A 72,089-nucleotide genomic window follows, 5' to 3' on the forward strand; every position below is an offset into this window, starting at 1 on the left:
GTGTGCTCCACTCAGCCTCTCTTGTCCCTCCTTTCATCTCAACATCCCATCTTCTGAAATAGGATGCTGAGAGAAGACATGAGAGGATCTCTCCCTCTCATGTCTTCTCTGCTCCATCAGTGCAAAGGAAGGTGAAGACTCCTATATCCCAGGTGGTGGCACTTCCCAAGCAATGTAGGAGAACAGAGCTGTCATGTCAGTGGGTCACAGGGGTAGAGGGAAGCAGGAATGGTGTTTTGCCAAGGAGAGGGAGTCAGAGAGAAGGAGGGAGTCACAGCAACTTCTACATTACTTGCTTTGGCTGTGCAGATAAGTCCTCAAAGAAAAAGTCCTGCAACCCCATACCTCACTTGTGAGATCAGATCACTTGGACAATGGGGAAGGGTTAGTGAGGGTGGAAGAAAAATGTCTGCCTCCATCTCCTGTCCAAGCGTTTTAATACAACGGTGATTTAGCATGTATTCCTGATGGCTTTTTGTTTTATGAAAAAAAAGACTAATTTCAACCCTTCATCACTGCTGTGTTCCTGACGGATGAAGGTCATGGTGAATCTCAGTGTAATTTGTACTGTTTAAGAATGATCTTGAGCTATGAGATTGCTGTGGATGTCTCTGTGGTAAGCTGACCTTCACAGAGAAGACTGGCTGCGCTAATAAACCAGAGGAACTGAGAGAGGTTTCCTCTCTAGTGTCCAAAAGGAAGATGCTGAAAATTTTAAATGGCAACCTTGAGGTTTTGCTAATTCTCTGTGGAATTATAGCTGTCTTTGGGAAGCCATTTTGATGCAGGTGCAGAAAACAACAATGAACCTAGCATATATTTTTAATTAAACTTTCCTGCACATAAACAATCCCTAATTGACTGAAATTATCTATAGACAGTAACAGCAGCAATACACACATCCACACATACAAGACTCATTACTGCATGCCTTGAGCACACTTTGGAAAGACGGTGGCTTTTTAAAGTTACAGGGAACATTCAGACCTGGCAACACTTTCAGTTCGATATCTTTCTCCAAGTGTAGTGAGTAATAAGTTTTGCACAGAAATCCCTCCTAAACTGCAGTCTATCATTTCAGAATAGCATTAAAAACCCGGTCACTCATTAGCAAATCCTACCACCATCAGATATTTCAGACTTAAATCATGTGCTTCTCTTTACTTCCTTTTGTTTTTTCTTCAGGTGATGTTAAACACAGTCTGAACAGAAAGGGAGAGAAACCAGGATTTTTAGAAGAAAGGCAGAAAGATTAGGATTCAAGCTTGGATAGCTAATTATTATTATTAGGACTAGAAATTAGTTTCTGTTTCCCTTGATCCTCACAATGCAAGAGCAGCAGGATGCCTCACCTCACCTCATACCAACTTCAAGGCAAGAAAAGCAACTAACTTTTCATTCACTGTATAAATGGTCTGTGTACCTCCTTATCACCACATATTGCTGAAATAAGAAAACAAGCAAGACTCCATAAAACATTAGATAATCATGAACTGTGGAAACATTAGAAATTAGAACAACGCAGGTTCAGTACTGAAAGAGATGTTGAGCTTTAGGCACTGTCACTTAAACCAATGCCTATCTCCTGAAGATTAGAAAGTTTCTTGCACCTTTCTGTGAATGATCTGATGCTGGGCTTTAATTTCTTCATTAGAAATGTCCATTCTATTAGAATCACCTTCTCTCAGTCTTACTGCTGTTTACTAAGCAAAATAAGACAGAAATAACTGTCCAAACCCCAAATCAGGTAGAAGAATCTCCTGCTTCTGCTTACATGTGTAGCATCTGTTGAAGAAAATGAAATAAATGCCTCTACACCCTGCAAATGTCTCTGTACACCAGCTTCTTTCCACTAACCTCATTTGATGTATGTCAGGGAAGAATTTCCCATAGATTTCTCATGTTTCCTTACTCCAGCAGCTTCAAATAATAGAGGACATATCACATACAGCCTTATTATTCTGTGCAGCCACACTAGGGATAGTAGACACAGCACGACATGCAGAGTAGTGCAGAGATGAGTCCCAACCTAGCTGAGCTAGCTGATTTCCAGGCCACATCATTAGAAGTGCTGCAAATGGTATCCAAATGGAGAACTTCCTCCTCCATATCCTTACCTTACCCACCCTTGACTGGGAGATTGCTAGGAAGCATCTCCATTGGAAAAAAATAGCCTCAGGCTTTGCTGTCAAGTGAAAATATCCCATTCATTCCTCAAGCCAAGGACTTCAGCATTTTAAGGAATCAAAGACGTGAAACCTCTTCCTATTGTTCAAGCAGAGCCTTAACAATTACTTATTTCTGGGCAACCTCCTGACCAAAGAAAAGAGGGGCTGACTCCAATGCTTTGGACCTCTGGCACAGAGGGGAGCTAGGACTCATCTGGAGGTTCCTGCTCCTTTCCTCTCACCAAACATCTCTCTCAGTTCATCCGGTCCTCTGAGTCACTTCCTCTCCACTTCTCAGTCGTCTGCTCTCAGCGCACTTCTCCAAGTAAGCCCAGTCTTCTTTGCACCATGTGGAGCAGAGTTCAAGGGAAGGCTTGCTGGGAGGTAGGCTAGAACGTAACCGTAACGTAATCACAAGGTGAAGCTCCTAGGCATTGTTGCCTGGGCAGGAGTTCGGGGCAGGTGAACGTCATGCATTTTAGTGATCTTAATGCTGATTTCAAGAGAGCCACAACATTTCATACCAGCAGGAGCTGTGTGCCTTCTGCGTATGTCAGTGACCCCAGAACTAGCTCCAAGTAAGCTGATATGTCATGGCATTGCACTGGGTGGAATCATTCATCCCCACCAGGTAGCAGTTAGTTGCATGAACAAGTTGCTGTGCCCTGGCTAGGTGCAGTGCTGTGCTGACTTGACTGTACGGCTTCTATTTCCGAAGCTCGCTGAAAGCCAGCTCACGGAGCTCTGCACTGTCAGCAACTGCACAGCATGGACACGGCCTGCAGAAGCTATTGAGACAGGAATCCAGGGACTGATGGGAAGCAGAATTTCAGAGTAGGCTGCAGGGGTGTGTGTAGTACATTTAGCCCCTACACCCAGCACCCCCAGAAGTACTTTGAACATGAGGAATATTTTATTTACCTACACATGTGTATGAAGGGTGCACAACATCTCTGAATTCAGTCATGTCCTCCAATTTCAGTCTTGCTATTAAATGCAAGCTTCCCTGAAGGGATAGGTACTCTGGGAATGTGGGCTTCACCTCAGCCTTACCTACCCTCCAGTAGCTGCGTGAAAGAAACCATATTCTCATCAGGACTTTCAGGTGTGTGGGTGTTTCCAGGAATAAACAACACCCAACCACAGAACAACCAGGAAGCAGCTTTACAAGCACACTATGTCACTTTACTACCACCAAGTATATAAATTTGATCTCCATAGCCAGCCTGCCTCATTATGCCATTCTACTAGGGGACTTGCCACGCAGTGGGGACAATGGGCTAGGAAATGACCACTGCACACTGCCCTTCATGGCATGCTGAAAACAAGAGCTAAAATTGCAGAGGTCACAATTGCAGCCATTCAGACAATGAAATTTGTCAGAACAGCCAGTCAGAGCAAAGTGCATCAGCAAGGTAGATGTAGGAGAAGTTTTGCATCTACCCACACAAGAAGTTATGCTATCCAATACTTTTGCTTTCTTTTTCACATACCCCCATATGCAAAATTAATGTGTTTTGCTATAGAGTGTGCAAATAAAACTTACGAAATTATTTTTCTTCATTATAAACGTAACAAGTTCTAGGCTCTGTGACAGGTCATCAAAAGGCAGGAAATTCACTGACAAGTGTGACACACACTGCTATCTCTGAAAGAATTAAAGTGGTTTTTAATGCCCTATACATCAGACAAGGCCATTGCATAATGTAATCCATTCTTAATTTCACTTCCTTGCCAAATTGCCAGGCAAAACCATTGTATTTTATTGCTGGGGTAAGCACTTTCTCAGTGAGTAAAACAGATTTGTCAGTACACAGAGAATCATGACGCTTTTCCAGAACCATTCCCAGCTTCAGAAACAATTGGATTTACTCATTTATGTGTGGCCTGTTGAGCTATCTATATGGTCCCAAGATTTAGGATCCCCAGCTGACATCATAGAAAGAGACAGCAGGGAGAATTGTCACATGGAGAAAGTCATGGTAGCTTCATAAGAAGTCAACAGAAATGGGCCAGCTTAAAAATTTATACCAGCTGAGGTTCCAGCATTCTCGTATTCATGTCATCGTTGGAAATGAAGTTCCTGGAAAAAATTTAATTTCTATCTGTACCTTGATAATTAAAATCCAGCTTTACAGCTCCTGCACTTCTTGCTCAATGAGTTATTAGCATGGAATCTGCTGTCAGCAAGGACTTCAAGGCTGAGTAAAACCACTTCAAACAGAGCAGATCACAGACTGTGCCTTTGTCAAATAATATCTGATGACATTATGATGATTAACATAAAATGGGTCTGCAATAACCCACACTGAAAACCACAAGCAGAGCCCAGATCTGTGCTCTCAGAACACAGAAGACAGGGAAAGTTCAGTCTCCAGGAAGGCTGTGATGGCTCTGCATAGCACCTTAAACAAACAGTGCTTGAATTTTCTCTGCTTCTGTGTGGAAACATGTACTTACTCAAAGTGTGTCCTTAATTGTACCTTGTTGGCAATGTCTACATCCTCAGCTACATCTCAGGCTTCAGCTTCAGCTATGACAATCAGTTTATCCCTCTCTTTCTCCTCCTTTCCATCAAATGCACACTACATTTCTGACTGACGCAGGCAGCAAACCCTGACAACTTTCCTCCCTCTACATGCATTATTTCTCCATCTAGGTCATCCCCTGTTCCACTCTGGCCTTTCTCAGGGCCAATTCCTGTGTTGTGGGAACCTGGCTCTCAATGTGTAGCTGAAAGGACAGGCTCCAGTGAATAAGAAATAAAGTATTCATCACTTCTTGTCGTAAATTTATGTTTTCAGTCATGTTCTGCCACAAACTTCTCATATCTTACTTACCAAGTTCTGTTGCCTGTAGCAGAATTTTCACAAGGTAGAAGAAACTGTTGCAGTACTTCCCAGACTCAGTTCTCCTCAGATTTCTAGACATTGTCATGTCCCTATGGATGTGATCAACAAGATAGCAACTATGTCTCCACCACCTAACAAAGAATCCTGAGCTTTCCTAGGCCTCGTGAGATTCTGGAGAATGCATATTCCAGGTTATAGTCAGCTTGTGAGCCCTCTCTATCAAGTAACCTGAAAGACGAACTATTTTGAGTGGGGCTTTGAGCAGCAACAAGCCTTTGAGCAGCTCAAACAGGAGATGACACATGCAGTAGCTCTTGGGCCTGTCTGGACAGTATCAGCTGCGCAAAAGGTACTCTACACTGCAGCCAGGGAGCATGGTCTCACCCGGACCCCCTGGCAGAAAACATCAGGAGAAACCCAAGGCTGACCATAAGTGTTTTGGAGCCAGGGGTATCAAGGATTGGAAGCCCACTACACCCTGACTGAAAAAGAGATACTAGTAGCATATGAGGGGGTTCAAGCTGCTTCAGAAGTTGTTGGTACAGAAGCATATCTCCTCTTGGCACTGCAATTGGCCATACTACAGTCCATGTTCAAAGGCAATATCCCCTCTACACATCATGCAACCAGTGCTACATGGAGTAAGTGGGTAGCATTGATCACGCAGCAGGCTTGACTGGGGAAACCCAACGACCCAGGAATCCTGGAAGAGATCATGGACTGGCCAGAAGGCAGAGATTTTGGAGCACTGCCTGAGGAGGTGGCTCATGCCCAACCATATAATGAGTTATCAGAAGATGAAAGGCGTTATGCTCTGTTTACTGATGGATCCTGTCACGTTGTAGGAAACCATGGGAAGTGGAAAGCTGCTGTGTGGAGTCCCACACAGCAAGTCATCGAAGCCACTGAAGGAGGTGGTGAGTCAAGTCAGTTTGCAGAAGTGAAAGCCATCCAACTAGCCCTAGAGACTGCTGAACAAGAAAAGTGGCCTGTACTCTGTCTCTATACTGACTCATGGATGGTGGCTAATGCCCTATGGGGGTGGCTACAGCAGTGGAAGACCAATTGGCAGCACAGAGGTAAACCCATTTGGGATGCTTCATTGTGGCAAGACATCGCTGCCCGGGTAGAAAACATTGCTTTAAAGATACGTCATGTAGATGCTCACGTGCCTAAAAGCCACGCTATGAAGAACATTGAAACAATGAACAGGTAGACAAGGCTGTCAAAATTGAAGTAGCTCAGGTGGACCCGGACTCAGAGCGTAAGGGTGAGCTGTTTGTAGCTCGATGGGCTTGCTTACAAAACATCGGGACATCTAGGGAGAGATGTAACATATGGATGGACTCGTGATTGAGGGGTGGACCTGACCATGAAGGCCATCACACAGGTCACTCATGAATGTGAAACATGTGCCACAATCAAGTGAGCCACACAAGTAAAGTCTCCCTGGAACAGGGGGTGTTGGCTGGGTTTTCAATATGGCGAGGCCTGGCAAATTGACTATATTGGACCACTGCCAAGAACACACCAAGGCAAGTGCTACATACTCACTATGGCGGAAGCAACTACGAGTTGGTTAGAAACATACCCTGTAAACCATGCCATTGCCTGAAAGACCATCTTGTTTTGCCCATGATGGTAACTGCTGAGTGATCTCCCTGTCCTTATCTCAACGAGCGAGCCTTTCATCCTATTTTTCTCCCCTTTTCCAGCTGAGGAGGGGGAGTGATAGAGTGGCTTGGTGGGCACCTGGTGGCCAGCCAAGGTCAACACACCACACCTTCTCATATGAGCCCCTCACTTGGTCCTAGATACCTAGGCTTCAACCAGAAAGTTGCTCCCAAAGCATCTTAATGACATATTAAATAATATTTGCCAACCAAAAGAGTCCAGCTGTCTAACTTCTGGTTCTGAATGAATTCCTGTAGGAATGGCAGAGACCTTTCATTGTGGCAACTTAAAATAGGACTTTTCTTATTTAGAAGATAGTTTGCTCTCTTCCAAGATCTCCTCTATCCCATTGCATCTTTTAATTTTTTCATGTTCATGCAGCAATCATCTATCCAATATGCCATGTCTGCACATTTACCTTAGTTTCCACCTTAATTTCCCACCTTAGTTTTCTCTTGTCTTTGCATCAAATTTGAGGACTATTTCTTTTACATTTGAGGCCTCATACTGCTTATATGTTGCCTACCTCTCTCTCCAGCCTTGTGTCGTAATCTCTACTTACATAAACACCTCTTCTTCCTCTCCATGCCCTTGTCTAAAATATAGCTATGATGATATCTATTCACAAGCATTACTAATTCCTAGATCAATGGTAAATACTCAGAAAGTAAACCTGAGTGTTACTGTGATAGCATATCAAAAACCTCAGATCGGTGCAGAGGAGTGTCAAAATGTTAAAGTGAATTTAAAATATCAAGTGGGGAAAAATATACAGAACGCCCTCCCACACAAAACTGTAGTCAATAACATGATCCTGGGACCAAGATGATCCAGCTGAAGTTCTGTCTTGCTTGATGTTCTTTATATTCATTATATTCAATATATTCATTAATGACTTGGATGAGGGAATAGAGTGCACTGTCAGCAAGTTCGCTGATGACACCAAACTGGGAGGAGTGGCTGACACACCGGAAGGCTGCGCAGCCATTCAGAGAGACCTGGACAGGCTGGAGAGTTGGGCGGGGAGAAATTTAATGAAATATAACAAGGGCAAGTGTAGAGTCCTGCATCTGGGCAAGAACAACCCCATGTACCAGTACAAGTTGGGGACAGAGCTGTTGGAGAGCAGCGTAGGGGAAAGGGACCTGGGGGTCCTAGTGGACAGCAGGATGACCATGAGCCAGCAGTGTGCCCTTGTGGCCAAGAAGGCCAATGGCATCCTGGGGTGTATTAGAAGGGGTGTGGTTAGCAGGTCAAGAGAGGTTCTCCTCCCCCTCTCCTCTGCCCTGGTGAGGCCGCATCTGGAATATTGTGTCCAGTTCTGGGCCCCTCAGTTCAAGAAGGACAGGGAACTGCTAGAGAGAGTCCAGCGCAGAGCCACGAAGATGATTAAGGGAGTGGAACATCTCCCTTATGAGGAGAGGCTGAGGGAGCTGGGTCTCTTGAGCTTGGAGAAGAGGAGCCTGAGGGGTGACCTCATTAATGTTTATAAATATGTAAAGGGCAAGTTTCATGAGGATGGAGCCAGGCTCTTCTCAGTGACATCCCTTGACAGGACAAGGGGCAATGGGTGCAAGCTGGAACACAGGAGGTTCCACATAAATATGAGGAAAAACTTCTTTACGGTGAGGGTGACCGAACACTGGAACAGGCTGCCCAGAGAGGTTGTGGAGTCTCCTTCTCTGGAGACATTCAAAACCCACCTGGACGTGTTCCTGTGTGATATGGTCTAGGCAATCCTGCTCTGGCAGGTGGATTGGACTAGATGATCTTTCAAGGTCCCTTCCAATCCCTGACATTCTGTGATTCTGTGATATGATCATTATCAGTCTTTTTTTACTTATTTACATAGGACCTTAATTCACACTCCTCTGTTCCAGTGAACATCAATGCAGACCATTTTTGAACACCAGTCTGATCAAAAAAAAATAACAGAACATCAGACTACAGTCATCAGTACAGCTTGCCGATGTTCAAATGTGGTGTGCAGTCCCAGCTCCTGAGCAGTTCAATTTCCTGCTGACTTTGATCTGTTTTCTGTCTTTACCGCTTGTGTCTCTGTCCTCAATGGTAATTATTATGACTTGTAGCTTTCAACAGCTGACGCCTTTTCTCTACTGCTGGCCCGCAGAACTGTGCTGGGGAAGTTCTGTGACTTAAGAAAGGAAAAGGAAACCCTGAATCTGAAATTAGTAGATCAGTGAGGAAGTGGGGAAGCAGGTACAATATTATTTAAAAAACCCCACACAACAGTATTGTGAAAAAAACAGTTTTTCAGTGAAAGATGTGGGCCAGCTTAAATTTCTGTATTATTTCTGTTAAAAAGTATGTAAAATAGCCTTTTCTTTCCCCTCAAAACTCAGCCTGTTCCCCCAGGGCCTGGAAAGCCTTGTTGTTCAAGGTGAGAACTACACTGCCAGTAGCTAAGTATCTACTAAAGGGAGACATCATTAAAGATGTCACTTACAGAGAAGACTTGAGACTGCTTAGTTTTTTGAGGGAGACATGAGGAGGAATTTTCTTGGAGGTAGTGACAAAGAAGTAGCAGTAGTACTAGAGGTAGCAGTCGTGACAAATACGAAGGATAAGCTTCTCTCTAGCTTCCCAAGACTAAGGTTTCCTTTTTGATATTAAACTCAGCCTTGAATAATCTCCTCCGCTTTTACCCCGTCTGAGCTCTGCTGCAGGGTTTATCTTCACTCATCAGCCTCCTGAGGAGAGCCAATGAACGGAAGGCAGCGTTGTTAAATCTGTTTCCTCAGCGTTCGCCTAGGCTCTCAGCACAGGAAGCCTAGTGCTCTGAAAAGTCAGAAGGAGGAACCTCTCCAGCCTTGAGGAGCCGGTCGGTCAGGAGCACACAGAGCTGGAGGAGAGGAGTGGGAAAGGGGGAGAGAAAACACTGACACTGGCTGCTGCGGAGGCACTGGCAGGCGAGAAATACTCCCCATGACCACAGCTAGGTTGGCGGCGGGATGGATGGAGTGACAGAGTTGCCTGAGCCATGAAAGCAGGAGCCGACATGAAGATTGCCGGGAAGATTGTGTGTGTTTTTGTGCTGCTAACCATCACCAAGGTCACAAGAACAGTAGGTGAGTCTAACTGGGACCAATCAGCCGTCGGGATGGAAGAAAGGGAAATGTGCACAGATATTTTATTTCCATAAAAGCTGTGGCTTTCTTTAATTGCTAAAAATTGCAGAGCACAACTAAAACATGCTTCCCCAATATCCACTCCTGCTCTTCTCTTCTCAGTGGTCACAAGGCTGCCAATCATTATCCCTGTGACTTCCATGTAGGCACTTATTTAGTGACCCTTAGCTGGGAATGTACCATTTGTCACAGATAGTCTTTTTACTCAGACCTCTAAATCCACATTATCTGAGAAACTGATCCATTTGACGTATTAAAAATATGCCCAGGAAAGTGTTTGCGAACTTGAAGCTTTTGGCCATGTTGTTTCAGCTGAAGAGAGGCTACAGATACGCTGAAATAGGGCAGGGATCTCTTGCGTCTTTCTGAGGAGTAGTGGAAGATCACTGATGCACTGACAGTAGGGACCAGTTTCTGGAATTTCGTTCTGAGGCTAATGGACGTGGTCACTATCAAGAGTGGGAAAGGCTTTTGTGCCAAAGACAGAGGCACTCCTAAGCCTTTCTAACCCTGTCTTTTAGTGTAATTGACTTAGTTTTAATATAGTCTGGCTATGGCAGTTAATGTCTCCCACATACTGTTCATTTGCGTTTCTAGAGCTTGTGCTCTTCCAAAAACCACGCAGCAATCCGCGGACTTGGTAATGGAACTAGGGATTTGAGCAGCAGTTCCAGAAACCTAAACTGTCTGTGTATGGAGGGAGAAGGCAGATAGCTCTGTGGGATCCAAATTAAACTAGGGACATCTGTGAATAATATGAAACATGCATGTGCCCATTCCTATCAAGGACAGGTAGAACTAAACTGCATGGACGTGAGTTATTCCACCCCACTTGGCCAGAAAATAAAAATGGCTCCTTGGTGATATTTTAAGGCAAAACGGATGCAGAGTCATTGTTGGCAGTGAGGAAACACCCATCTATAAGGTGTTTGGCTGATCAAATGAGGGATCCAAAACGGTTACCTTGGTGCTACCCATTGGAAAAAATTTGAAATACTTCACAAACATTATTAAACTTTGCATCAGTAACCTCACAACACGCACACTGCAGGTAAAAAACCTGTCCCTATTCTGTAGGTAAAGAACTGGCTCAGAAGAATACTGAGGAACCTGCTCAGGGTCATACAGACAGATTATGGTAGCATCAGGGACAGTCTACATTTTTTAATACAGCTGCTCAAAAATTAAAGGAGTATGGACACGTCACAAAATATTGAAGAAAATGGGGGAGACAAAGGAGAACCCTACTGGCAAAAATTCTTTTTAAAAATGGAGTTTGCTGGAAATTTATAAAAAAAAAATCCAATGCCAAAAAGTTTTGTTTTTCACCCAAAAGGTAATTGGATTTTAACTTCTTGGTGTCTTGGTGAATCAATGATATTCCCCTTCAAACAACAGAGAAAAAGATGTTCAGGTAAAATCTAATTTCATGCTTGAACATTCCCCCCACCCTCAAATAAAAAGCAGCCCACATTTGATGGGAATTTTTTAGCTAACACTGCTCTTCAACTTGTTTCCTTCAATATTAGGGTGGCTGTTCTGAGCAAGATGTAGTGACAAGGTTTTTTTCTTCAGAGAACACAGGCTAAATGTGTCAAGCTGATCCAATGTGTGTATTCTATCCAGAGAATTTTAGTGTTGTATGAAGCTCAGAAGGAACTATGTTCCCCCTTCTGAAGACTAGAGCAAGCTACTCTGAATGAAATGTGGTCATGCAAAAACTGTTGTGTGTAACCAGGCTTTATCTGCATTAGCATTTTCCTTAACATTTCCTTAGCATGTTGTTTTGTGTGGTTTGGTTAGGTTTTATAACAGCAGAAGGGGCAGCTCAGAAGCAAGGCTGAGGTCACTTCATGATTGTCATATCTAGATCTGGCCCCAAGTAGAGTTGGATAATATGCTACTGAAGCTGCTGATGCATGATCTGTACTAACAGTCCTTACGCGGCAATCCTCATAGTAGTAGCAATGGAAAAGACTCAAAATTAAAATATTTTCGGTAACACTTTGAAGACTTCTCTAGTTTAACTCAGCAGACAGGACACCTCATGGCTGTGTACATATTCCAAAGAAAAGGGGATAAGGGAGGGCAAGATCTTCCATGAGAGGCTCATGCAACAAATCTCTTTTTATTAGATTAACATTTGCGTTGTTGGACTGTGTAAGTCCTGCATCTGCAGTAGTATCCTGTGACAACGGATAGGACCAAGTGCTTCAGAGGAAACTGCAAGGAATACATTGTCAGTAATGAGATATGATTCTCTATGGTTATTTCAGTTTTATCAGTAGTAAAACATTGAACTCAGTGGCATTGCATCGGTGCTGGAATTAGAGTGTATGAGGTGAATAAAAGTGTAGATTTACCAAGCGACCTGGCTAGAGTTCAAGTTTACTTGCATACGTAACTTTCTTAAATGCTACTGCTTTCATTTAGTTTCTTTCCTTACTATAACTTATAAATTCTCTTTCACTAGTGTCCTAGTGTTTTATTGCCTTCTTACTCTCTCTGTCCTAGTGTGTTTCAGTGCTCCTGTCTCTGTTGCCTCCTATTCTAGTTTACCATTGAATCTGAGTCCAGATACAAAAAATCATAACCTAAAAAACTATTCTGGTAAACTTACATTTGTCTTCATTTCACTATTTCTTTGCTGCTTCTTTGGATCTATGTGCTGGAATCATTCTGACTTCTTTTACCCTAAAAACGCTTGAATCCAAACAGCCTGTTTTTCTTACCCAAAGGCTTAAAATAGAATTCTGTGCTATTAAATTAAGCAAAAAAATTCTCAGAAGACATCTAAATTGCCCTAGTACTATCTTCAAAGCATGTCCTCGTGACATTGACGCTTTACTTTGCTGTGGTCCAAACGCAATGTCTGAATGCGTCTAGTTTCAAAACCATGGAAATCGGGAAGTGGAAGTTCAGTCTTGCAAGTTGACCACATACTCCATGACTACAAAGAAGATTTTTCTTTAATTGGTAATTCCCTTGTAGAAGTGCATGCTACTTAAAACTCACAGCTGATATATTTTGTATTTAGTGGTACAATCATTCATAAGAAACAAGTGTAGGGAATCTTCTTATGCTGCCTTATCTTTGTATTGAGTAAGAAAAAGCTAGGAAAAAAGTAGTATGCTAAAGCTAAGCACTAAACAAGGTATTACTGAGATTTTAACCATATAAAAGAGAGGTCATAAGCATGTTTTCACAGCAGCCCCATATCTGCTCTCGGTAAAGTAAGAAAAAGAGTGCATACAACCTACCGTTTGCAGTCAATGATCTATTTTTGTTTAGAATAGCAGGAAAATGCCACTTAAGCATAAATAAAGAGTACAACTTATTTTATTCTTCTTCTCACGAGGAAGAGAGTAAAAGGCCAAGTTCAGCATGCAGAACAGAATAGAAAACATTCTGTATCTGTTTCTACACTGAGAAGTGGGGGGCCTTTCTTACACACGGTGTCACAGCGCTACTCTGAAAGAAAAACTACCCAAGCCACTTTGGCATCCAGTGTAAATCCCTTTTCCCCTCATCCATTCCAGCTCACATTCTGCAAGGATGAAGATCTACTTACTTTGCACACAGAAGTTGCTATCCCAAGTTTAAAGTTTACAGCTAGACTGATGTAATATGCAACAGCTTGTTAAGTTCAGTGATGATTTATCATCAGCTGAGGAATTGGCCAAGGGTGTTTGTTTGGCAAGCTGGATGGCTCTAACACGTCATTTAAACACCAACTAATTCCTTCATTAAACAAGTGTACCCATCCTTTTTTCTACAAAGTCGTGTTTATATTGAGACATAGCCCATTTACGTGAGGGTAGGAACAAAACCTCAGGAAGGACCTGTACATCACTGCATCAAATTGCCTTTTTTTGCAGGCATTGTATTATGAAACACTTTTCATAAACAATCTAAGCACCAAAAAAAGGACCCACCTTATTGCAAGGCTGGTTTTAATCCTGACTGAGGCAAAATTCTGTATTCTAATTTCCAGCCTAAATTTGTTGTACTACCTATTTTTATCGTTATTACATTTTAGGCTGCTGAACTTCAGCACATATCTACCATTCTACTCATCAAGGTCACCTGGTTCTTTTTGTGTGACATTTCCATTCTTTATATTAATAATGCGACATTCTTCATGCTTTCAACAAATTTCCTCACACACTCCTGATAAAAATGCCAATGCCATTAGTAAAACCATTAAACAGAATTACCGTAAAAATTGTATGCTGAGAAACATTATTAGCAAGCTACCTTAAACCTGACACCTCCTTTCAACGCTGCCTTTTGCTTTCTCTCCTTAATCCAGTTCTTCATCCATCATGTTTCCCTCCAGTTGTCTCTCTGTTCTTCAGCTTAATTTATGATTTTCAAGAGGACACTGTATCAAACTGCACCTCTAACTAGGTGAGCTTTAACATCTTTCCTTTCCCTTCAAAACCAGCTGTCTTGAATGACTGCTTGAAAGGATACTGGAGAAAGCTAAAGAAAATGAAAAGATCATAGAAAAATTAAAAATTAGGAACTGGCAACTGCAAAGGTATATTCCACCTTGAATGTGAAGACTGAAAGCTTGAGTTCATTATTAAGTTCTGTCAGTACGCTCACCTCTCTGTAACAGATAAAGTCACTTCCTAATATTAAAGTTTGCAATCTAAAAAAAAATCCAGCCATGCTGCAGACACTTCATACTGGAAAACCAGAGTTTACAATGACAAAGTGTATTTTTCTGGCTGTGTTTTATGGTTGCTATTTCAGCTTGTATGGGACAGCAGGAAAGAGATTCATACACAGTAATGGTGGCAGAAGAGAAATGTGTGAAAAGGGGAACAAAATAAGAATTTGAGTATGAGAAAGAAAGGAATTTCTGAAGATAGAAAGAAAGCCTAAATAGAATGAAATGGGAACAGGAGATCTTTTCAAGGAATAATGACGAGTATGGATAAAAGAGTGTGAGTAGGAAACTAACAATAAAGGTGTAAGTCTCTTATTGTGTCCTTTTAAAGATATGTCTACACTGAAAAAGCTGTGATCGCAGCTTCAAAAAACAGAGCCATATCAGCTCAGGCCAGCCAGTTCATGTATTTCTATCATGAAAATTAGTCTAATGCTTCCTGCTCACCCGACACACAGGGCTGGTATTCAGCCTGCAATCTGTCCTGTGCTGTTGTGGCTACATTTTCAGAGTCACAAAGCTACCATGTATAAAACTCTGCCAGTACTTTAGCAATCCCCACCCTAGTACAAAGCACTTCTATTTCACAGAATCACAGAATCAACCAGGTTGGAAGAGACCTCTGGGATCATCGAGTCCAACCATTGCCCTGACACCACCACGGCAACTAGACCATGGCACTAAGTGCCATGTCCAGTCTTCTCTTAAACACATCCAGAGATGGTGACTCCACCACCTCCCTGGGCAGCCCCTTCCAATGTCTAACGACCCTTTCTGAAAAGAAATGCTTCCTAATGTCCAATCTGAACCTCCCCTGGCGAAGCTTGAGGCTGTGTCCTCTTGTCCTATCACTAGTTGCCTGGGAGAAGAGGCCAACTCCCACTTCACTCCAACCTCCCTTCAGGTAGTTGTAGACTGCAATAAGGTCACCTCTGAGCCTCCTCTTCTCCAGGCTAAACACCCCCAGCTCCCTCAGCCGTTCCTTGTAGCTCAGACCCTCCAGACCCTTCACCAGCTTGGTCGCCCTCCTCTGGACTCGCTCCAACACCTCAACATCTTTCTTGAAGTTTCTTGAAAGATTTGTTCATCTTTCACTTCATTCCAGACAAGCCTTGCTGAGTGTCACAGGCACTCTGTGGCAGTAGAAGGGGAAAACAGATGCAGAGATCAGCCTGTTGTGTCTGTCTTCTTCCAAGCATCCGGTACTGCCTTTTTGATTATGACTTGCTATGACTCATACAATATATTCATTCCAAGATACTGTTAGTCATTTGCTTGTGGTATGATCATTGTTTCAGTTCACTATACCTCTAAGTTTAATATATCACAATCTGCAGTGTAGGGGGGAGATGCACCAAAACACCATGGTAGATTGTTACTGCAAGAAATAAAGACACAATAGGATTATGTCTAAGAAAGCAGAGCAGTCTCTTTACAGTGTGAAAAACTCTTTAACAGCTAAATTTGTGAAGAGGCTGTCATGGAACTTGAGTCACTTTGGGGGCAAGAAAAAGTTCTACTGTGGGTTAAAACCTGCTATAAAGAATAACATAGGCTGGAAATCTTTCCTATTCGAAAGCGATCAAAAGCACTTTCAAGCTGTGTAGCTGTCTCTGATTTTGTAATGACTCCCCTGAAAATTTTAGTGGCTTCACAATAAAATGATCCTGTTTTAAAAAATATTTCTTCCTCCTTTTACTGTGAGAAAGACTCTGAGAAAGAGAAGAAATGACTAAATAAATGATACTGCAAAGGAACTGGTGCAACAAGTTATCCACAAGAGCTGTCAAACACACTACATAAGCCACATTAAAAAAAAAAACAGAACGAAGCCTTTCCCCAATATTTTGCAATTACAGTAATCTCAGCTTGACAACAGTAACCAGCACGTTTTTTGAAACACAAATACAAACTCCTCAACTGAGTGTGTTTTTTCCTGAGAGAGGATATGTCCATTTTCAAACATAAAAGTGGAATCGGTCAGTGCACTGGAATGTGCTATCAATGCACTGGAACAGAGCTTGAGAACCTCCTCAGACATGGCTTTAAATCTTCTTCAACAGTCAAGGGAAGACAACGAGGGAGGGCATAATATCATTGCTATAATTAGATGAACTTCAGAGGCTGGAACCAAACTGGAGGACCTCAGTCTAAAGGCTTCCTACCCTACCCATCTGTCAGATGAGTCTCCAAAGTGAAATCTGCTCATGATGGATTTGCATCCACAACCCAAATAGGATGGTTTAGCTTCGAGCTGTACAGAACTCCCGGAACCTGACTCGCCTACTTTCTACATCAATGTGACAGACAGCACGTACTCCTGGGCTCCAGAGGTCTGCTCCTTCTGGCTAACAGAAAAAATGATTGCTCTTTTCCAGATTCCACTCATTTGTGAAGAATAAGACTGAAAATGAGAAGTTAGTTACAATACATGTGTAGATATACGATCCTTCATTTCATCTCTCTTGTGCGCAATGAAATAGTTAACAGTACTGACATTTCATTATCGTCCCTCGGTTATCACTGCACTGAGATGAGCTTGATAGCTCACACCTCTTCACATTTCTTGTTCTCTGCAGACCCGCAGATAGTGAGACCTTTGCTGCACTGGTAACCCCCTTTTTGAGCTCCAGCAAGCCATCAGTTCAGCGCAGCCGTAACGTGGGATTTCACCTTGAGAGAAGTAGAGCAGTGCAATGTACTGGCTTGTTTCCAAGCTTTCATTTGAATAGATAAATGCTGATGTGTATGGCATATATGCCCTAATGCATTGGTCATAAACCAGTCGGCTGTCACAGAGGAAACTTCAGCAACTGACGTTTAGCCAATTTACAGTATGAAAGCACCAGTCCAGAATAAAGTGGTGGAGTGATACGTCTGAATTAAAACACTTGCAGCACTGTGTCTTCCCTCTTTAAAAGAGTGGAATACTTTTGTTTGTTTAGTTCTTCTGCAGAGCAGATACACAGCCTTTAGGTTTAGTGAAATTCCTGGAGGGAAGGGGAGATTGTGTCTTCCCTCAGAGCTGCTGAGCACATACCCAAGAATGCAGGCTGGGGCAGGCAGCATAAGGGGGGCAAAGAAAGCAGATGGGAAGACCCTGGCAAAGGGCTTGGTTGGAGCAGACCCACAAGAAGTTATGGAAATGATGGGAAAAGAAGCTCAGAAGAGATCATGTGGAATCTGTGCAGCCTGACAAGTCACCGAAAGCTGGTGGAGTAGAAGAGAGGACTGGGGGAAAGAACCTGTTCTGTAAAGGCACAGAGAGCAGGTAAAAAAATGCAAGTCTTGACATCTCATTAGACTACATTTTAGATTGAAATAAGGCCAAAACAGGCAAATCCTCTTTTCATCAGAAACTGTTATGAAAACAGCTGACACTAGTCTTTATGATTTGGAAGCTTCTCAACAAGTATTACCCAGGCGCAGTCCTATTTTGCTTGTGAGTGACAAGATTTTAGCTCACACAGTTCAAAACCTTAAATGATCTGAACTTGGTACTATGCTCCGTGGTAAAACGAAGCAGAGCTCTCTTCTTGCATATGCTTTCTTGGGAGAATAGCAAGCGTGCTGGAAGATGTCTGCACCACGTGATAACGTGAGTGAGCATCTATAGAAATGGTAGCACTGTAACTATCCACATGGCTGACAAGCAGGACTAACGAGTTCTGCCCAGCAGAACTATCAGCCTGGCTACACTGGTTTGGGGAGTCAGTTTAGTAGGTATCCACAGCACTCTGCCAACACAACATGCTTCCATACCATATTGAACTGGAAGAAGACCAAAGTAGCTGCAGGCTCTGCAGTTACGCCTTGCTCACTTACCATTTTTCTTCTTTCTCTGCCTTCAACTCAAAGACAGACAGACAGAGTTTCAGATAGTTCTTGGGAGAATGCTAACAGGCTAACAGGGTCATAATATGGGATAAAACCTCCTCCTAATAATATATGTCTGTTCTACAGAGACAAAAACATATTCCCTATTCCACCTTAAAAGGAAGTCTTCAAAGTCATTTCAGAAATAGAAATTAACCAAACTTTTCAGGATTTTTGGCATACACATTCTTCTGTAAATGAAGTCTAAAGATCATGTTTCTAGCAGCATCCATAAGAAAAGAAGCAAAGCAAGGAAGAAAGTACACAATTCATATTTACACTAATACCACTTACCTGCGCTCTAGCAATGAAAGAGGGCAGTAAAGTGAAAGCAGTTTAATTTTATTGCGTTTATAAGGCCTCTTTACAATAGTAGGAAGGCGTATGTAAGGATAGGATAAACAAGAAGATTTTTTACTAATTAATCTACTATCTGGGGAAAAACTCCTGACTTGCTAAAAGCCTTCTAAATTAATAACAAGATACAGGGTAATTCAGAATCCTTCTACAAAATTATTTTAAAGCTAAAATTGTACTTAAACATGATTCAGCAGATTTTAAGCTGACTGATGTGGCTTATCATTTGAAGTGAATGGTACCTGATTCATTCAGCAGAGAACATGACAGAAAGGCACAGCAGAAAGCACCACTTTCACTCCCTCTTTCTTTACAGTCTTGAAGCACGCGAGCCGTTATGTTGGGGAACTGGCACATTGCAATAGGCTGCTTAGGAGAAGCAGAGTTGAAAGACAAGTAAAAGGATGCTGCTTTGATATGTAAATAAAAGTGTACACGGTTAAACATGCACAACATTGTCATTCCTGCGCAACATTTGCAAACATTATCCAAAGAAACCCCAGCCCCAACACAGAGGCTGTTTGAATGCTTAGGTTTGCTTAGTCATTTGCAGATGAGGTCAGCCATACTGATGATATGACTCGGAGCTCCGAGGATCTTGGCAGTGTTAAAATGGGAGAGGAAACACTTTGTTCTCCAATTTCAGAGACATTCATAGAACTCACGTCCAGAAACCATCATGAGACAAAAGGCTTCTTTCCGTTCCTCTCCTGGTAAAATCATCTGAGTTTAAAACACACACCTCACATTTTCTTGAAAGGCCATCAAGCAGAAAAAACTTGTCATTTAAAAACACTTCCACTGTAATAATATATCACAGAACACTGTTGACAACTGAAGTAAGGAAACAAGCATTTCTGGGGCTGGTAGGTACTTTGTGTGTCAGAAAATGGTGTGAATAGATAGCACTTCTCTTTTTCAGCCTTGCTTGGAAACATTAATCATTGAATCCTGGCAGTATTGAGCAGCAGGAAGCTAAGCAAAAAATAAATTTCTCAGAATTACACTCTGACCTCCATGTTATACAGCAGTATAACAGTGACTAATACATTACAGCACTGTGTGGTGTAGTGTGGGGCAATATTGCAGCTGTATCTCTTATCAATCTGCAGGAGCTAGGTCTGGGTTTGGAAATGTCTTCACCCAAAGGATACTTAATCCTCAAAATGAAAAGGCAAAAACCTTTAAAAGAACCTGTACGTAGTTAAAATGCAGTGAACTGTGTTCATTTTGCAAGTTAGAAATCTTTTCCCAAGGACACAGTTAAACAGAAGGAAAAGTGGTTGAGCTGGAATGGTCCATTCACCTAGATTTCAGAAGATAATGAGATTTCAGGCAATATTATTAACGTAAAAGCAACTGTAGTTTTCCTCAAAGAGGCTAATAGTAATGATTTGACTAATACTTTGAAGTTGATGCTCATTAAGACTATTTCTTGTAACGTTATGAATGTTCAGGAACTGGGCTTCACATTGCACCAGTCAGCGGAGGCAATAGAATTCCAGCTCTGGGTAGGGGATAGAGAAACACAACAAAGTCAACCCTGATACCTCTGAGGAAGACTTTGACAAAGATTTCATCAATCATGCAAAACTTAGGTCTTCTAATTCCTTGCATATTCCAGCTGAACTTTCAATTGCCTCGTTAGCATATATGCTTGAAAGATTCGGGGAGGGGTTTAACATTTTTGGAATAATTTATGAAAAATTTATTTGTCAGTACAAGTCAGGTTGGTTAACTTTTGTTGTCCTTCCAGATTAATGCATGGTTTGGAAGTAGCATTGTGATTTTTCTCATCACACACAGCTCTCTTAGAATGCCACTAAAACCATTACTCAGCCCAAGGAAAGAGCAACTTGTCGTTCCACCAGAGGCACAGAGCACTCAGAGATCAGTCGTTTACAGTCCCAAAGTTTAATGGTCACCTGTTAAAAGAGAAAATGAGTGAAGTGGTAAATGGGGGCTGGTTTGGACTACAGCTATGGGTATTATTCCAATTAACTCATTAATTGTTGCACCTAGAAGATTTTGAAAGAGAAAGGTTATTTATCCATAACAGGTCTTCTTCAGGTAGTTATTTGTACATACACATACTTTGTGGATTTGGGGGGCTGTTTGCTTTTAATTTCAGCAGGACCCAAAGGACACAAAAGTCCCATTCCCTCACCTACTCTTCACACAGGTTTACAACCTGTGCCTCAGACTCTTGTTTTCTCTCTGTCCCAAAAGTGCCTCACAAAGGGGAGGGTGGGCTGCATATGTAAGTGTAGGCAACACTAATGCACATATAAGCAACTCATCTTGAAGAACAGTTACAGGTAACCTTTCTTTCATCTGAGTGCTTGCCCACATGTAACTTTACTGCGAACAACAACCCTCACAGAATACTTATATTAAGGAAAAGATCCCAAGGTGACTAGTTGAAATAAAGAAAAAGAATCGACTATCCCAAACGTGGCATCATGTGGAGAGGCTTTAACGGTCAAGGAAATAGTGAAATGAATCTTGGGGGTTAGCAACTTGACACCTTGGGCGTGTCAGCTGAAGACACAGAGGTCCCAAATCTGGTCAATATAAAGAGAGCAAGTGTGACTTGTTCAATATGTGCAAAAGAGAATCAGTCCTGAAAGCCTGCGGAAAAAGAAAACCCAGGCACATTAGTTTCTTGGCTAAGAAGAAATTCAGGGATCCATAACCAAAAAAAAAAAAATTAAAGACAATCCTGAGGGTGTAACTTGTCTTGAAGAAACACAGAACACAGAGGAGCCGTAATAGTGGTCTGGCTCTCCGCCCTTCAATGGCCAATGTGATAACTTCCAAAAAGGACAAGAGGACTAGGTCCAAGCTTTTCCATACAGACGTTTAGCTTCAAGTACATAGTTCATGGATCATGAACAGAAGAGTCAGTGTCATAGAAAGAATAAAAATAAAATAGAATGTGTTTCCAAGCAAATGTAAAACATAATTCAAGGCCAAGACATGCTCACTATTAGAGAGTCAACACAGTTGACATACATCACCTGAATAAAGTTCCTCTGCAATCTTAGCCTCGCAAGCAAGAGGCACAGGGATATGGGCATATGTTACACCTTTGTAGCTGCATGCCTGGCACAAAGATGGGTAAGACTTACATTCATGTCCTACAGGGACCGCTGCAGTAAAAAAACCATACAGTCACAGTGTGAATGCATATGTACACATTGTGTACACTCATAGTGTGAATGTATATGTTCACAAAGATTCAGAAAACAAAAAGACACTCCTGAGACATAAGGCAAAAACCTTTCCTCATACACAAAGCTCCACCATTGTTGTTTACATTGCAGTCATGTCTAAGAGGTGTAGACAAGGCCTTTGCCCACAGTGCTGGATTTTGTATAAATGCAGAAGTAAAAGTTGTTTACTTCATTGGTAGCAACAGTTCCAGAGAAAAGTCATTGTCGTGGCCAAATGCAATAGTCAAATTTCTATCACTTCAGCCTGTAAGTGGCAACCCACTGGAGGATTTGCCCATAGAAACACCCTATTTAGACGCTGAACTCCTGACGACAATGGGCAGGAGTGGGGTCTCCTTCCAGTATCATCCGTCTTATCCACTAAGATGAGCCCCAGTGGGAAATTTGTTGATAGTATTGAAAAGGTAGGCTGTGATAGGCCACGGGCTCCATTATCCACAGATGTAATACAATATGACAGACAATTTGCAGATGAGCACAGACAATGCCTTGCCCTGGCGTGTAACAGTGCAGACGTTTCTCTGTGAAGCACACACCAGAACTCCAAAGCTATGAGTGACATTCCTGGGCACCTTCTCACATGTCCTTCTCCTTCTTTCTCTCCTTCAGGGAACAACAGAGTGTCAGCGACAGTAGGTAACAGCTCTGTGCTCACCTGCCCTCCAAAATCAAATATAACTATGGTAACATGGAAAATAAGCCCCAAGGTTGGAGGCCCCTGCGCCTTGGGATACAGGGCTGATAAGAACAAGACCGACAGAACAAACTGCAGTGACAGCATGAACTGGAAATTCAGACCAGATCGGGATCCTGCCCTTGAGATACGGCGAGTGGGAATAGCCCATGAGGGAAGTTACACCTGCGAAGTAGCAGGAACAGAAGGGAATTTTGACGAGACGTACGACCTGACCGTGCTGGGTAAGGGACTCCTTCCCCATCTGACGGTTCTCCAAAGGACCATGTCGGGGCCTGGACTTACAAAGCTCCTCTCCCCATGCACTGGGGGAATTGTGCAGGAAGAATAGGACCTTTCTTGCTGGGATAAACTGTCACGCATTTCATTTATAGTAGCTCCATGTCTCCCTTCTCCTTATTTCCCGAAACTGTTCTCCCTTCTGCTGCCCCCTTTTCCATTGTTCAGTTAGAAACAACAGGTGTGAAGCAATTTCCAGTATACTAAAAGAGTATTCTGCGTATGCACCTGGTTATCCTGTAGAATCAATCATTAATACACTAATTTAAGAGAACTAAAGCATGTGAGAGTAACGCTTCCAAGTGCTGAGATATTCTATCAAACATGGGATATTCTTATCCAGACAGTAGGAACGGGCCCATTTCCTCTTATGCTGGCATTCAGATATACATTTTAAACTACATGTATGATGGCTGCTTAGGACAAAAGTATAATTCGGCCCTGTATTCGGTATAATTCCCAACCGCAACGTCCAGGGATGCCTCCTCTAATGGTACATGGCTGTGGTAACTCACCTGAATGTGGGAGAGTTGACCAAAAGGAAAAGAGAGGCATGATCTTTGTCTCCCATGACTTTGGTCCATGTCGCTGTAATGGGATGGCACCTCCAACCTTATTCTCCTCTTTTCACTTTGAGTAGAGAACGAGAACACTCTTTCCCAGCTGTGGCAAACTAACTCCACGTATCTCCCCTTCCTGATGCTTTGCAGTGCCCCCCAGGCTGACCCTGTACTGTGATGACCACGGGAACCCCGTGTGCGAGGCAGCGGCAGGGAAGCCGGCTGCTCAGATCTCATGGGTCCTGGAGAACAACTCCACCCCCAAGGAAGAAGGCCATGACAACGGGACAGTGACTGTTCTCAGCAAGTTCACAGCATACAGCACCAACGTGACTAATACAACCTGCATTGTGTCCCACCCAGCTGGGAACCAGAGCAGGTCCATAGCCTGTCATCCCTCAAGTAAGTTTCCCTTTGTGCATTCAGCATTCAAAATCCTGGTTAGCCTCCTGTGCACACTCTTGTTCCTTCTAGGAAGTCTGGTAGTATTCTTTTCGTAGTGGAAATGTTGTTGGAAACAGAGACAAAGCAGTCATGATCTCAGTGTTAAAATAATCACTTGGAAGCAGAACATCAGCAAAATTGTTTTAGATGCAAATGTAAAGTCTCTTGCTCAGATCATGGCAAGAGAGAGAAAGAGAACTGACTCTTGCATGGCCAGCAGAAACATATAAATCACTTCATTCCGAGTTGTGAATGTCTGACAGTGTATGACATTTGGTTTCTGGCTTTTGCTTTTTTGGTGCTTTTGAAAACTACACATGGGTTGCAGTACTGAGATATGCTGAGTCCTTGAGAGAAGCTCATGTATGACTTAGTGAAAAAATATCATGGGTGTCCACTGTGGGGTTTGTGGGATCTGCTTTTGTCTCTGACACAGACTTCAGTTGTGTTTCTCCAACAAGTTTCATTACTAACTTTCCCTTCGTCTCAAGGGGATTGTATTTATTTTATAAGCATGCTGAAAATGTGCACACGTGCTAAGGCAGCTTTAATCTTGTACTGAAATAATAAAGAAACTGAGCAGTAAGAAGATATAACTAAGACTAACTCTTTGTGTTTAGAGAACAACGGCTTTATCCTGTATTTGTCCATCATTCTTTGTTTCCTGGGCATTATCACCCTCATGGCTGTCATTTACTATTTTAAGCTCCACAGGTATGTATGATAGGCTGCTAAGGAAAGATTGTCTAGTGCTAGAAGAAATCTTTAAGTACTGTTTGTGTCTTGAAATCGTATGATCCTGTCAGTCTGTGCTGCTATGAATAACTGAATTAGCTACATCAAATATTTCTGTACAGCAATCACTGTGCATTGCACACATCTTCACTGAATAATGCACCTGAGTAAAATATAAACGGGCAGAAACTGGCAGAGGATACTCATTGCATTGCCTTCTACACTAAAGGGGAGCTCTTCATTCTAATAGGAAACTGGGAGCGTAAAGCTGTTATTCAGATACTGTGATAGTCTGTCAGTGTCTCTCTTGTTTAGATCCAGGGGTTGGTTCTGATTCCTAATCAGTTCTGTCAAGTGCCAGAGGACCCAACCAGTGCTATCCTGCCATACTAACAGACAGGACAGCAGACTGTATCTGTATTTATGAAAAAGCCCCCTGGGTGAAACTGGACTCTAGCCCTTTCGGGATTCACTGTGGAGAAAAAAGCAGTTCCAAGGGAAAACTACGGAAACCATTTGTGCAGAGAAAGGCTGAATTAGCACCTGTACTGAAAACCTCAGCTATGTTCCCTCCTTCTCCTATTCCAAAACTGTATTTCTCCCAAACCTTCTCCCTCAGAGGTGAAGAATTAGTTTGATACAATTTCACTAACCACAAATCATACATCCTTCCAGAGGACTTCGCTTTTAATCTTCTGCTTCCACTTTGTCCTTAAGCTCCCACAAACATGAGAAAAGACCTCAAAAGAAAGTCAGGGTGCCATAATTTCAGGATCAAAACCCAAGGAGAGAGAGACATAAGAAGGCTTTTTGGCTTTACTCTTGATGACAAGACAAAGAAATGTTTCGTAAGCTGGTGATCAAAGAAACCAGGCTGTGATCTAGCCAAACCTAGGACTGAGGAAGGAATTTGCTTTAATAATTGTTTTCTTTTTCACAGACTGTTCTACAAAACCAAACCTCCTGAAACTGCTCCTACACATTCCCCACAGGTAAGGAGAATGATACAAATTAGACTAGCACCAAATCAGGGATCTTGTGGTAGCCTTGAAAACAGGGTAGGTAAAGGGAAACCATTAGATTTTTACTCCGTGCTTTCAGCAGGTGCTGCTGTGTCTTACATGTTTGTTCTTAGCTGTATCTCAGTACCAAACAAAGCCTATCATCACCGTAATTCTGACTTGGAGTAAAAATTAGAGGCATGTTCCAACAGCAAAGTCTGAGCAACTGCCATCATTTATCTTTGCAAGGAGTGAGTCCCACCACATCTCCCTGGTCATATCAGATACACTGACCACAACTGCTGTACAAACAGTACTCAGGAAGGGAGGCAATATCATGGGTTGGGGAATATTAAGACAGCTATTAGTAAACAAGAGGATTAAACAACAAAATTAACAGACACAGGGAAGAAAAGAATATCCCTCTTGGTGTCCAGAATGATAATGTGCAAGTTTTGAAGGCTACTCTTTATCTTGTATGGTCAATCCACAATCAAAGAACCAACCATACTCAAGACAAAACATTTTATAAAACAATGGAAGGAGTGCTGAGCTGCAAGCTGGGAGGTATTCTTGGATTCCTTATGCTGTTACAAGCTTCCTGTGTAGCTGAGCAATTTCATTCATCAGCTCTGTGTTTCTGTTCTCTGCTACCAAATATAAACAACAGCATTTCTACACAGGCAAGATGTGTTACATCTATATTGTGAATATCTGTGCACCTTCAGTAGACACTAGGCTCATATTCTGTCATCAACTTAAAAAGGTGCTTCAATTTTGATTTCTGAAAAGACTTAGTCAATTCTAGTTATTATTATTCCTCCTGTTCTGTTGCCCAGCCTCCCAGTTGTTGCTGACAGACGCAGTTGCATTAATGTAAAATAATGGGTTAAGTACCGGTGTTCTTGCTGTCACATCATGCAACTTTCATCAGCGTGTCTGTAGACTGAAATTGTAGACTGATGGAGGAATCAACCATGATCAAGACTCTAACATGTTATTTGCTCTTTCTAGAGAATTAGACCCTAATACAATTATTTTTCAGGCCAAAATGAGTGGGGTAGAAGGGGACGAACAGGAGGCAGGTGAACCAATACCTCAGCTTTACCCTCCAAATCTTTGACAGAAACAGCAATACATGTTCTTTGTTAGAAAAGCAACAGAGGGTTTTTTCTTGAGTAGAAGAGGAATAAAGATGGGAGCACTATTTCCCAGTTACATTCTTCAGTCCAGACAAAAGACTTGCAGAGCCTTGCCAAACTAAACTACTCCTTGTATTTACAGTTTTTGGTTTTGTTTTGCTAGGATGACACAATGGAAGTGGAACCTTATACTACTTATGTGCAGAAGGAAAACGTAATTTACAACTCAGTGTCTGATCTGACAGTGGGGCAGAATCTTCCACAAGGACTGTCGCCAGCAACATGAATGATTCAACAACACTGGCAAGGGAGAGAGACACTTTATAAAAGACCGGTTATAGAAAGAAACTTCTCAGAGGATTTCTTCAGATTTTGGGGAAACATAGCTCACTAGGTCTGTTCAAACTCCTGTGCTTGCTGATCAGTCTGTATAGTTCTTTTTTTTCCCTGTTTTGCCTTCTTCCTCGGGAAAGGAAACAGGTTTCCTGCTGTTCCTCGGGAAAATGTGACTGACCTCATGCCATAGTTTTTCCTGGAAAAGCAGTTGTGATCAGTCTTCCCTTTGCTGTTCTTGCCTTGGAGATCCTAGTCTTGTCAGTCACTTCTCGGCATTACTTTGATGCACTTGACACTATGTTGCACATGTTTGGGAGATGAGAGGAGTGTTATGTCTGAACTAAAATAAAACACTCTTCAATCAACAGCCACTTTTTTCTAACAACTCACAAATTACTAACATAGTGGATTGAGTACTGATCATCACAGAACAGCTCAAATGGCAGAAGATACTGGCAGGGAAGACCTTTCATCCCCCAGTTCTGAAAATGGAAACAAGTGATGAATTCAGAAGGTCATCCACTAAGAAAGAGACTTCACTAGCATGATTAATTTACTTGTTACGTTCATATTCAGTATTTCCACTAAATGTGTTCATTATGTATTTCAGATTATTGTTATGGTTACTTTTCCACAAGATTCTCTGAAGATATGGTATTCCTCTCTTTCTTAAGAGTATTGGCATTAAGATACTGTAAAATAATTATGTTACTCAAATCCAGTAAGCTACTTTTAACAGAAACAAACATCAAATATTTCACAAAACAAAATAAGATCAAATATATATTCTATAATTGTGCAATAATGTACAAAAAAAAAGATAAAATGCTTGCTAATTCTAGTCATATTTATTTTAACTACCACAACTGAAGATTTTTTTCATTCATATGTCTAGATGTTTCATTGATATTCTTTTAAACAGACTTGCAAGGTCACTTTTCTGTACATAAATTAGCTTATATATCTTAATATGTCTCACGTTGAGGTGACTTCTTCTCACCTTCCCAAAATATCCTTTGGGAATAAGGCAAATAAATTGTCCTCTATATACTATCAGTTCTTAAACCTTTTGGATTGATGCCTTACTAGCTAAAGTATGAACTGGCTTTACAGTAAGAGTAAAGAAATCCATTTGTAAACTTCTGTGTACTACCTCTTACTTCAATATTTTAAAAGACTGACTGGGTACTTAGTCTGATGGTAGGATCAGAAGAACCTTTAGACTGTAGAAATGTCTTTGCCACACATTGCTAGAGCTTTCTTTTGCGATAGCCTCCCGAGGGCTATGACCCAGTGCTTGGAAAACAGACTTCTAAATTGATTGCAGTTCCTACATGTACTACTCACGTAAACCGATACAATTGGTTATCTATTCTCACTCCAGCAGCTAGGAGCCACTTTTGTCCAGGTCCTCTCTGTGTGCAAGTATTGCTCTTCTCCATTTCTGTATGTCATTTTAGAATGGAAGGGATCAAAGCTGAATATCAATCAGCTACAAACAAATTTTAAAGGAACCTCAGTTTCCAGTGACTTCCGAAGGAAGCGAGCCAGTCAGTTCACAGAATCACAGAATCACAGAATCACAGAATCAACCAGGTTGGAAGAGACCTCTGGGATCATCGAGTCCAACCGTTGCCCTGACACCACCATGTCAACTAGACCATGGCACTCTGAAATTCCCCACTTAAAATAGGTGTAATACTGTCCAATGTTCTTTCTTCCCACTCAGAGTGCCATCACTTCTTAGACTTTTTTTCCGTGGACTGGAAAGTCATTTATGTTGTTCAGTGTTCATAAAGTGGTCTTCATCCCATGAGACAGCAGCTCTTGAAGGTAGATTCTTTCCAGTTTATATGTAATGTATTCTATTTACAGAAGTACAATACCTGCTAACCTGCTGCTTAGCTGTAGGGTTTTGTGATCCGTTACAGACCTGTTACACTGGACTAAATCATGTATGTTCCAGACCCGGACATTGCTAAGTTGCTAAATGGGTGATTATTTCCTTTGTCCTCTACTTTGTTCCACATTCAGGCCTGCTATGGGCAGAAAACAGGATTTTAGTTTGTGACTGTGATAAATAATACGAGTTAATAGTCTTATGTATACACACATACACAGCTATGCTCGTGGTTGCTAGCAGAGCAGAAAGTCTAGAGCAGAAAGTCCCTTCCTGCGCTCCTCTTTCTCCCTCAGGGTACTTGCTGCTTCTCTTTGCAATGTGCTGCTTTGGTGCTGCAGTCATCCTCCATGCAAAAACGCTGTGTTGACTGTTTCTCAGCGGTCAGGCAAGCCTGCCCTCTAAACACCCCAGCATGTTGCAGAGTCACAGGAAGAAAGTCAGCAGCTTTTGAGCGCCTCCCATACAGAAATGCTTTGGCTTTAACCACATTTACCAATGCTATCTCTTGCTGCAACATTTAATTTTGCTAAATTTGTATATCCCACCTTTACTGCTATATTTTATCTTCATACACACATTCCAGTTTCTTGACAGTATACAACTGCCACTCCTGCTCTCATTAATAATCATGGTTATCTTATGACTATTGAGAGTCCTGAGCACCGAGCTCTCATGCACAGCAAGCCAGCAGATTCTGTGCTCTTGTGCACCCACAGAGCAGCTGCTCACTGACGTGCAGCAGGCCACCTCCAGACTAAGGGCCCGTTCTTTAAGATGGCACTGGCAGTACTAAAAAAAGGATGCACTACAAATCCTGAGACTGAACATAGCTTCTGTGCATACATCTATTCTTGCGCCTCTCTAACCAGAAATTATTGCATGGGAACAAAGCCAAGCATTACAGCAACACGTAAGGTTTCATCAAATTGAAAATTTTAGCAGAAAGGTCATTATATCATCACTTAACTGCTTCAAACAGCTTTCCTAACAAGAGATTATGAAAAGAGATTATTTTATTATTATAAAGTGTGGTGTTTCAGATATTACCCTGTCTCTGCATCCCAACAGGTTTCGGGATTTAAAACTACATTCTCCTACCAGTATCACCTACTCATATTTGTGGCTTACTACTTACAGTCTAGTTTGTAATCCTGCTGTCTGTCATGGACCTTCTGGTTCAGTGTGTGACTGCTCTGTTGTTCTGCCCAGCTTACTTCCAGTTATGAATTAAAATGACTTCAGTATCTTCATCTTCTATTTTCATCCTACTGGCAATAAAAATTGAAGTTTTCAATTAGAGCTGGATAACTTTCACATGAGCATTGACATAGCCACCTACCTCTAGCTATGGCAGGGACTTCCTCATACAAATCTAGAGAATGAGTGTATTTCCTTATGCTAATCTAGAGAATGAGTGTATTGGCAAGGGAATGCTAAAGAAATATTTTTCAAAAAACATTTCTTAAAAGAAATTTTAAAAATTCTAAAATCTTTACAAGCAGAGTAAAAACTCGTTCATATTTAACTAGTAGGGAAAGAAAAGTGTGCAATGCATTTAGTCATAACTAGAAAGAAAGCTCAAAAAATACATTTGCATAGAAAGAAGCTACACAATCAGACCAAAACCTATTCACAGAAAATACTGAGAAAAGATTTTTCACTACTGAATGTATTTTGGTAGTGAATATGTAAAAAAGGCTTCCATAGCCTAATCTGTTCTTGCTTGCATTCACTATTGAGAAATCATTTCTCTCTGATGGACTGAAGATGCCAGCTATCTTTGACCATGTGTTAAGTTTAGAAAGAATTCACCTTGTGTTGTTTGTCATTTACCTTGGATGGGACACTCCTCAGTTAGGAAATTGCCTACACATCCAGAAAGGTACCTCATTATTTTACTTCAATGAGTTTGCTTAACTTCTACAATGACACTTGTTCAATAAAATGACATTTTTTAGGGTGTGGGCATACTGGAATTACTGCTAATTACACAGATCAGATGGTCTTGTAATTCCCTTATGGTCCCCATCATCTGCCTCTGTCAGCGCTGCCCCTCGATATATACTGTAGGCATTACAAGGCAGGTGCTCTCTTGAGGTTCTGCGTTTGCAAGCACCTTGAATAAAGGGATCCTAACCCAAAACTGGGGCTCCAACACCTTGTGAAAATACAAAATACATAGAATCTGCAAATTGAGCTAGATGGGAAGTTTGTTTGCTAAGTATTATGACTTATATTAGCCAATTTGCTCCAGGAGATACTGCTTGCATAAAAGCTTCCTCACTGATCAGCCCACATGAATCGCTCCACGAAAAAAAACGAGAATCACACCTGCTTCTGTCCCCAGCATCACAGATACCAGACGCAGGTGCTAATGCTGTGCAGCAATATTCCAGCCTGAGTCATCAAACTCATAACACTGCACTTTGCCAGTTTTCCTCTTTGTAAGAGCATATTCTTGTTACACCGTGTACCAGTCACGCTGTTTTTCACATTTATTTGCTGAACTTCAGCCATTATTGTCTAGCTGTTAGTATTAGCTTTACCAATCAGTCAGATGCAAGACACTAATCCATTAACAAGTCCATCGTGAGGAGATGCACAGTCAGCTCTCTTCTAGCAGTTATCAATACACTTGCTGCAGAGTAGCTTTTCTATAAAGAGGGCTGTACTCAAAGATCTAGAAGCGCGAGGCTGTGCCCATTCATGGTGCCCGTTTCTTGATACATCCCTGCAGGTTTACTACAACTTGCTGAAGTCAATGCACAACAGAAGACCTTCACCTTTAGGCTGAAGGCTATCCTCCCTTACAGCCTGTGCTTGTCCAAATGAAAACACTGGCATTGCACTGATGCTGTAACAAAACCTTCCAGGATGAGTTAGGGTGAAGTGTTGGTACTATTTCTAAGGGGAAATTTGAAATTGAGGCTGACCTGTAAAATGATTGCAGTAGGATACCTAACAGGAAAAGTTCTTTTGATGCCCTATTTTAGCTTCAGTTATCTTGATCTTCAGCCTCCCACAGCTGTTCAGTAAGGCAGAAGTGACACAGATATGTCACTATGGTAAATTGTGGGAGTGAGAGAAAAAAGGGAATTCACAGCCCTGCTGCAAAAAGTTAGAAATTTGTTTATTCTTTATCAAAGATTCGAGGGTTTTTCCCTTCACCTCAAAGCCTCTCAGATAGAGAGATATATATATATTTTTAGCTTAGTATTTTCAGGTGATACATCCTGGGAATAAGAAACATTCTGGCTATATCCAAATGAAAATGGTAATGCAGCCACCTGGAGTGGCGTTCAGCTCGGGGGCCTCCAACATAAGAAGGACATGGAGCTGTTGGAACGAGTCCAGAGGACGCCACGAAGATGATCAGAGGGCTGGAGCACCTCTGCTATGAAGACAGGCTGAGAGAGTTGGGGCTGTTCAGCCTGGAGAAGAGAAGGCTCCGGGGAGACCTTATAGCACCTTCCAGTACCTGAAGGGGGCCTATGGGAAAGCAGGAGAGGGTCTTTTTACAAGGGCATGGAGTGACACAATGAGGAGGAATGGTTTTAAACTAAAAGAGGGGAGATTGAGATTAGATATGAGGAAGAAATTCTTTCCTGTGAGGGTAGTGAGACAGTAGAGCAGGTTGCCCAGAGAAGCTGTGGCTGCCCCCTCCCTGGCAGTGTTCAAGGCCAGATTGGATGCGGCTTTGAGCAACCTGGTCTAGTAGAAAGGTGTCCCTGCCCATGGCAGGGAGTTGGAACTAGATGATCTTTAAAGTCCCTTCTAACCCAAACCATTCTATGATTCTACGATTCTATGAACACCTATTATGACCACTAGATGACAGTTTCACCTCACCATATGAAAACACTGCCATAGGAGAAGCATTAGTTCTCCACATACTCTCTTACTAGATTTGGGATTCTAGTGACTCATTTTCTTACACGTGGAACTTCATTTGAGACAGGACGTTCTCACAAAAAAAGGCATTTTCCCATGCATGACACCATCGAGCAATAACGCAATTCTAAGGAAAATCAATAAAAATTACATACTATGCACCAACAAGCTCATTCAGAAATCGTTGGAGATAGATACCTCCATGGTATATGCAACACTCAAATGTGGAATGGTAAGTAGGTTCTGAGGGTATGGAGAAGAGAATAGGGAAAAGACAGTGGGATCTCTAGGGCTGGGGTAGCAAAAGACAAATTGAGAAGAAGATGAGGGAGTGACTAATGAGAATTCAAAGGACTGCAGTTAGGGACAGGAGTTCCTCTCCTTTTTCAGCTCAGTGGGAAGGTTCATTCTTCTCCTCTTTATTATAGGACCAATCTGATGGCCTTCTATGATGGCACAACTGGCTCAGTAGATGAGGGGAGAGCAGTGGATGTTGTCCAGCTTGACTTCAGCAAGGTTTTTGACACTGTCTCCCGTAACATCCTCATAGGAAAGCTCAGGAAGTGTGGGTTAGATGAGTGGACAGTGAGGTGGATTCAGAACTGGCTGAATGGCAGAGCTCAGAGGGTTGTGATCAGCGGCTCAGAGTCTAGTTGGAGGCCTGTAGGTAGTGGTGTTCCCCAGGGGTCGGTACTGGGTCCAGTCCTGTTCAACTTATCCATCAATGACCTGGACAAAGGGACAGAGAGTACCCTCAGCAAGTTTGCTGATGATACCAAACTGGGAGGAGTGGCTGATACACCAGAAGGCTGTGCTGCCATTCAGTGAGACCTGGACAGGCTAGAGATTTGGGCAGAGGGGAACCTAATGAAGTTCAACAAAGGCATGTAGAGTCCTGCACCTAGGGAGGAATAACCCCATGCACCAATACAGGCTAGGGGTTGACCTGCTGGAAAGCAGCTCTACAGAGAAAGACCTGGAAGTCCCGGTGGACAACAAGTTCACCATGAGCCAGCAATGTGCCCTTGTGGCCAAGAAGGCCAACGGTATCCTGGGGTGCATTAGGAAGAGTGGGAAGAATGTGGCCAGCAGGTCGAGGGAGGTTATCCTCCCCCTCTGCACTGCCCTAATGAGGCCACATTGGGAGTACCATGCCCAGCTCTGGGCCTCCCAGTTCAAGAAAGACAAGCAACTACCGGAGAGACTCCAGCAGAGGGCTATGAAGATGATCAGAGGACTGGAGCATCTCTCTTACGAGGAGAGGCTGAGGGAGCAGGGTCTGCTTAGCCTGGAGAAAAGAAGACTGAGAGGGGATCTTATCAATACTTGCATATACCTTAAGGGCAGGTGTCAAGATGATGGGGCCAGACTCTTCTCAGTGGTGCCCAGTGACAGGACAAGAGGCAACGAGCACAAACTGAAACATGAGAAGTTCTATCTGAATATGAGGAAAAACTTCTTTATTTTGAGGGTGACAGAGCCCTGGCACAGGCTGCCCAGGGAGGTTGTGGAGTCTCCTTCTCTGGAGATATTCAAAACCTGCCTGAATGCAACCCTGTGCAACCTGCTCTAGGTGAACCTGCTTTAGCAGAGGGTTGGACTAGATGATCTCCAGAGGTCCCTTCCAACTCTAACCATTCTGTGATTTTGTGATTCTGTGATTATCCAAACACAAAACAAATAGATGTCTGGGCATGGACTTGTGTGAGCCATCATGCTCCTTGCCATACTGTTTTAGGAAAGAGAAGTAGGTGGGTGTGAGGTCCCAGCAAAGAACAGGGACATCTGGGCTAGCTAGTCCTGTTGCTGGTAGGACCAGCATAGATCTGCAGTAGGAACCCGAGGAGAGGTTATACGACGGTGGCTTATAGATGAATGACTCTAGGAACGTGCGTTTTAGGAGTATTTACCACTGGCTGCATAGTGCAACTGCCTCTTTCCAGCTCCAGGACCCCCTCTGCAGGAAAGCAACTCAGCACAGTACAGCTCTGCTATCAAGCTGAACCTGATGTAAGGGATATCCAAACCAAGAGGACGCTGCAAATGTAGGAACTGCCAGTGCCACAGCAGAGCAGCGCAGGAGGTGATAAAAAAGTGAGTTCTTTTCAATAGCTCTCTGTACCTCATTGATCCAATGAGGTTGATGTAAGTAGGCAGTCATGGCTCCCTGGGCTTAGTATCAGTATTTCAAGAGCAGTTCAGAATACTCTAGCAGAAGAATAATATTGCTTTGTCTGTCTTAGAGCACTTCACCATTACTTACAAATTTAACCTTATTAATCCCCTCTGAATTATCATCAATATTTTAAAATCAAAATCAAAATATCATCAATATTTTAAATAGACAAGAATATGCAGGGAAAGAAGGATTCAGTGATTTGCACACAATCACCAAGAGCCACATTTTGCCTATTCAAAAATCAGGACAGATCAACTGCATCAGCAAGGAAAAATCATTATAAAAATTAGCACCCTCTAATCCTCCTTAAAAAAAAAAAGCTAGCAACACTTTAATAAACATAGGCAAATTTCCTGACCTCTAAGAGCCTCATTTTTCCCTTAGGTAAAACAGGGTAATGACACCAACCTACTTTGTGAAGTGCATGATCTTCTAATTATGATAGACACTGTGTAAAAACTAAGTATTACTTCTATGATCAAAGAGGAGCCACCTCTGAGCCAGAACACAGAAAACTGTGAAAACTGTGAATTTATTTAAGAGTTACAGAATAAAAAGTGAAAATTGTAACATCAGATTGAAACTGCCAATTTGAGTTTAGATGGGCAAGCTGTCCTTCATCCCTCATATTTGCACCATGTCATAAAAGTGTGTATAACATCCTTACAGAGAACAATACTGAGTTTTTAAGGGACAAAATTTTAATATCATTTGGTATTTGATTTAAGATGTCACCTAGCACCAAATAAATCACTGTTGTTTGTCTATTTATTAGGTAATAATACAGGACAATGGTTTTTGTTTGCTTGTTTTCCCAGTCTCCTTACTCCAGACTGACCAGTGCCCCGCAGTGGTTTAGCTGTACAAGCTGATGAGCTCATGCCCTGAAGTGAAAAGGTTACACAAGACTCAGCTGCTAACACTCCCAAGGCTGAGTATCTACAAACACTGCCCCACGTACACGGGGGTGGGAGGGCAGATTGTAAAAACACTAGGAAAAAACCTGCAAAAACAATGTATAGCATTGGGCTTTGGTTGTCTGTCATCTGCTTTCATTTACCATTTCAAGCTCCATTGCACTAGCTGAAAGTAAACATTTTTTTTTTCCTTTTTATAATTTATATCTGTAACCATAGAACAAGACACATAAAATCACTTAGACGACCGCATGACAGTGAGAATTCGTTCTAAGGAACTAAAAAGCAGTAGCATAACTAGAAAGAATTCTTACATATTATTCCAGGTAAATATATGCCCTCCTTGCTTTACTCCTCACGTGTCATCAAAAGAATTAAAAAAATTCTAGAAAGGAACAAGTTACTTTTGAGGGGTAAACAGGAGAGAAAGTTCGTAAAAATTTCCATGGTGACTTTTCAGCTCATAACCAGATTCCATGAACTTTATTCATCCCATAAAAGGGACAAATCTCAAGTCACATACAGTCCAACACATGATCACTTGGTTGCTTTTAATGTAGGAGGATTGTATTTCCCTTGCCCTGGCTAAAGATTAAAAGAAAACTATTAGGGCTGGAGGTGGACACGAAAACTTTTTTTGATGCCAGCTCTTTTTTTCCCCCTTTTTCAGACTTTCATCCAAAACATGCTTACTTTGGCAGCCTACGTAGAGGGCTGTGAAATCATAAAGAGCCACTGTCCAATTCTTACCTCTGCAGGACAGTAGACCAAATCTAATCCTTGCAAATTGGAGCTGTTTTGATCAAAACTGTTTTGCCAGACTAGAAACTCTTTGGGTTTTTTTTTTTCTATTTTTCTGGTTTTGTGTTGTTGTCAGGACCTGAAGGGGCTCAGGAGACAAATTCTTCCCAAGAGCTTTTAAGGTTGTTCTCTTACCTGCTTTTTAACTACATAAAGAAAAAGGGGGTGGGGATTGCTAGGAGGGAGGAAGGGGGAAATGACTTGTGCTGTTCAAGAACTTGCCTTCAAAAGACTGAATGAATGGCACAAGGGATAATGATGTCTTGCCTTTATGCTGCTGGCTCAAATCTGAGGTGACTGAAGATTCCTAACTGCTTTGTTATCACCCTTGTTTATTATTTTAATGTCTAGGGACTGATCAAGATGGGTAAAGATTTAGTAATCACTATACAAATAGGGAGCTGTAGACAGCCCTTGACCTACAGAACTTAAAATTTAAATAGACATGCCAAACATGACAGAACAGGGTGTTAATCAGCGGTGTTGTGGCAGCATGTTCAATACTTAAATGCCCAGTTACACCTTCCTGGATCAAAGTTAAGATTTTTCAAAAAGGGTGTGAGATACACGAACGCATTGAGAAAGCTCACCTTAAATTACTAACTCTGGGAGATGATACACTCTTCACTGATAGTTTCCATATCCATTGCAACGTCCTGTAGAAACAAATGCTAAATCTTATGCCATTGAAGTTAATAGTGTGTTTTCCATTTAAAAGCTCAAAGCAACAATAGCAACCTAAGTTGTTATGAGGACTTTTCTTGGGCAGTCATCAAGGCAGTTAAGTCAAAGGTACACAAGCCTCACTGTATTCCTACTATGGAGTGGGGAAAGTAGGCAGCAGATGGAATTTAAGGCATGAAAGACAGGACAGGAATTAACTACAGACATGCAATAACTCAGGATTAGATTAGTAGGACAGAATTCAAGGTCTGTCCCATCATCTCGAGCAAGACTGATCAATAGACTGCATATTGTCAGAAATCTAATAATTGCAGGTACATTGAGCCAGAACAGGCAGTTATATGTAAATTTGAGTAGAATAATTCCTGCACTAATAATCCCCTGATCTTTGGGTGCACGAAGCTCTCCCTTTGAAGTTGTGTTGAGGTACAGGCAACAATTTAGGATAGGGAAGAGAGCACAGAAGTTACCTATGTGAGGATAAGTAGTGGATTTCAGTTCCAGGGAGGTTTATGGCACTTCTTCTGGCATCATATTCAGATTTTAATACTCTATGAAGTCCAATTTTAGTCACTATAGTCTGCTAGGTGTTAACAGATGATGCTGTAGTGCATGTACAAATTATATTCCCCCTGAATATGCAATACAAAAAATTCCATGTCTCAGTCATGTGAGAATTTGATCTCACAGGAGAATTGAAGGGCAGATTAGCTAAAACCCAAAACAAGTAAATAATGTTCTTTAGGGAATCATATCTGGCAGTTTACTAAGGAAATTAAAAAGTATAAATATTTACAATAGGAGGCACACAGATTTTTCATAATATTATAGCTGATTCCAAATTGGAATACATGCTGTTTTTCTTAAGTTTATTCCATTTGCTTTTGAAATCTGACCCATACTCTACATACAAACTTCGTTATTTGCTCATCCTTTCTCTCATACTGTCCCTATGCCTGCTCCATTATTTTTCTGGGGCTTGTCTTTTATTGGAAATTTCATATGCTTTTAAATTTTACCAAAGGATTGCCTTGATAAAAAGCTCTGAATAAAAAACCAGAATCCTAAGTTGATATTTACAAAACAGATTTGTCCTGTATATATACTGTATGCATTTATAAATGTATGTATATAACATTACTATATTACTGGCAAATTTGGAGATCCTAGTGAAAATCAGGGATAAGAGCCTCTTCCTCATAGAGTTTACAATCTGAATAGTCAAAATAGGCACGGTGTGGAGGAAAATAACTGCAGCTCTTCATGACAGATGCATACTTTCAATACTTTTTACCTCATTCCTTTAATGCATCTCAAAAGGAATTTGCAAATTAAATAACACAGTGAGTTTTATACCCATCAGTAAAAAAAAAAACAATGTGTAATAGGCAGGGCCCAAAGAATGAAGCCATTGTCAGCAGAGTGTGACACATCTGCATTAGGAGTTTGCAATAGCATTAGTGCATCAGGGCCCCTGCACCCGTGCAAGGATGATCATAATTAAAACAAACTGTAAGGCTCTAACTAGGGCTGGGCAGACCTCAGACTATGCAGATTCCCAACAGCTTTTAAGTGTGCAGATGCTCTCTGGGCCTTCTCTGAATAAGCCTCATTCAGAAGCATCTACTCAGTATCTTCAGCTCTCACACAGTCAGGCTCCTACCACAGTTTACTGCTTCCCGTTTCCAAAGCAGAAGCAGACTTAAAATAAATTATTTGAAACACATTTCTATCAGCTCAAAGGGAGATAACATTAAGTTTGGAGCACAGATATATTAGGATGCAAAAGAAAATAAGTTCTGATTTCATCCAAAATATTTTGCCCCCCTTTACAAGGCAGCATTACGAGTTACCAGTTCACACACTGAGAACCTGATTCTTTCACTGGAGGATTCTCCTGAATCAAGTGGAGATATTAGTGTCTGGCCACAGGAGGGAACTGGGACTGTCACAGAAGGTAGACAAAAACTCACAAAAATGGGAAGCTTGGGGCATTCTGTAGTCTAATGAGGGACACGCTGTGACGTTCATCCTTGGGTCACTGGAAGCTGGAAACTGATGGCACAGGATCAGGTCCCGAAACTACCATCACTATTGGTAACAACTGGAGTGATAATGTGGTGTATTAATCTTACACTGGAGGCAATAGATTAAACAGATACACAGTAGGCAGTACACTCACAGTAGAGAGTGTAGTCACTTCTAGAGCTTGTCCCTTTTCTAAAGAGACAGCACTGCACAATGTTTCATTCCTACTCTCTGCAATAAAATGACAAACCCCAGTGCCACTAAAACTGTTGAAAAAACACTTTTTACCAGCTTCCCAGAGAAATATCCAATGCCAGCCACAGGTGTAAGTACATTCCAGGTCAAAGTTTTGTCAGCCTTACCCAGTCTAATGCACACAAGCTTGATACAGCTACCAAAGAGATGTATGGACAACTATGCCTTGAAAACTCAGCCCTCAGAGATTTGAATCAGGCCTAAATCTTACGTCCAAATATATCATTAAAGTAGTAACAGTTAAACTAGGCATTAAGAAATCAGAAATGTATCCTTGTCCTGGCCTCATTTTATTTGGAAGTAATATAACTGCCTTATGGGACAGATCCCTAGATTATTGCCAAGGGATTTAAATAAGATCTTGTTATCCACTGAAGCCTCGGGGGTCCAGGAATATAGGCAAAATCTTGTGATTCTTTTTCAGATAGGGGCTACTTTGCTTTCCACAATGCTCCTGAGGGACTATTTAAAAAATGGCTTGCAGAGGAAAGCACAGCTAGGCAACAAAATCCCAAGGATTTACTCTTTTGGGGCTGCATTATGATCAGCAGTCAAGTAGCTCTTGGTGTGAATTTTAGGCTTAGAGCAAAGATCTGACAGTCCACCTACATCTTTGCTGGAATGGGGAATGGTATGTATGATGCATACCCCTTTGTGGTGCACTTACATATGAGCAAAGCAGCTCCCATTGCAGTAGGTTCTTCATCTGTGACTGCAGCCAGAAGGCACCATGGCAATAGTGATACCAGCTAGTGTTAACAGTCTGACTCAGTAAATCACATTCTTCTTAGCCACTGTCTCTAGTGAGCCATATTCAACTGGCTTAACAGCACGCGGTTTGAGAGCATTCACAGGACTTCAGAGTGTGTGGGCATAGGGCATAGCACATTGCTCCCATCCTGTTTCCCACATTTTGCTGTATTCCTGCAACAATAATTCATGGGCTGTTTACTCCCTGCCTCACAGCAGCAAGGTTAGGAATGACCTCTCCTGTGGCAGGAGAAAGCTACTGTATAGTCATACCACTGACCTGCAGATTAAAGTCTACAGAACCTTGCATCTGACAGAAAAATGGAAACAAATGGAGGGTCAGGAACGTGCAACACATGAACAATGGCTTTGAGAGGAAGAGAGACATATCTAGATCTTAAAACTCCCCTTGGGAGCCAAATCAGAACATGGCTCCAAACTTCCTAGCTAGCATAATTCAATCTCTATGTTGAGCCAAAGCCAATACAGACCTTTGTGTTCTAGGTCATGCCTTTTGTGTATTCAACACACAGAATATAAAAGGGGGAACAAACTGGTTCTCTCTGTCTGCTGGGAATTCCCAGCTATTGGAGACTTTTTTCTTTGGACAGTTTTATCCCGTTCCAATGGGTGGCCTAAGACTAGAGGAACCCAATAACAGGGGAGTTGTACGAGTGGTTTAAAACTAACTATAGCTGTGTGTACAAGACCCCTTTGGACATCTGCCAGGTACAGTTCAGGCAACCTGGAGATGCTGGGCCAAGCTGTACAATGCAGGCCTGTGGTGGTTTAAGACCAGAGGTGCGTGAGTACTGTGAGGTTCAAAGGGATGCAGGGAGAAAAAAACACACAAAGCACAAAGCAGTATCTTTCTGTAGCTGCAAGTTCTAGACCCAAGAGTTACTGCCTTGTCTCAGGGAATAACCTGGAGGCATACTCAGCTCTGATCTGTTTGTTTTCATCTCCTCCTGGGACCCATTATATGATATTAACAAAATAAATCAATTTTAAATAACTCAGTGTGCAAGCTTACAACAGAGCAGTTGTTTCTGGCATACCTCAGGGACATTGCACAGTCCTCCACCATTATGAATGAATGAATGGGCCTTAACTGTACTGCAATAGAGTAATTTGTTTTAATAATGTCTGAATATACACTGAGGTAATATTTGTGCAATCCCTAATAGTGTTCTTAGGGCAGAAATTCACATATTAAGAGAACAGTGTTTATTGACATTTAAAGAGCAGTTATGGACAGAAAAGAGGCTCTAAAAATGACACCAGGAGGATCATATTTACTCTCTCCCTGTGGTTTCAGTTCAGACTTGCCTGGTGCACAAGTCAAAGGTGTTTTCTTTTAAATGACGGTTACAGAAACATGGGATTTGAAAGACATCTGCTTTTTATCCCACTACACACAGTGGAGAGCCTGCAACTGTATTTAACTGAAGAGCTGGCAGCAAGGAGAGACTCCAGATGCCCAGAATCTCCTTAGTCCTTTACAAGAGTCAGTCCTCCTCCTCTTAGAAAAGGAACATTTTGGTTGGTGGCAAGTGAAATCCGTATACGTACTAGAAGCACCACAGAAAAAACACTGTTTTCAGGGTGGGAGTGGTTTATTTGGTCTGTTTTCTAACGTTAATTCATTCTCCCATTAAAAATGGCAGGATGCTTGAGAAGAGAAGATTATATTGTGGTCTTCAGGAAAGGCTTCCTGTGGAAGATTGGATAGAGACGTGCTGGTGCCCTTAAGTAAGGTTAAGAACCAAATATTGCATGTTTGTCATTTTTGATTCTCCACAAGTATCCTGGCATCAGTGTCTCCTCTCAGTCCAATCCTAAACTGTTCTGAAGGCATTTCCTATACTGACTTGTTTCTGTAGAGATTCTACCTGTTTCTTTTAATTTATGATAGCTCCTTGGAATGTTTAGTACTCACTCCAAGAGCAACTGTTTTTAAAAGAACAGATGAAATCTCAGTAAGAACATAACACACAAAAATAAATTGCTGTAGGCCAAGATTTGAAGGCCCAAATTCTCTGTTAATAGCTAACTATTCACAGTCATTTGATAAAGGCTAACCTGTATTTAATTCTGGCAGAACATCTTGTTTGGCCACACAGTGTTTCAAATCAAAAAAGATTAGTTGCTGAGTTTTATGCAGTATATGTATGTTTTTTGGAAGGAACACTGATGACTGCTTTCTGTTATCCAGGCTACCTGCTTACTACACTACACCTTTCTCGATGTAGGGATTCAACGCATTATTTTTGTTCTGGGGCAATTCGTTGCATCATAAAGGTACGTCTGCTGCTCCTGGATTGCTGCTTCAGCAGCTCTGGAGCTCATGAGAGCGCTGCAAAAGCATGATGCTGAAGATAAGGTCGAGATGGAATTTCCAGGCTCAGCACTGCGATCAGTTATAGCTGTCTCTCCCTTTCCAAACAACAATATCCCTTCTGGGCAGCAGTTATTGATGTTTGGCTTTGACTCAGAAGCAAATCTTTGCAAGCTTTGGAAAGTCTGAATGTAATCATTTGGCTGCCTTGCAGTTATCTCAAGTGAACAAAAATGTTTTTCATCTGTTAGGAACTTCGTTCAGCTCAAGGCAGCTGAAACATCATTCCAACACTTCACAAACCTTCATGCTTCTCCCTTTAGTATTTTGTTTTGCCAGATTCAGGATGTAGACTCTATAGAAACTGCTTAACAAAGTGAATAAAACCCAAATGTCTATAATGCTGTAGAACTCAGTTTCATTGGGGGTGACAGCCCCGTGTTTCATTTGCACCTCCACATTCTGTTAAAGCCACCAACTAACAACAAAAGTTCTTTCTGAGGAAGGAATGTAAGTAACATGAGTAAAACCCTTTGCTGGGTATCACTTAGAGGAAGAGGTAAATTGTCCAGTTTATACCTGTAACAGAAGCTCCATCACAATCTATATGGCCATCCCCATGATATAGCGGAGTTTCATTAATCCACATTGACAGGAAAATAAAGGTCAAAAGAGTGATTTAAAAAAAATATTCACTACATAAAAAATACAGAAGAATATAAACCAAGTTTGCGCCTTACAAAAAGAAATTTGGCAATCATTGCTAAGTTATTGTAATACCCTAAATTTACAGTAAACATTCTTCACTTCATAAAAGTAACAAAGTCATAATAGGAAATCCTATCACAAAACTGTGAGCCTGATTTACACAAAGAACTTTATGTTTACATCCTATTTTAAGAGCATTTAAACGTGCTTAAATTTGACCACAAGCGTCAAGCGCATTTCTGAATTGGAATCAGGTCTCTGTTAGTAAATATTTCCTCATGTTTTAGAGGAGACCATTGTAGGAGTTACGTTATAAAAGTGAAAATGGATGGCTTTTGAATATTTTTCAATTGCTTTTCACTTCCTTATGTCCGTGCATGGACAAAACCACAGTATTTTCATTAAGTAGATTGGCATAGAGAGTCCTGTTTTAAGTTAGGATGGAAAAGAGCTCATTCTTACATCACTGCTGAAACCTGTCACTATATTTGCTCCTGTAGAGGCAGGGAAACAGAACCATTTTCTTGAGAGGCAGCATCATCAAAATTGCTAGAGGGAACTCCTGACGACAAACTCTGACATACCTCAGTTATTTTCTACCAAAGAGCCAGCTCAATGCCTATGACAGCAATACGCACATAATCACTCTCCTATTATGTCTTAGACTAAATATTCTTTAAAATTGCTGTCTGTTCTGAGTTACTGTCATTAAAGGTCCTCTAAAGAATTATCGGTGGCTGTATCTTAAGGCGGCTGTCTGGTAATGTGCAGAGGAAGTGCCTGAAAATATATTTAGAAGCACAACTATAGGTCAGATATAACTCTTCTAATGAAGAAGAGCGTGGAAGCAGTGAGCAGTGCCAGTCCAAAGGGGACAGTGCTAATTGATGGAGCTTTTTAGTATGCTTTAGTCAAACTGGTAAGTACAAGGTCCTATTAAAATAGCAGGTGTGAGTTTGAGATCACTGTGATAGCTAAAAAATTTCTCCCTTTAATACAGCTGCTTTAACACAACGTTATTGTTGTCAAGTTTTCTTTGATAGCAGTAAATTCGGGCTAGTCTTGACTTAAGGATGTGTGTGTCTTAAGAGAAAAGTAAATTAAGGTGCATAAATATATAGCCTTCAGCTGTTTTTCACAAAACTCAAGCGATGTTTGTTAGTGTGACATTAATAAATCAATGTTCAGAGTAGGAGCCAAAGATCACTAAAGTAAACTGGAGCCTTTTTGGCTGACTTCAGGGGGCAAATGAGCTATCACGTACTGAGGATATTTTATTATTACAGGCATAAGATGTAAAGAGCTGCCTGTGATCCGCGTAAGCACTTTCAGGATGCTCTTCCAGGAAGAACAGTGAATTCTACAAGAATATAAAGAGCAACTGAAAACCAGCAAAAGAGAAAGTAACACCCTTTAGCAGTTCTTATTTTAGTGTGTGAAGAAAAAATGCTGTTTAATCCAGTGATGACAGGAAGTATAGCTACATCAGAAATGCTGTTTCATCCAGCGATGATAGGAAGTATAGCTACATCAGGCTGTGCTGTGAACCAAACTGATTTGAGTGAGAATCTGCACTTTCCCCTCATCTAAAACTATATATAAATCTATCCTGCTTCACTGGAAGAACAAAGGAGTGATAGAATTCATGTTTCACTGCAACCAGTTAGAATATGCCTTTTTTATTTTTTTAAAATCAATCTAATGTATTTTGCAATTTCTGTGCTAAATTAGAAGCCTTAGAGTGGACCTCACTGGCTTTATTTGTTGTTGGCTTTCACAGTCTGCTCTGGAGATATTCAACATGGAGATTTTCCAGCTTAGTTTTCACAGACCATGCACTCTTGTAAACAGTTCCCAGGACAAAATAGTTTAGTCCAATGCTATTTATTAAATGGCAGTGGGCTGACTTTTTCCTATCCTTTCTTCTTCCCTGTTTCCTTATGTTGAAGCACATTTCATTTGGCAGTAAGCAGGAAATGATTCACTGTCAGCATTTGAACCATCAGGTACTAATCAGGTCCTAGCAATATCCAGTAATTAAAATGCTACAGGTCAGCTTGAGCTACAGAATTCACACCCGGATCCAAAATCTCCCCAGTGTTTGCATTGACAGGAACTGGAGCTTTGCTTTAAGCTTAACTTGTTTCACACAAGGCAAAACCACGTCATATTTCATTACAATATTTTATGTAGCTGGTGCTTGTTTGTGTGTTAGACAATGAAATATAAGGACCTTGTTGGCTGCAAGGACCAGCAGCCATGTGCACAAAAGCCAGAGCAAAGTCTCAGAGACAAATATTGTCCTTGATATTATGCAGAGAATACTTTTCTTCCTTCCCATTTGGTCTTCTCCCTAAACAAGTTTAAAGACAATACTGACAAGATATATCTATATAAATGCAATGAGACTTAGGCAGATGAGGATGGTAATGTACAAAAGCAAAACTCAGTGACAAGGAGTCCCTACAAAGCAAATAAGCAGTGAAAAGTTCTGGTTCATAATAAAAAAGAACAAAATGTCTGCTTAAAGAAATACTGAAGATTTCTGGTTTTCTAGTAAATCAGAAATATACTGAAACAGTTAGAAAAATAGATGAGCTTAGAGACAGTGCATTTGTGTATAAAACACCTGTTAGTGTAGGGCTCTGATTCTGCCTAGGGGCTCTGTATTTCTGAGAGAAATAATAATAGCAATATTAATAATAATTATAGTTCAAAGCACATGCTGTTAGCTAAACTGGAGGCATCCATGTGTAATACTACAGTACAGTCAGGAAACCGCAGAACCAAAATATCAATATTGGAATGCTGGAGATGAAAGGACAAAGAACACGGGATGAGCACAGAGTCTGTGTTAGGGAACACTACTCTGAATATACAAACTTTGGGAGAGGAAATAAAATCTCCCTCAAAACCTGGGTATTTGTAGAAAAGTGACAAAATAAACTGACATGGTTTTGCCCCTGTGAAGAATCCAAGGTGCCGCATCAGCTCTCTCCTGCTCTTTTGGCAAGAATGGTTTTCACTCCATGTGTGACTGGATTGTTGACTGCTGTTTCCTGGGAAGCAAGTTTACACGTCTAACCACCCTGCCATTGTGAGGTGGGGCATAGTCTGCAATGGCCACTGCTAAAATAACTATTCTCTCACTTTCAACAGAATATTTCTTAGTGGTAATGTATGGGAAGGGATAGAAAAAAAAGTCCAGCTGGGTTTTCAGAAAGATCAGCATTTGCCTCGTTAATTGGCGTATCTGGATTTGGAAAAGAATGAAATTAATGGAGCTCTTAAAATCTGGCTTAAAGCTCAACTGAGTCCTTTGGACAAAGTCACTAAACACAAAGTCATTAAAGAACAAATTATCCAAGTCTGAGAACTGAAAAAGTAGCAGCTGATAGTAACCTCAAACCACAGGTACCTTAACCACCCAAAGCATGGGCAAATGAAAAGCAATTCAGAAACCTCAAACACATCAGCAAAACAGCTTCATTAGGTTACTCATTTATATCACAAAGGCATGCATGCTTTTATATGGATTTGGGGGGCAGGGGGAAGGAGCTATGCAAGTGACAGCAGTGAAAAAGAAGACACAAAATTCAACATATAGATAGAAGCACTGGTAACTCTGAGAAAAAGTCTTGAAAGGCAGCTTTCACCATGCTGTCACTGAAACATTAAGAGCTGAAAACAGACACCTTGATTCCTACTGTATTTGGGGGAATATGTCCCTGTATTTGTATACTTTGTAAATACACAAGATGACATCAAAGTTATCTAATTCGTTTTGTGTCATTAGACAGGATGACGCTCTCTTCAGAGACAGTGAAGTTTTATGACAGTCAGATCTTACGCATCTAAGCTCCATGCAGAAACCCGGATGTTGTGTATCCCCCTTGCAGGGTTCCACTGAAGATTTTGCTCTTACAGGTTTCAAAAAAATGGTGCATTAAAGCTCTTAGTCCTTGGTAGAGTTTGGGTACTCAGTGAGAGCTGTGGCTCTACACAGCTCCACCCTATGAAACATGGCAATTCTGCAAGATTACAGCTGCAAAGCCAATGGGCTCCTTCAATGATACACTTGAAAAAGCAAGTCCAGCAGGCTCCAAGGTCTGCATCCAAGATTATTCAAAGATTTTGGAATTATTTGGCTTGTACAATATTAACCTAAAGCCATGTCCTCAGCTCATAGGCAAAACTCATCATCACCATCTCTGTTCTTCATTGCCATGGAGATTTGCCAATGCAAACGCAGCTCAAGCTGAGCCCCATCAGACATGGTGTCATGGCTGTTGCTGGGCTGGACCATGACAGTTAAAATTTCTGGGCCGCTATCTGACATAGAGTACAACCTAACAGAGTAAAATTCTTCGCTGTTGGACTCAGCTTTGAGTGTCACATCAGCTGTTGGAGATGATGATGGAGCAGTTCCAGGGACACACATCTCTCTAAATTCGTAGAAAGATCCTTGATGTCTGCACCTGGATTCTTACAAACCTTGCCATCTGCCTCTGACATACCATCACACTGGCACATCAGAACCTTTAAAGAGAAAAGTCAGCTTCTTTTTCATATTCACTCTTTGCTCAGATTCAATGCAAAGAGCAGATTGTTTATTTTTTATTATGAGTTACATAAAACAAACTTAAGATGTAAAATTGTGCTTATTTTTCATATAAACATTTAAGTTTATTTTTCAGATTATTTCATAGCTAACCACTTCTAAAAATGTTAAGATATACACAAGCACAAAAGGATTAAGGAAGCTTGCTGGGATTCTGATGTGTATATATAGACATTGCCTTGCAAGGGAAAAATATTCATCATTTTCAGTGGGGTTTTACTGCTGCTCCAGTCCTGCTCGCATTGCATTACTGAGCAAATTGGCAACAAAAATGATTCCACCATCTATCCAGCAACAGATTTAAGGAAATTGAGATGTTACACTGAGACATGGTTCTCCTGTCTGTGGCTTAAAAAGGTGGAGAACTTATTCACCCCAGGGTAAACAAACCTGTCAGGAAGTCAGATGAGAGATCCCAGAGGCTTTGCTGGAAAAGAAATAACAAAAATAATCTCCTTGTGCTTACAAGGGAAACCAGGGGCCCACACTTTACAACCAGCTCACTACAGACTGTCAGAGGGAATGGGCTTTTCAGTAAAGGAATGAACCAGTTTCCAGACAAGCTCACCTTGCTCAGTGGCTGGGGATTGACAATACACGTGTATTAACAGTGCTGGGAACTGCAAGTGTGATGTGAAATGAAATATTTATGATGTTATTGCAAGCACTACATACTTATACACTGCAAATTCCTATAACTTTCACTGGCAAGCCTGTTCTCTACTCCACATGGTACAGGCTCAGAAAGTCTACGTGCTTCAAGGGCTACAGTTTAAGCTCGAGAAAAGCAGCCTTCTTGCCTGGAGATAGATAAAAGCATTTGTAAGATAATGTCAATATTATTTTCTTATGAACTTAATGTTTGCTTGAGAGTTCTAAAAATGAAGTTCCTATCAGGAAAAATATAGTCTCTCTCTCTCTCATTACATCCTCTTCACCAGCCCCTGCCTGATGCAGAGAAATCTTAGTAAGGGGATAAGATATTAAGAGACAACAATTATCTGAGTCCACAAACCTCTACTGGCAAACAGTAACTGTAGTCTATTGCTGTGGTGATTTCTTTAGTGTGACAACAACTGTGCTCTAGCTGGTTCATGGAGATCACTACCTGCCATCAACAGATCCCTGGCAACAATTATGTTGGTACAAACAAATAAAGCCGAACCGGGTTTAAGGTCATGTAATGAGACTCCCTCTCCCAGTGGTATCAGGACATGTAGAATAGAATTAGCTTCAGTAACGTGAAAATAAATCACTGAAGAGAATGGTCAAATTCTCTGGTTATACAATCGGTGAAGAAGCAGCACATCTCAAAAATGATAGGTCAGAGCAAGTGAAATCTTCCTTAGTGTGCCCCGGTGATCTCCACCCCACCCTGTCAAGCCCTTCTCCTACAGGTTTGATATTCACTTATATCCATTAAGGCTTTTATTCCTATTACAGTCGGGTCAGAGCCAAACAATTCAGATTACCACTGAATTTCAACCTTTTCCTCTAAACTGGGATGTGAAGGCACAGGTCACATATATTTCTAATCAGTAACAACAAAGCCAGGCCTTGGGGATCATCAGGAAAGCAGCCAGTGTCCTGACAGAGAAGAGATTTCTACAGTGTACCTACCAAAGGCAGTGAGGACAGCTGCCTCAGTCTCATTCCCTCTGCCTAAGTGTGGTGTCCCTAACACCACTGGTTCTTCTAGAGATGGCACTTGGGTGCTGCATTTCAGTAGGAGTGCCCAGCTCACACCTATTAGGCTCAATGGGTTACAGAGAAAGTGCCACGAGATAAACTTTCAAATTCACTTCCCAGTTCTGTACCCATTTCAGAGCCCTACAAATCTTGGCAGTACTAGGTTGGGGAATCATTTGTTTCTCTCACAGCTCACAGTGCAACAGCCTCTTAAGCCAACGGAGAGAGACAGTAAAGAAAGGGTTGGAGCTGTGTAGCAAGAGTTGAGACCCAGCAAACCCCTGAATTCAAGGCATGTGGAAAGCCTGCCTGGTACTTGCAATTCTGAAAGCTGGAATCAACAAGGGCATTGGGAAGCTAATCAATGAGCTCCTGGGGCAAGAATCTGCCTTATTTTTATTCTGTAAAGTACAGAGTATATTTGTACATCCACAGATGTATTTTACCTACTATGCCAATAAACCCTTCAGAATCTGCTGTCAAGTACCCTCTGATTTTCACAGAAGATGGATGAATGAAGTTATAGTGTCTACAGAGTTCCTGCACTAAACATCCATGGTAAAATGCATACAAACATTTCACATCCATCCAAGACAATAAACTGAATTTCCTCAGTGCCTTCCTTCATCCTCCACATCACAGTGTTCACAACTTCTGCTTATCTAGTAAGATCATTTGGAGTGCCTAAAGTTGCATTTCATAGGATCAGCCGATTTTTTCCAGCAGCAGCTAGAAAGGATTTACCTCATTAACAACAGGCTGTTTGACTGACAGGTTTCTAATAGATTTATCTGACTTCCAGTGAAGCCAGGTTCTGACCTGGCCCAAGGTGTCAGCAGAGCAGTGCATATATAGTACAAAAGAGAACAGGTAAGTCTGGTGGGCATGTCAGTTGTGCAGTTGTGACTCACATACTCTCAGATAAACCCACTGGGAGACAGGGGGAGGAATTTTTCTCCAAGACAGGTTCACATAGGCACTGGAGATACTCTGTTTTATACTGGCAATCCAATGCAATGGGCTTCATTGTGACCGATAAAAGATGAAGTGGTTTTTATGGACTCACCATTGCTGAGTAACAAGCAGTGACTTAGCTACAGAAGCTGGCACTTGTCTCTAGATCAGAGAGGAAAGGGCACTTGTGCTCAGTCACATCAAAAGGCTTAAGAGGAGAGGCAACACTAGGAGCTACTCCCGAAACTCGAGCATCCACCCAAGTATGTGCTAACTGTAAGGTCTAAGGCTGTAAAAAGCATCCTAAAATCTAACCTCTGCCAGTGAGAAAATTTATCTCCAACTTTTTGGAACAACCTATTTGTAACAATGGATTCATTATAGTAATTTTCTTCATCAAATGCCATGCAGCAGGTGGAAATAGGTCAGGGCTCAGAGAAAAAGCTCTCAGTAAATAACCAAAGTATTTTTAAGTGAAAAAGCGCACAGTGAGTTGTTTTTCTCTTCCCCTTCCCCCAATCCTGTTTGTCATGATTTGGGCTGACAGGTCATCTCCCAAAAAGACTTGAAAAAAACCTTTCATCGTGACCTCTTCTCAAATCACAGTGAATTCCCTCAGCATAATGCCTGTTTTTTTAATTTCTTGCTAAATAAAAAGAATTTCAAAACTGGAGGCAGCTTGCTTTATTTCTACATAACTGAGAAGTTGAGATTTATTTGATGTGATCTCCAAGTGAAGTGTAGAGGGAAAACAGGATACTGTATCTGGCAGCAAATATGTGGCAATCACGCAAAGTAAACTCTTGACATGTCTGTAATCTCTTTGTTGGCTTATCCCTGATTCAATTTAAGGCCCTGGAAAAAGCCACCAAACCTCTTCATGTGAAGTGTGAGATGGAAATTATTAGTCATGGCAATTTGCTCCTCATGGGACGCCGTCAGTCAGAGCACACTGTACTGAAAGAAACAAACCTAGAGGTGCAAGTCCTGAGTCTCTTAGTCCTCCTTAGAGTTACCAGTGAGAAGAGAGTTCCAGGTAGTTTTACACACAGAAGTTAGGCATATAAAAGAAAACCTGAGAGAAAGTTTGACTTACAAACTTCTGAGCTTTGGCTTCTGACAAACTTTTTGGCTTTTGACAATCTTTTTGTCTTTTGTTTTCTTGAGCCCTTAGTACGTAATCAAACACATTTGCCTTAAATCAGAGGGATGGGAAGGATGGTTGCACATTGTTAAGGGGATGTAATTCTAAAAGGGTACAGCTAAAACACCAGAGGTACTTCCAATCTCTCCTCCAGGCATCATTTTCCTTGCACTTTTTTCATATACTTTTTTAGTTCTCAGGTGACAACACACTATTCACTGAGAAAAATGGACTCATCTATGCCTATTTGTATTCTTAAAAATGACAAGTTGTCCACTCTGTTCTTCCTACCTCATTCCAGATGGGTGAAAAAGAGCCTTATTTCAGGCAGACAGGACATATACATAGGCAACAGGTGCTCCAGATATTTATACATCCTTTGGTGGAGGTGATACAAGGGTAAGATACTTGTTAGACACATTAAAACACTACCAAGGCTTGAAAGAAGCAGCAGAATGAACCAGGACTTCCCTCCTCTCCCAAATATGCTGAGCCTCACCTAAATCCCACATGAAGTGCCCATACAGCCTGGCTGCAGGGCAGCTTGGCCACCACGCGTTAGTTTGGACCTGCCATGACTGTGTAAGACAGGAAAAGCAAACGGGACCCTGACTGTGTAGCAGCCCTTGGGTCCCTCTCTGCTGGTTTGCTTGGTGGCAGAGGAGGGGAGTGACTAGAGGAATTCGTGAGGAAAAACAAGGGGGACCGACACACACATCCTAAGCAATGGGCTGACACCTCATGCGGCAGCGTCGTTGCCCTGGGATAGGGCAGAACGACCTCTTCCATGGGCCAGGAGGGTCAAGGCAGGGTTTGGTGCAATGTGAGGTGGTGGTTTTGCAACAGAAACTCGAGAGCACTTGAAAACAGCTCTGTTTTCTTCCCTGCCCAGCTCAGTGCAGTGCACTGCCAGCTCCGGTGTCTGGTACACTGCTAGCAACACCGCCCTGCACAGACTGACAAAAATAACAGAATCACACAGAATCAACCAGGTTGGAAGAGACCTCTGGGATCATCAAGTCCAACCGTTGCCCTGACACCACCCTGTCAACTAGACCAGGGCACTAAGTGCCATGTCCAGTCTTTTCTTAAACACATCCAGAGATGGTGACTCCACCACCTCCCTAGGCAGCCCCTTCCAATGGCTAATAACCCTTTCTGAAAAGAAATTCTTCCTAATGTCCAACCTGAACCTCCCCTGGCGCAGCTTGAGGCTGTGTCCTCTTGTCCTATCGCTAGTTGCCTGGGAGAAGAGGCCGACTCCCACTTCACTACAACCTCCCTTCAGGTAGTTGTAGACTGCACTAAGGTCACCTCTGAGCCTCCTCTTCTCCAGGCTAAACACCCCCAGCTCCCTCAGCTGTTCCTCGTCGGTCAGACCCTCCAGACCTTTCCCCAGCTTGGTCGCCCTCCTCTGGACTCGCTCCAACACCTCAACATCTTTCTTGAAGTGCGGGGCCCAGAACTGGACACAGGATTCAAGGTGCGGCCTCACCAGTGCCGAGTCCACAGGGACCATCACTTCCCCAGATCGGCTGGCTACACTATTCCTGATAGCGGCCAGGATGCCATTGGCCTTCTTGGCCACCTGGGCACACTGCTGGCTCATGTTTTTTCACCATTTCAAGTTATTTAGTGAAAAAAAAAAAAATTGCAAAGTTTCATTTGGGTTTGTTGTCCACTTTTTTAGCTTCCTGCATTTTTCCTCCTTTTTCCTTTAAAGGACAGGCAAGTGTTTTTTAAAACAACAGTTCACTCTGTTGGAAAATAAAGGAAGAGGCAATGAGAAATTTCGAGTTAAATGGAAAAAATATTTTTGGCAAATTTTAAGGAAAACACTTCCAAATGTTGACCACTCTTTAAAGTGAATTCCTGTAGCTAATTTCCTTAATTCTTTTCCCGTGTTATGAGACAAGATGCAGAAACAGATGGACCGAGGATTATACTTAACTGTATCTAGCATCTCTCTGTAAATTCTTAACCCTTGTTCCTGCCTCTCCTTCCTTTTCCTCAGTTAAAACAGTGCTGAAGGGGATGTCAGCCTAAATTCAGGGCTCTGCTGGGAAAGTGATCACAGCCTATACAGGAACAACATGGTGCATAACCAGCAGCTCTCTTATGCAGTTATTAGCACAAGTAAGAGAGGCAGGGCAAGACAAAGCAGATTATGGCACGGAGAGAGATACAGTACAGATGTTAGCCCTACAAAACTCCAGAGTAGTCCATGAACAGTTATGTAACCTTGCTACAATCTGGAGCAGCTCCTTGCATATCCTTGTATTGAGGGCCACGTAAACTTTGAGGTACTTAAGTTGGTGGTAGAGGAATCACAGTGGCACAAATCCAGTTTTTATTCCCCTCTATTGGGGTGTTCCTTCTTTGCAGTTTTCTAGAAGGCACAGCAGAGAGCCAGCCTCAGCATCCCTATCTTCTGAAGTGACCTTAGAGATATCCCACTGCCTCAGTGAGCTCTATCCTCCCAAGCGTCCCAAGAAATGCAAATAAATGCTATGATGGGCTGGTGCAGGCTCACTCCAGACATCTTTCTTTAAGAAGGAAATAGGCTGGATTCTCTTGTATGACTTTCCCTGTCCCTGAGTTGTCTCACCACATTTTTGTTCTTCCTGACAGAAAAAAAAACACTGACCCATCTGTCAATGCCATCTCTGCTTCAGCGAGGTGCTTTATGCATTTGTTCAGAGGGCTGAATAATGGACCAGTGCCAAAGTCCTAATCAAGAGCAAAGCTACTAGTAGTTACAGCTGCTCAGCATTGTACATGTTTCTGAGTGGGACTGATTAAGACTGTTGTTTGGAACAGGAGAACTGTGTCAGAGGTGCCACATCCCATAAATTAGTTTAAGCTGAGGTAATGTATATGCCAGCACACAGCAATATGTTTTCTAGATCAACAAATCTGGTAAGCAAATGTCTGGGAGAAACAAGACCATCAACATTTTCAGGCATTTAATCCAACTAAGACTGAGTTGCACAACTGAGGGAACCCTTGCAGAAGTCCCAATTTATACACAGTTTAGTAAAACACTAAAAACTTTGCCTTTTATTTATTTTTTAATGGGAAAAAAGTCTGAGAAAAAAAATTGGTGTCCAGACTCAGTTTAACCAGACAGGAAGAACAGTCTAGTTCTCAAAAGTATGGCATTTGCCACTAGGGACTCCTGTGTTTTAATCCACCCCCTCTGCAACCTCTGTAGCTCTCTGTAGAAAAGTCATTTAATTCTAGTCCAGACAGTGAACTTTGTATGCTGCTGAGCAGATTAGTCATACAAGTGTGTTCCTTTCTATGGGACTACTCATGTGAGTAAGTTATCAATGAGGAGGGAGGGAGCAAATCTGGCCCTCTGAATGGAGTCACACAGAGGGAGAAAAAGCTACCACAAATTTTAATTGGTCTGGCCTCCTTGGAGGAAGAATTATCTACAGTGATGCTAGAAGAGACCTTCCTGGTGGGAAAATCTGTTAATCGGAACAGTGGTCTCTTAAGCAACAGAAGCTTTATTGACTGTTTCAATAATTGAACTGGACTAAGGAATCACAAATGCAGGGAATCAAATAGACCCATCTCATCAGGGACACTGAGTAAAGGAGTCAGTAAGGCTCTTCTCTTTGCCCATCCATCGTGTCTTGCAGCAGGTGACTAAGACACCTGAGAGAAGAGCACGCTTGCTGGCAATGGAACCAGACAAATGAACACAACCAAAAGTCACTTAGAAATATCATTTCTCTTTTAAACCAGAACTGGAGTGTTGTTTTGAAGCCTTTTGGAACCTAAACTGGAACTAGACCCTCTCAAAATTTACTTTAGTTAATTAGCAAGGGGAGGTAATATTTTCTGTGCCTGAAGCTCTGTTCTGCTGGGTGTTTTCCAGCAACTGACTGTTGTGAGCCAGTTCCAAGTTACCAACATAGTTAACAAACCATTAGTGGCCTGAACTGAAACTGAACAGGAATAATTTCAGTTTTATATAAACCTGAACTGGAATGGAGGTAAAAAACCAACTTGCTTGACCCCCTGATGTGACACATCCTTGCTGATGCTGCAATTACCTAATCACTTGGATTTATCTGAGAGGAAATCTGATGTGAAGAAATATTTCTTTAGAAAGCCATGTTTTATTCACCACATTATCTTTCTGATACTGTCAGTAGATTATCTGTGTCTTCACTACTTGTGTTTCTCCCACAGTATCCCAAAATACTAATTAAACCTCCCGAGTCCAGGGAGATATTGGTTTCCTCTTCCATAAGAAAACTAAGATGCCGTACAGAGAATCCAAACCAGGGCTGGAAGCAGGATGTGGGAATCTTGGTGCCAATCCAGTGCCCTGCCCATCTCTACCTGTGCCATTCAGGAAGGCACTGGTGCTCTAGGTACTTGCAAAGACCTGCTATGCTCTATAAAGAGCACAACAGGCATGTTGTGAGTAATTCAGCCCTCCAGAGCACCGTCTTCAAGAGCACATCTTCCTCAGCCACGCAACAGCTGTATTTTTGCCAATGACCATGTCCAACTAAGGTTCAATTCTTTCTTCTTTTCTTTTTCCCCTCACAATTAGGAATATTAAGTAGATTTTCTGGATTGTGACTTACAGTAGTCTAGACCTGAGCTGGGCTGCAAAAAAAGTATTTAGACAGGAAAGTGTATGACTGAAACACTGAATGGCTCAGCATCCCAGTGGGAGTTACAGCTTGCATGAGATTCTGACATGGTGTGGTATTACTAGGCTTTGATTATGACACTTCGATGACTCATAACCAGAATATTTTCTAAAAATCTTCTTATCCTCATACGGGGATTGGGGAGAAGAATATGTGAAGGTGAACTCAGTGAATGAATACGTTGCCTCGTGCTGCAGAGAAGAAAGCTTTTAGCTCGCTTGGAATTTACTAAGGTTACAGTATACTGGAGGACATGTATCATAGTTTATTCATTCTTTCCATACCAGAGAGGCCTCCCTCTGAGCAGATTTTAGTCCATTTTCCATCTGGAAATATTCCCCTTTCAGAAGCCGGTGACCTGGGAGTGTGGTTGTTCTTATTTTGGGGGAAAGAAAAGAAAACCTCCATGAATTCCTAGGACTTAGTGTCACTGAGTATGTTGTATTATCCAGAATCAAAGAGCTTAATCACCATTTACACTAAAGCATTTAGCACTGCTCAGGCAGAAAATTACACTGTCTCCTGCTCTCATATTCCTGCACTCTTACATTGTCAAGAGCTTGAAAGTGCCTTAGAGTTAATAAAGATGAGGCTTGCAGTTTTTACAAGCATGTGTATGAAGGATGGCAGAGAAGTCCGCAGCCCAGGTTCAGGCTTTGTCTGTAGAGAGTTAAGTTTGCACTGTCCAGATACCAAAACTAGTTCAGAAACAGTTTAGCAGGGAAATCCACTTGGGCTAATTGACCTTGCTGAGAAGATGAGACTCCTTCATACGCACGACTGAGGTTACTTACAACTGGCTCGCATCTCTCTCCAACACACTACCCTTAAGGCATGCCTGTACGTTATATGGCAGAAATTATATTGCATTATCCAGTCCAAACTCAGATGGGGCATGAGGGAGCTCATACGCTGTAAATACTAAGTCATAGAGAGTTCACACAGTCATCCTGCATATTCAGATACGCAGCGTGTAATTAACAAGTTACAGGAGACGGAGAGCTGTAACTGGAAAGGCAGTCACTGGACAGCCTGAAGAACAGGTCTGTGCTTAACAGCCAGAAGTGTTAGGCCTGCTTGGAATTTGTAGAGCAAAACGAGTTAAAGAAGAGGGCAACAATCGTATGTTTTGTGCAGCACTTGGCTGCACTGCCAGTGAAAGGAAAAACAGACACAAGTTCATAAGCACTTCACTGATCCTTCTCTTTGTTTTCCCTTACCTCACCCTAGTACCTTTCAAATTACCTTATTAACATAAACCACTCATTGCATCACACAGAGGTTTAGAATTTGCAGCAGTTTTAGGGAGGAGTGATAGTCACACTATGGCATCTGCAGCTGATTTACATTTATTTATCCAACAGTGTTTTCAACTCTCTTGCCTAAAATCAAAACAGGTGCCCTCTCAGGGAATGCAGTGTCAAAAGAACGCACACATGCAAGGCTGTCTGAAATTTTAATTGCAGAAAGGTCGGGAAGTTCAGACTGAAGGTTCCCAGAGCAGCTCTAACCCCTTTCCCCTGTGTGTATCATGTTGTTACAATAGGGTCTTCCATTACGTCAGGCAGAATGGGCAATTCAGCCTCCTGTTCAACATGTAAAACCATCTCGTACGCTGCAAAGGGATTTCCACTCCTTTTCTGTCACCTCAAAAGAACTTCTCTACTGCCTCTTTGGATCCTTAGGAGTGCTAATCACATTCTGAAAAACCCTACACAACTAGTTACAAGGGAGTCTGCATGTCTAAGTAAGGACATAAACTCAATAAGGTGCTAAGTACATTCATATCTTAAAGAACACCACTGGACTCACTACTAATGCACTCACTTCAGTTTAGGCACATCTTTAAACAGTGCTCAGGTGAGTTACAGTACCCCAAACATGGAGAGGCGGATTGATTTAGGGTCTAGAGAACAAGTCTTATGAGGAGCAGCTGAGGGAACTGGGGTTGTTTAGTCTAGAGAAAAGGAGGCTGAGGGGAGACCTTATTGCTGTCTACAACTACCTGAAAGGAGGTTGTAGCGAGGAGGGTATTAGTCTCTTCTCCCAGGTAACAAGCGATAGGACAAGAGGAAATGGCCTCAAGTTTAGATTGGATATCAGGAAAAATTTCTTCATGGAAAGGGTTGTCAAGCATTGGAACAGGCTGCCCAGGGAAGTGGTTGAGTCACCATCCCTGGTGGTATTTAAAAGATGAGTAGATGTGGTGCTTAGGGACATGGTTTAGCGGTGGACCTGGCAGTGCTGGGTTAACGGTTGGACTTGATCTTAAAGGTCTTTTCCAAACAAAATGATTCTATGATTCATCCCAACCTGGGTAAGCCTTCAGCTTTGATAAAAGCAAATCTCCACTGATGCTGAGTGTGACTTACATAGTTTGGATCCAGATTCATATTTTGAACCTTCTCTTCTACCTACAAATGTAATAGTGCTTTGATCAAGCATGAAGTGTAAATGCAATACAATAGATGTGAAAGTCAGGATCTAACTACAAACACCCCCACTTCTTCTCCAAGCTGTGGGGTATTCAGATACTAGCTTTACCTCCCCTTATTCCCCACCTCTGAATGTTAAAATGTCTCGTCCTCAAAGACATTCCAGAATATTTGGAAATAAAATATGCTGAGTTAGAAGCAGAGTTAGTCTCCTAGGGAGCGATGTGATAATTCTACAATACACTATAGCTCAAGCACTAAAGCAGGATTAACTTACAATATCCACTGATTAAAAAAGGGAAAATACCCAGACCTTACATTGCACAAAACAAATGACTGGATACCAGCCAGATGTTTGAGCAAGTGTCTATCTCGTCCATTAACATGCTGCTGTCCAGGAAACCTTCCCTAGTGGCAGTACTGTGGCAAAACAAATGCTTAGTTTATTCACTCTTCCCGACCTAGTCACTGACACTATGCTCCCAAGAACTGTGGGGCCCATCCCTTATCTTCAGAATTCCTTGCAACATTTTCAGCAGCTAAGCACTGCGTCATGAAGAATTTGTAGGCAGATATCTGAGACCCTGGAACAGGTTGCCCAGAGAAGTTGTGGATTCCTCCTCCCTGGAAGTGTTCAAGGCCAGGTTGGAGGGGGCTTTGAGCAACCTGGTCTAGTGGAAGGTGTCCCTGTCTGTGGCAGGGGGGTTGGAACTAGATGATCTTTAAGGTCCCTTCCAACCCAAACCAGTCTGTGATTCTGTCTCAGAGAGATCCAAGGTTTATGTCCTACACGTAACAATGTGCTTCTGCCCAAAACAGCATGTGCGTAATCCTAGCCCAGCAGCTTCATGAGATCTCATTACCAGAAATCAATGTTGAGATAAATTTAGGTTAAACATAATAGGCAAAAAATGAACATGAGGGATGTCAAAGTTTTGAGTAGTGACTGGATGTATAATAGGCTCTCCTTTGCTTGAAGACTTTGAGTCAGGAAGTTTTTCTTGCAGGTAAGCACTAGCTGAGAGAGTTAATGATTTGAAGAAGAGATTATCATGACATTTTAGGCCACATAGAATGGAAGAAAAGTAATGATCATAGCTTTATCTCTGCATAACATCTATTTACCTGTATAGCAACTCTCTGGTTGTGCAGAATCCTAAGACACTCTGCCTACAAAGATCTACACAAACCCAGGCATTGCCGAAAAATACTGTATTTAACAGTGAGACAGCTATTCATGGAGTATTTGTGTGCAGGGGATTTGGGAAAAATTTGAATCAAACATCACCCTTCTGACTATAGTGCTGTGATTAATTTTTACCTGTTTAATGATATTTTATTCCCTCACTCTCTTAGGCCAACAGGCCACTTGGGCACTCCAGGAAAGCCATAATATATGATTAGCACCTGTTATAATAGAAATTAGCTTTCTTCCCAGGACAAGAGGGAGAAAAGAGAAATTCTGTGAGAGCTGCAAGAACAGCCTCTTAGTTCAATTACTAAGGTATGACATAATGCACCTTGGCTCTCCCTTCCAGCTTGAGAGCGGTCCAGACTGCCGTTCCAGCCTGCAAACAGTCAGAGCAGGCCCCACGCAGACATACGTGAGCTCATACCCAGGGAGAGGCTGTGGCTGAGGTCAGGGCAACGTTACAGACCCCACTGCAGTGTCTCCTTGCTAGCCATGGTAAATCGGCGGTGTTGATCAGAGCTGTACAACAGCAATCAGGTCCAGATTATAATTCAGATAAGATGCAATCCCATCTACTTCTACCTGACTTTGCCCTCCCAAGCAATTTAAAAATATTAGATAAATACCAAAAGTCAAAACTTCAGCTGAAAAAACTCACAGCCTCTTTGTGAGGCTGGGGCCCTTATCACCTTGGTCAGAGGCCTTCTTGTAACAGAGCCCATGTTTATGCACATGAATCTTCCAGGGGTCTGTGGCTAAATCCAGAAGAATTCAGGGGGAGTTTTTCCAGTGTTTACATGAGGACAAGAATTCACACCTGAATAACTGAGTGATCAGTAAATGCATTCCTTTAAAGTTTAGTTTAGCACTAGTTTGACAACTTTCCGTGTGCTTCTTCCCCATTATGAAAGCTGTACAGGAGCAGTGTAAACCTAACACAGTGTTACTTCTAAAACTAGCTTTAGCGTTCAGTTGTCCGTAGGTCGCACAGTCTGCCTTGCTGCAGAATATGCTGCAGTTGGAGCTATTAGTGCTTGATATTATACAACTGCTTGCTAGGACGGAAGGGAGCACAAAACAACCCAAAGAGACTAAGGACTAACCAAGTTTTGTTTTATCACAGATTTGAACTACTGACTTACAGCTCCATATGCTAGTCCTAATCCCTCTCATCGCTTCTCCCCCTTGACAAAATGCTCCAGTAACCTATTTTTTCGTGGTATTTCTGAAATCAGCTGGATGGACCCCATATGTACTGAATGCAGCATAGTTAAGGGATTTTGCTGGAGAAAACCTTCATCACCTTGGCCTTTGGCAAAGTGAACAGTGCTGAGAAGTCTACTCCAGAGTTAATCTCTTCAGACAATAAAGATAATATACTGTCAGAAACTATCTCTGAATGAACAAACAAAAAGAAGCAAGCCGCTGCTGAGGCTGGGTAACAGACACACTAAACGTCCTGATGGGACCAAAGAACAGAATGGATGAACTGCAAATGAAAAAATGGGCTTCCCTTATGCATGACAATTTCTGTGATGGATGACTAGAAGATAGTAAGGGTTGCATTACCTGCTTATTTCCTAAGACTTAAAAAAAGAGTACTTATTATGTCAGAATGAGAAATAACGCTTTGAACATTATAGAAGTGTCATATGAATCAAGGACACACACTTGCCTGTAATACTCTATTCATCTCCAAAAGAGCCACAGATGACGTTCCAGAGTTAATTGACAAATGTGACTAGGGGCAGAAGGTTTCCGTACAGAGCAAGACTGAGGCTATTGAGGTTAGAAAGAAGATGCTTAAGAAACATAAGGATATGATCCAAAACCATTGTACCATTACTGAATATTGGACCACTGCCACAGAGGCTGTGTAAATCTGTAGCATTGGCTTTGCGTACCATGGACCTAACCCGTTTGCTGTCACATATGTGCAATGATTTTGAGGAATGTTAAAGTGGGGGGAAATTTGGCCCAGATTAACATAAAACTGAAAAGGTAAGTAGTATTCTGAAGAAGTAAAGTCCAGTTCACATCTCAGAGAGAAGAAAAGAAGACCCCAGGCAGTCGCTGAGGCAGTCACTGAGGCCAGGATTTCGGTGGCTTACAGGAAAGAATTGGAGATTTCACAGGGGAAAAAAACCTCACAGGGGCAGAGGGTGTGATTGACAGAAAATGCTATGAAGTATATTGTGCTGGGCATAACCAATTTGTCACCAATGGAGGGAAAGATGGAAGGACATAATTTCAATCAAAAGCTGGTTATTTAGCTTTTACTACTGAGAGCGTAGCAGCTTTCCTGAGCAATTGACAGTGCTTATATATGGATACAAAATACCAGAATAGGTTTAACTAATGCCATGTGGCAATTCTTATATTGTTGGAAATAAAAAATAGCTTACAGAAGACCAAATGAAGTATAACAAGTGATGAGAGAAATGCACTTGTCAAGTGGACTGCCTATAATTTCACAGGTTATTTTGCAAGAATTAAAATAAGCTAAAATATAAGACATTATGATAATTGCTGAAATCAGATAAGTTGAATTCTGTTCTCAGTTACACTAGTTACTGTTTTATTGTTTTCTTCCTGTTGCTTTCTCCTGTGGTACAGCTATGACTGAATGGAAGATGAAACTCATCCAGCGAAACTTGCATCTTGTCACACTTCTCAGCAAATGTTTTACAAACTTTACCAGCAAAATGAAAAGGAAGAGTCACTGCAAGATGCATTTTACGAGGGAAAACAAAGTCTCTTTTGGAACACTTCACTGACAGCAGTGGAACCAATTCAGCTATAGTTCAACTGGGAATCCTTAATATAAAATAAAACAGTGTTCTACCGCCCAAACACAGCTGAAAGGAACTGTTATATAGTACATTGCATCATTACCAGACAGCCTGTGTAACCCTATCTATAGCAACAGCCCTGAATATTGTCGTCCAAATTGTCTCATTTGTTACATATGTGCAATGATTTTCAGAGCTTTACGTTGGGGAGATTTGGCCCAAAATAAGATAAAACTGATGACTTGATCATTTTGCCTCCTTCTGCACAAAACAAATTTGCTCACCGCAAAGCAGCTGCCTTTCAAATGCCTACACAGCTTAGGAGACCATACAGTAGTCTAATTCCTCGCCAGTGAAGTCAGGCTGTAACCATGGCAGCCGTGAGTGTAAATCTCTGCTGTGTGAAATGGTCCAGGCTGATAAAGCAGATTGTTGTACAAGTACTTCACAGAATCACAGAATCAACCAGGTTGGAAGAGACCTCTGGGATCATCGAGTCCAACCGTTGCCCTGACACCACTCTGTCAACTAGACCATGGCACTAAGTGCCATGTCCAGTCTTCTCTTAAACACATCCAGAGATGGTGACTCCACCACCTCCCTAGGCAGCCCCTTTCAATGGCTAATGACCCTTTCTGAGAAGAAATTCTTCCTAATGTCCAACCTGAACCTCCCCTGGCAAAGCTTGAGGCTGTGTCCTCTTGTCCTATCACTAGCTGCCTGGGAGAAGAGGCCGACTCCCACTTCACTACAACCTCCCTTCAGGTAGTTGTAGACTGCAATAAGGTCACCTCTGAGCCTCCTCTTCTCCAGGCTAAACACCCCCAGCTCCCTCAGCCGTTCCTCGTAGGTCAGACCCTCCAAACCCTTCACCAGTTTGGTCGCCCTCCTCTGCACTCGCTCCAACACCTCAACATCTTTCTTGAAGTGCGGGGCCCACTATGTGCCTGTGTCTGTGTATACACAAAGTAAGAAAGTGTATGGCTTAGGGTGGGAGTGAGGGAGAGCAGAATAGCCCACCGAAACCTTTACCAGAGCAACTCTGGGTAAGCTGTCAGCTGGATCCCAGCACTGCAGGCATCCTGAAGGACACTGAGGAGGATAGGCTGGGGGTGGTCATAGGATGAGGAGGCAGACAGGGTGGGAAAGGGATAATCTGGTGAAGGAACTTCACCCAGTGCCGGCTGGTTCTGCATAATACAGTGATGTTGTCCCTCAGGTGGAAAACATTAATTCCAGCCTGACCTCAGTATAAACATTACATCTGTTGCACAGAGAAGAGTGCAGGAGACAGCTCTTTTGCTCCAATCTTCACTCTTGACTGGAGTGACTAGGGCCCAGGAGCTGGCACCACATATGTCTATAGAGATGGAGAAAGGGACAGTCTCCCTTTAAACATTCTGGCATTATATAATAATAAGTCTGGCTTTAGGTCAAGCTCTTCTTCATCCTTTCCCAGGGAAACTGGAGCCTTCATTCTTTCCTTTCATTAAAATAAATGAATGTTTGATTGACGATCCTGGAGCCTGATATCTCCCACATATTCAAAGATTAGCTATAGCAGTGGCTACTGCCAACACAGCACATGCTGATGTGTTGCAACCTTAATCTCCAGGCTGCTTTTTAAGGGCAAGAAGCCCATTTCCATGGCCTAGTCACTCACTGGCCTCTTTACTGCTGCAAAGGCACAAGCACAGTGGTGATTTTGTAAAGAGGGGTCTTTACCTACTAGGAATCAAGCTGTGGCCCGCCTGCTCATCCCAGTGAAGCTGCTGAGTGACTAGGGAGCAGTAACACAATGATTTACACAACGGCAGGTGCAACCAAACACAGGCAAAACTGAAGACAAAATCAACTGAGTAATCAACACTCTTCCTCTTACCATCCAGGCACACCGGTACACTTTGAGAATAGGCAGCTCCTTCAGAAACTAAGTCCATTTTGGAGAGGGTGCTGAACTGAATCTGAACAGAAAACCATTCTGATTCATCTCAGACCACAGAGGAACCATTATTTTGATGATTTGCTGAAGCTGAGCCAGGATGAGCAAACATTGATTTTTCTGGTTCAGAATAACAGATCAGGATTTGACATCTTCATCAGGGACCTTCCTGCATGGGAACAGCTTGTTTTTAGCAGAGTCTGAGCCTCACAACTTTAGCCATTTATCAGCTTTCCCATCTGTCCCAGGACATATGACTTGCCCAAACGTGCACCGTGATGCTGCTTTGCTCTGCAGACCTTTGCAACAGGCTGTTCACCAGAGCAACTTTTGCACTTGCCTAAGCTGATACTCCTCGCCAGAGAAACTTGCCAGGTTTTTTACTCCTCTGTGTGAAATGTCCCATGAGACTTCTGAGACCACTCTGTTTCTGCTCCTTCCAACCCAAGCACCTGGATACACCCTTGAGTGCAGCTGAGATCCCAGATACACATGTGTATGTACATGCACTGTACAGGCATAGGTTAATCAGGGAAGGCAAAGAAGCCTCTAGTCCTTTGCCACTGGTGAGCCTGATTTTCCCTTCCCTGCCAAAATACTGTAACTACCCACTGTTGGACTGCAGCTTTACTCCATTTTTTCTGCTCAATGAGGCAAATGTAGAGAGGTAGAGAGAAACAGTCATACAGTAGTGCCAGAAATTTAAGTAGTACTGCACCCAGTTTTTAGGCATTGGAACGGGCTGCCCAGGGAGGTGGTGGAGTCACCATCCCTGGAAGTGTTTGAGAAAAGACTGGACATGGCACTTAGTGCCATGGTCTAGTTGACATGGTGGTGTTTGTTAGATCAAAGGTTGGACTCAATGATCCCAGAGGTCTCTTCTAACCTAGTTGATTCTGTGATTCTGTGAAACAGGAGCACAAAGCTGGAGACTGTGTGCAACCGGAAAGATCAAACTATGAGATTTGGTTTAAAAGTTATTTGATATGCAATGAATTGCAAATTCAGTAGAGTAGCAGCTGGAAACAACTAAGCCCTTTACCAGCAAGAGATGGGAAAGAACAATGACGAAATGAGTCAACAACGCATATCTCCTGGAGAGAAAGCTTCTGGCACAGCAGGTCAACATAAGCAAGCATACTACATATAGAACTGGTCTTTGGGTGAATACACAGATCTTAAAGATGACCCCAAACAGAACCCCAGTTCAGATACACCGAGAAATACATAGGATGGCTGTGTGGTTTGAAGCCTGGGCTGGGAGCCAGGAGTTTCCAGTTTCCCTTTTTCCCAGTTCAGTTTGGCTACTTATACCAACGGCCCCCAGCCTTTGTTGACACACGGGCAATGGTACTGAAGAAGTTATGATCTGCAGGCAAATTGTGCACGGCTGTTTTTGTCAGCCAGCCGTGCCAGAGGCCCTGGGGATCCTGGTCTCAGACTGCGTGCTCTTCACACCAGAGGCCATGTCTTGCTTTGGGCACAAGCCCCCCAGTGCAATTGGTCTTCCAAAGCGTGCAGCCACTAGACATTACTGCACTCCCCTGTCCTGTACTAAACATCAATTTACTCCCCAACAAGGATGAGCATGAGAATTTAAAGTACTAACCTTTTAGACTGAAAAAGAGATGAGGGTTTTATAATACCTCGGCTATAGGCCTTTAATTACAGACCTTTTTTCTATGTTTATGGCCTAAAATCTCCCCTACAATCTGATGTACCACCTTGCTGTAAAAATATTAGATGCTTAGATCTACACTAGATCATGGAGGATCAAAAGAGAATATGTAGGAGAGATTTATTTATGTAATGGGTGCTCTAAAACCAACCCAAAACATTTGTTTACTTTTTTGGTGGGGAAGAAGGACTGAATTCTGTGTTTTAGAAGCAATGAGGTTGCTAATGGAGAGGGATTTAAAATATGCCCCTTGGCAATATGGTTGTTCCATATAATAGAAATGCTTCTGGATTCAGTTCTGCACTTCATAAATTTATGATTCATTCTGGAAAACAATCTGTAAAAATTGTGATATGGTGTCAAATTATGAATATTGAGCCAAATGCTTAACTTCTTGAGAAATTTTTCCCAGTCTTCCTCTAGGCTTCATGAAGAAAAAGTTAAGATGGCTCTCAGAATCTGTTATTTCTTAATAAACAATAAACAAGTGTAGTAGACTTCAAAAAGACAGACTTGCTATCGTGTAATGTACTTCGGCTTCAGGAATAATTGAATTTGAGAGAAGACATGCTTGCGCTTTATATATTTTTGTTCTCTGGATCCTGGATGTCAAATAATTTGCCATGTCTCCTTGAGAGCTGAAAGAAGTTGGGTCCAATTTACACCTTTAAAGATCCCTTCAAATGTTTTTCATCTGATTTATTCCTTGTTCTTTCCACACGTCTAGAAAAAAAGCTGAGTTTGAACAAAATTTAATCTGTCAGCTCTGAGACAGCAACACATAACCTTCGAGACAAGGACTAGGTAAATGCTATACTCCATCTTTTCTTGGGGGCAGAGGAAGGTGTTAGTCTTTTTCCAAAATGGTTTGATTCACTTTGCCCAAAAATTGTAAAAAAAAAAATTACTTGCTATAATGACTTTGTAAGACTCTTTTCGCCTGCTTCCCCCCACTTCAGTAAAGCTAATTTCCACTCTGTGAAAGGTCTTGTGTGTGCACCCCTGCATAAGAGGTAGCATTGCTGATGAAACAAATAGAGACTGCTTGCTTTCTGTCTCTCCTTCATAAAGGCATTACTTTGGACCTTTTTTCTCTTCTCAGCTGCACGAAACTTGTATGAAAATAATTATCTCTGAGATTTCCATCGGGTTCAAAAGTTTACAAGGTGAAACTGAAAAACTGGGTTAGGAAAGATAGCCTACTAACTCAGCTGAAAAAAACCCCCAACAACCCACTTGTACTTCATATTAAGAAAACGTTACACCAGAGAGAATTTGTTTGAGGAAATTAAAGTGAGTGAGGGTAGGTTGAAGATTAACCACAGCACACATGTAGCTTAGCCATTTTTTAAGCACTGGGAACAAGATGATGAGGGCCTCCAAGTCCACACTCCGTGATGTATTTCTGTAATCTCTGACATGGACAGATGTACTGCTGATATTAAGCCCAAAATCAGCATTCTCCTTCACAGACTTGTCTCATTCAGCTAAAGACTTTTTATAGAGGTTAGCAATTGAGCTCTAAATATTTCTCCCAAGGCTGAAATTCACAGTGAAGTTCTCCTCTTTGCACCGTAATTTCTTCATGATTTCAAACAAAACTATTTCAATTTATTTCTGTTTAAATAAAGGCAACAAAACCTAAGGATGTGGCGATATTTTCTTGCATCACTTAGAACTAGCTTCACTTTTTTCTTCCAATTGAAATATTTCAAGCCACTGGAATGTATTGTAGTCTGGATCTTTTGTCCATTTGGGATTAAAAATGGCCAAGATACTTCATTTTTTAATAGTCTTCTATATTGTAGAGCTAATTTTTTCATCTTAATAAAAAGTTAATTGAAGTCTGCTGGATACAGTTGGATCCATTTCATAATGCAGAACAGCACGTGAAGCACAGCTCTACTACAAAAAACATCTCGGTTCTCTCTGTTCCTTTTTTTTTTTCTTTTGGCTTGTTTGCTTTAGCAAGGGAACTTTCATCATGTGAAATGTGCAACAGGATAAATTGTGCACTCAGTCCTCTCCACTCTTCCCCATCCAGCCACATTCATTTCAAAGAAGTGCCCCCATTCCACAAGGACATTCCCTTCAAGCAAGCCAAATCTTCTGCTTTGACACAATCGCGCTAGAAAACTGGGTGACGAAGCCTAGAGCTGCAGTCTGATCTCATACAATCTGTTGCTTTGAGATATTCAAGACAGCTGTCCTGTGCTCCCAAAAAACTGACTTGGCAGAGAAGAAGGAGACATTTCATACCTTTGCCACCTCCCAGGCTGATTCTTTCCCGCTGACCTGACTCACAGACTCTCCATGTAGGGAGGTGCAGCCCAAAGTCCATTCAACTCATGGCTGCTGTCAAAAGATGTCATGAAATACACTTGACACCATTTGCAACCTGCATGCTTTACCTAAGGACAGATAGCAACACAGCAAGAAATTTCACTCAGTGCACTGGCCAAACTCTCCACTAGTATGTGCACAGGAACGTTTTTCAATGTCAAATTCATCACCTAACAGAGCAAAAATTGAGGGGCCCAAGTGAAGAGCACAGAGAAACGTGTATGAAAGAGAAAGAAAATATATGCCTTATTTGACACCTATCACCATTAGTGTCATAACTGAAGCATGACCATAGCCCAATGACCAGTCTGTTGCGTACTTACAGTGTGACCTTCATTGTTTCGCCCTCAGATCTCAAAGCAACTTACAAAGAGAAGGGAAAGTCTTTTTAAGAGATCAAGAGATTTTACAGAGGAGGAAACTGATGCACACAGAGAGAATGTCAAGAAGGTGAGCAATTTAGGGAGCAATACAGTGGCAATACAGTTCTGAGCAGCTGGCAAATCTCTGGAAGAGCAGTATTTTGTTCTAATTGTTTTGAAACTAGAAGGAAGAAAACAGAAGAAAGTTCCTTTTTTTTTTCCCCCCTCAGTAAACCTGTCATAGGTCAATCTGTGTTTTCAGTAACAAAAAAAAAAAAAGGGAAAGATCATCTGGTTCTTCATCAGCTGTGGAGTACGTACTCTACCAGTTACTGTCATTTCCTAAACGTTCAAAGGATTTAGTACTGTCTTATTCATCTCATCCAAAACAGAACAATAAGGCCTGTGGAGACCAAAATTATTCAACTACATAGTACAGTTTCCTCAATAAAAACCAGCTGGTACTGCACAAAAGAGCAGAGCCATGGACTACTATGCTATTTGCAGTCCTGTGCTCTCAGTAGTAAGAACCATATTGTTTCATTTAAGCAGAATGCAAATCAGCATGAGCCACAAGATGAGAAAAATAGATAATTAAGTCACAGCCCCCTGCAACCTTCTAGATCTCTTCTGCTGAGTTTTAATTCCAGTGTCAACAGTTGCACAGATATAATTAGAAAATGACAGAGCATTACTGCTGGAGAGAGGCAGCTGACATAAAGCATTTCAAGGTGCCTTGGATAAAGGACAGTCAAAAACTCTGTCTTGCATAGACACCATAAATGCGAGTTTCATCATTTTTATGGAGCCAGACTGAGCATTTTATTTCATTAAATCCTATGGTATAGATACCACGTTGTTTGTCCCAGCCTTAAAAATAAGCTACTAACAAGATCTGATCAGAGCCTATTAATCTTATGAACATCTACTGGCAAGCTATTTGACCAAATATGAAAATAGGGATTGTCCTCTCTCACCACTTTTTTCTAAGAATATCTCGTGACAGTTTCATTTCTGCATTTCTGCTTTTAGTCATCTATTTGTTCACATCCTCAAGTATGGTAGATGGATCAGTTGGCTAGGAGACCCTAAACTAAATGACAGCTTGAGTGACCCAACCAACATTTTTTTTCTTATATATACCTTCTTCACAGAGGCATTTTCACATATCAGCTTTAAAATAACTGTATATTTACTGGCAGAGGGGGAAAGAAGAAAAGAATGTTCCAGGTAGCTGAAGGATTAGCAGAGAGACAGCTGAAGCATGGTGGTCATGGTGGTCTAAACCCTGAAGAGAAACATCATTTTTAATGGAAGATTAACAGAGAACAAGCAAACTCGTCTGGAACATGGAGAGGACAACTTGAGTAAACAGTGATGTCATCACGTGGCCAGGTGAGATGTGCCAAGCATCATTCTGAGGCCACAGGTGGTCATGAGATGAATAAATCCAAATGAAACCTGAAGGTCACTTATCCTTGTCTCTGCAGCAAGAGAATTAATGCAAGGATAGAATATTACAAGAATATTTTGTATGTGTAGCCACTCAGCCACTAATTATGGATGAGGCTATTGCTTCCAAAACCAGCTAGCTACAGTGCCCTGCTGTGACTGGCAAAGGAGAGAGCTTATTCTGCAGATGTAACGGTTGCAGCTTGGTATCATGATGTCAACACTTGGAGTTCCTCTGAGCACAAAGCCAGCCTTCTGGTCATGAGAGATACTCCAGTTCTCTTCTCAGAAACTACAAGAAATCACCTCTACTATTGGGGCCAGGCTCTGACCTCGATGGCTGCATTCCACCTTCTGTGGGTAGCCTGGCCTCTGGTCCCTATTCATCCAAACCACCACAGTTTGGGACTCAGATAAAAGGTTTCAGTTTATTCTTATCTCTGCTATGAGAGGTAGGTTTAGTTTAGTGTCACAAAACCTCACCAGTTTTGGTTTTGTTCTGTTAGTTCAGACATGGGATGGCTCACACCAGCGTCCTTTATAACTATATCTCAGTGTAGTGGATGGGTAAAATGGTAACATTCCAATTTTAGATAATTTCTGTTTATAAAACACATATGAAACTAGCAATGGCCTTTTACCTTAAATGATACTAATTTTGGCTACTGAAGTGGTAGAGCTTGTCAAGTATCCGTCTAAAAGCAGAACATTTTATAACAGCAAAGGGAAGAGGCAAGGCTCAGAATCCTTCCAAGGCAGAAGTTCAGTGTAGTCAGCAGAATTATGCCACAAAGCTGTCCCCTCTTTAGAAAAGTTGCTTTATTCAGTAAGATGCTTCCCAGCACACCCAGTGGAAGAGTTGTTTTTTGATGGTTTTTAACCAGTGGAGAAGCATCTTTCTTGTGGGAGGCCCTCAGGACTTTGGTCAGCCACAGTTTTGCAACCAAAACTATTCTCTGGTTAGGTGATATAAATACCAAGGTTTAAAAAGAAAAGCAGAGACAAGCTCTAGGAGCAGGGCTTGGCTTTTCTATAAATATTCACCTAAGTAGACTGCAGTTATTTCTAATACACAGAAGACAGATTTCAACAAATACGTCTAGGAACTAGCAAATCATTGGACCAAATGTTTTTAAAAATTGTTTTCTGGCAAAATTTTGGTTTTGTCATT

The 72,089-nt window shown here is 41.8% G+C and overlaps 1 protein-coding gene across 1 annotated transcript; it reads left to right on the top strand.

The window, feature by feature from the left end:
• Positions 1-9,695: 9,695 nt before the first annotated feature.
• Positions 9,696-27,131, top strand: CD200R1 (CD200 receptor 1). Its single transcript, XM_068417497.1, has 6 exons — positions 9,696-9,783; positions 22,600-22,908; positions 23,674-23,925; positions 24,588-24,681; positions 25,643-25,694; positions 27,009-27,131. The coding sequence occupies exons 1-6, from the start codon at positions 9,696-9,698 to the stop codon at positions 27,129-27,131; spliced, it is 918 nt and encodes a 305-aa protein (XP_068273598.1).
• Positions 27,132-72,089: the final 44,958 nt, after the last annotated feature.

This window comes from Nyctibius grandis, chromosome 23, assembly GCF_013368605.1.
Source record: "Nyctibius grandis isolate bNycGra1 chromosome 23, bNycGra1.pri, whole genome shotgun sequence".
NCBI classification, from domain to species: Eukaryota; Metazoa; Chordata; class Aves; order Nyctibiiformes; family Nyctibiidae; genus Nyctibius; species Nyctibius grandis.

Excerpts from the sequence above, each read along its gene's own strand:
- CD200R1 (XM_068417497.1), top strand. The coding sequence starts at position 9,696 with ATGAAAGCAGGAGCCGACATGAAGATTGCCGGGAAGATTGTGTGTGTT. Across the intron at positions 9,784-22,599 it reads CAAGGTCACAAGAACAGTAG|GGAACAACAGAGTGTCAGCG; the intron begins GTGAGTCTAACT and ends TCTCTCCTTCAG. Across the intron at positions 22,909-23,673 it reads GTACGACCTGACCGTGCTGG|TGCCCCCCAGGCTGACCCTG; the intron begins GTAAGGGACTCC and ends GATGCTTTGCAG.